Source organism: Vipera berus, assembly GCF_964194415.1.
Source record: "Vipera berus genome assembly, chromosome: 5".
In the NCBI taxonomy this organism is placed as follows: domain Eukaryota; kingdom Metazoa; phylum Chordata; class Lepidosauria; order Squamata; family Viperidae; genus Vipera; species Vipera berus.
In genome coordinates, this window is record NC_138207.1 from 94,733,154 (window position 1) to 94,804,375 (window position 71,222).

A 71,222-nucleotide genomic window follows, 5' to 3' on the forward strand; every position below is an offset into this window, starting at 1 on the left:
AATCCCCCTTTCCTGTAAGTTCCCCACTTCTTCTGTCTTCCTCCTTCAAGAGAAAGAGAGGACTCAGAAGTGAGCGGGCACACAAGCGCTAACCAAAAAGCTTAAAATAAACCTAGTCTCTCTTGGGTTTTTGATGCGACGCTCTCTTCCACTGAATTAGTTTGATTGTATCCAGAATCTCTGAAATGAATGAAAAAATTGCTAGGAGAAAATAAACCATAAGGTCTACTATGTTTTCTATTCCATTTCTCTGACATTTTGTTCTTAAGATATGTAGTGCCTGGAATAGGACTCAGCTATGTTAACATGCATGGATAGGAGCAGGCAGTGGTAGGATTCAAATACACGAACATCCGGTTCTCTGCACAGATGCATTCCGAGGCCTAGAATGGACTTCCGGAAATGACACCAATGCCCTTCTGGTGGGCCATTCTAGGCCTCGGAGGCCTCCCAGGCCTAGAATGGACTTCCAGAAGTCACATGGGTTCAGCCAGTTCTCCGAACTCAACAAAATTTAGCTACCGGTATTACCGAACCGGTGCGAACTGGCTGAATCCCACCACTGGGAGCAGGGTTTTTGAAAATGAGTTGTCTCTCGAGGCTGATCAAATTGCATTTCCTCTTGAAGTTAGTGGACGTCATTTCTGAGCGTGCCATTACAGGATTCTGCTGCGGATGAGCTGAGGAGTCTAAAGACAATGCAGTGCAATCCTATACCTGTCTATTCAGAAGTTAGTCCTATTGAGTTCAAAGGAGCTTACAGTATATCCAGTTGGACAAGGAGACTGCAGTCTAATTGCTTTAAAATTTGGGGCAGGGAATTAAATATTAATAAGCACATTGAAAGAAGCAACAGTGCAAGTAAGTGGCTAATGGGAACAGTAAATTGAATTAGGGACCGTTCTTCCTAGGTTAAATAGCAGGTGAACATTTACAGAAAATTCTGTTCTAGCTTTAGCCATATTGGGTGCGTTTATAAGCTACCGTAAATGTCTGATCCTAAGGATATTTGTCCCAAAGTTTTTTGAGGGGAAAAAAACACATCACGCCATTGTAAAGATATAGTGATAGAAGAATATCAAACTTAGACCAAATCACCAACACAAGAATAAAAAATATTATTTTGCATAATATATACAAATAATAAGAAATTATGCATATTATACTTAAACAGGGTATGTGCTGGAAAAGGCCAAGAAAGCAAGAATATGAAGGAGACATTCTGAGAATGCCAGGAAAGGAAATCAGTGATCGGTAAAGAAAAGCCATGGGGAACTTTCTGGAATTCTTGAGATCTCAAAAAAATGAAGATGGCTGCAAAGAGAGAGTTTAATTTGGACCATGAAGAAAGAGAAGCAGGCACATGCTTAAGGAAAGGTTACTTGTGGGATGCAAAGAGGCATTAAAATGGGTCCTATACATCAGCACTGATGATACTAGAACACATCTGGCTTCAATCTCTTCCAGCTGGTATTTATTCCCAAATATTTCAGCTTTAGAGAAAATACGTGTCTTCAGTTCAACGGCATTGCCACAGGATTTGCCTGGCTCCACCATCTGCCAATGTTTTCATAGCTGATAGAGAAGGATGCTGTCTTGGATCCATTTCTCAGTGGATAAGAAGAATCTCAAAAGCCTTTGCCCCACAATCTGAAATGAAGTACTTTTTCTGGACACAACCACAGCCCAGATCTATGCAATCCCATTTGCTGGTCAGGAATCAGATCGGTCGGTTCTTCCAGACTGCCTAGAGCAGGGGTCAGCAACCTGAAACAGTGAAAGAGCCACTCAGAACCGGTTCCCTCACAAAAAGAAAAACTGGGAGCCGCAAAAGTGTGCGCATGCGCATACATGCGCGCATGTGCAGAACAGGGTTTGACTGAAGAGTGGAGCCAAGGCGAGATATGCACCTACCCTGCATATTTGGATTGATTGGTTGAACTTTTTTAGTCCCACTTTTTTTTTTTTGATTGCACATGGCAGAAGACTGGGAGCCACAGGAGATGCGGCTCCGGAGCCGCGGGTTGCAGACCTGTGGCCTAGAGCAATCTGCAGAATTTAAGTCCTGTCCAGAACCCACCAGACCAATCAGAAACTTGCTAGCTCTATATGTTCAATATTTCCAAGGCAGAGAACCTTTTTCTCTTGCATAACTTGCTGGAAATGAAACCAGTTCAAACGATGCCTGCTTCCATGCTGGCTAGGTGTGGTTAAAATAACCCCCGGGTGGTGATTTTGCTTCTTCTCCCCTTTCCCCAGCCATGCCAGCTGCATTCCCCTTTTGCAGGTAAGACTTTGGGAGACAGATGAGAAGACAGCAAGAAGTTTACAATCTTCCCTATAACTTGGGAATGAAGGGGAACCTCCTCAGAACTCTTGATCAATTTTACCGTGTTAAAAGGGAGGGGGAAAAGCAGGCAGCCAGTATTTGGTGGCTCTGCTACTGAACCTGGGGAAAAGGGAAGGGAAGAAGGGAAGGGAAGGGTGGGGAGGAAGAAAAAGAAAGAAAGAAAGAAAGAAAGAAAGAAAGAAAGAAAGAAAGAAAGAAAGAAAGAAAGAAAGAAAGAAAGAAAGAAAGAAGGAAAGGAAGGAAGGAAGGAAGGAAGGAAGAAAGAAAGAAAGAAAGAAAGAAAGAAAGAAAGAAAGAAAGAAAGAAAGAAAGAGGAAAGGAGGGAGGGAGAGGGAAGGAAGGGAGGAAGGAAGAGGGAGAGGAAGGAAGGAAGGAAGGAAGGAAGGAAGGAAGGAAGAAAAAGAAAGAAAGAAAGAAAGAAAGAAAGAGGAAGGGAGGGAGGGAAGGAAGGAAGGAAGGAAGGAAGGAAGGGGAAGGGAGGGAGGGAGGGAGAGAAGGAAGGAAGGAAGGAAGGAAGGAAGGAAGGAAGGAAGGAAGACAAGCCCCCACCTTTCGTGGGACTGCGCCTTTTCACAGGTGTCCCAGGCGGAGAGCAGGTGGGGTGTCCCTGTCCTTGGAGCAGCAGCCACTGGGAATGGAGGCCCCTCTGCAGAGTGAATGTCTGGTGCAGAGAGAGAAACCCCTGGGGCAGATTTGCCTTCCCCTCAGGCTGGGAGCAGCCCTGAGAACAACGTTTGCCCCTCCTGCCCTCAAGAAAGAGCGGGAAGCGGGAAGCCTGCCTTGAGGTGGAAAGTCCCAGCCTGACTAATAAAAGGGACAACATCAAATGGCTGGGACCAACATCCGTTCCCTCGTTAGCTTATCATCAAGGAGTTTAGTTTATGTTCCCTCCAAGCAGCTGCTCTTTTCTCATTTCCTGGGCCTTGTACTTCCTCTCCCCCCCCTTCTACCCCCCCCCCCCCCAATCTGTTCCTCTCTTCCTTTAAAAAAAACACAAAGGAAGAAAATCTGCTTTTAAAACATCTCTCCTTATGTGGTCAAATGAGACCTCCTGCCCTTTCTGGTGCTACAGCTGCCATTCCGTGCCCCTCCCCCAACATCCTCCTCTGCCCAGGGAGCCACACACATGTCTGGGAGTTCCTGACTGGCAGGGGGGCTTCCCAGTGACCGGAGGGGCTCTAAAGGAAGGCAGGAGAGCAGATCGTTTAGTTAATGACTAAAGGACTGGGAAGAACCAGTCAGGCAGGAGCAGCGATCGGGCTGGGCTTCTGCTTCCTGCAAGCCAGGCTGTTTTCGAGCATGTGACCCCATCCCTTGGAGACACAGAAAGAGGCTAAGAGGGTGACCACTCCGTGGTGGATTAAAATAAGGAATAGGCAGAGTTTAGGGGGCACGTCCATCAACTCCGTAGATTATCTGAGTAAATCCTTTTAACTGAATGTGTGTACATAGAAATACACATGTCCGAATCCACTTCAATCCACCTCTTAAGAAAGAAGGACTCTTGGAGACAAGATTATCCAAGCAGGAACTTTTACTAAGATAGAGATGATAGAGGGCATAATAGACAGGATCTGAGAAATCCCTTCACAGATCGATATTTTTAAATGTCCCCAAGCAAGCCCCACCCCACAGTTCATTCGGTCAGTTCCGGATCAGCCAAGTTGTAGGTGATAAGCCCCATGAAAAGGAGAACCATCAGTCCGTTCGTAGCAGAATTATTCCCACCCCCTCACATTCCATCCGGAGAAACAAACCAGATTCCGGAGGGGTTTTTTTCCCCACCCCCTTTCTTAGTTGCCCGTAAGATGAGAGGGAAAATGCCTCTCATTGATCTTATTGTGATGGATAGCAGGCAGGTGGAATAAACAAAAAGATACATCTAAGGAAAGGAAAGGGACGCGGTGGCTGAGTGGGTTAGGATGCTGAGCTTGTCGATCAGAAGGTCGGCAGTTTGGCGGGTCGAATCCCGAGTGCCACGTAACAGAGTGAGCGCCTGATACTTGTCCCAGCTTCTGCCAGCCTAGCAGTTCGAAAGCACGTAAAAATGCAAGTAGAAAAATAGGGACCACTATGGTGGGAAGGTAACAGCGTTCCGTGCGCCTTTGGCGTCTAGTCATGCCGGCCACATGACCACGGAGACGTCCTCGGACAAGCGCTGGCTCTTCAGCTTTGAAACGGAGATGAGAACCGGCCCCTAGAGTCGGAAATGACTAGCACACATGTGCGGGGGAACCTTTACCTTTAAGGAAAGGAAAGCAATAAACCCCATGTTTATTCCCTCTCCTCCTTGGAAATGGCAGAATCCAAGGGTGGGGGTGAGATTTGGGTTTGCACAGAAAAGAGAGTTAGAAATGAAATATAAATGGATTCTGACAACATGTTTACAGCGCCGTCTGTGGACCTTTTGAAACGAAGATGAAGCTTTTTTTCCCCTCAGCAGGTGTCTTGCAGACTGAGATTCCCATATGGAGTCCATATGGATCTGATCTGCAAGGAGAAAATCTTGAAAGAGCATTTTCTCTCACGTGGCTTTGGTATCTGAGGAGTTTCAGAAGAAGAACAATGATCCACTTTGCAATATTATGAAAACTGGTCAACCACTTTTTAAACAAATTGCATGGCTGCGTAAATGTTATCTTGATTTCAGCTTTGTTTCTCTTTTATTTATTTGCATTGTTCACTGGTTTTATTTCCTGTCTGTGTGTCCAACCCTGGACATTCCAATACACTTTGAGATAAAAATGGAACTGGGAGGAATTACAAATTGGAGGTATGAATGGGTGCATGAATGGACAGATAAATGGATCATGGTGGAAACCAGGGTGCTGTAATCAATGGAAAGCACCTCTCTATCTTCCTACCTAACTGTTGGTGTGGAGGGGATGAGGTGGAAGTAAAATGCTTTGCCTCTTCCTTGGTCATCAGAAAATGGGATGGACATCTTCTGGGGCCCAGAAGAGCAAAGCAAATATCTGGAGAGATAAAACCAGGGCACCAAGAGTACATGTCAACACAAAAGGTTTTTTTTTCTAAGTTCAAAAATGTGTAGGGGGAAAACTCCACTTCATCAGAATGTTTCCAAGGTCGGTTGAGTGAAAACAGGTTTCATACTGATATATATTTTGCAAGCCAAAATGCACTTCTGAACACTGCAGACCTAAGGAAAGCTACTGCAATTTCATTAGTACCTCTGTTTGTTTCTTTTTGACTGTGAAGACAGTTTGAGTGATAACTAAGTGCTCCGGACATTAAAATACTGTATCCCAAACTATGGGAAATCATCAAAGGGATACAGTTGCATACAATTTAAAGGATCTTTGGGTGGGCCTCTGAAAGAAACAGCTGATTGTCTTTTACTGCTCTGTATCTTTGTAATGTCTGTTTGCAGAGTAAACTGTTTTTAACAAGGCTATCCTGCAAAGATTACAAGCCGGCCTAGCCTGATGGGGATTGGTGGGGTTTTTATTTTTTGTATTTTTAATTTTATTTTTGGGGTTTTATTATTGTATTAATTGTTTTAACTTGGGCAATTATTTAATCCTTTTTTAATGTTTGTACTTTGTATTTGACTTTTGCCCTGTGAACCGCCCTGAGTCCTTAGGGAGAAGGGCGGTATATAAATATTATTAAATTAAAAATTAAAAATTAACAGGGGTTAGATTAAGATGTCCTTGATTTTACCATTTAAGCCAGCCCATTTTAGCCCTTTGAAGTTGACAAAAATAACAGGCACCTCTTTCCTCTTCTCCACTGTAGACCTCATTAACCATCTGTTGTCAACTGGGATCTTGGACTGAGCTTTGGGGGCTAGGAAGCCAACGCCCTGCCCCAAAGTCATTGAATAATTTTAGATGCTGTCTGAGTCCATAAGGAGAGCAATCCACTCTCCAGATATTCTGTGCTAGAGAAAGCTTAATTCAATAATGTACAGTATATAAATGTTGGATAAATTGTAGAATGCATGATTGCTAATAGATTTTCAGACCTTTAATTGTTACAGTTTCTGTCATCTGTTTCCTCTGTAATCATGTACCCAAAATGTGCAGAACCAGGAAGTCCCATTGACTGCTAGGATTTACAAGGGCTCTTGTTTTTCTAACATCCGTGGTTCATTTAAACCAATGAAAATTGGCACTTTCACATAGGTAGCATGAATTATCGTGCTTAGACCCACCCAGTTTTCTGCAAAAAAACACCTGAGGCTGCTGCACATTAAAGCTTAGTCTGTGACTTAAGCAAAGCAGTGAAGAAGGAAGATCTCCAGAACGTTGCTGGTTCTCCTTCCTAATCTACATACGTCTGTGCTGCTCTTTGAAATATCTTGATTCCCCCCCACTCACACACACCCCCACACACTCCTAGCTATGATAATCTACATATGCCTGTGCTGCTGTTTAAAATATCTTGATCCCCCCCAACTCACACACCCCCTCACACACACACACCCCACACTCCTAGCTATGATAATATGAGATGTGGTCTAATTATCTGGAGGACACCAGCCTGTTGTACTACAACTATCACAAGAAGATAGTTGAAGAAGATTCCCTCTAGCTACATCCTGACTTTTGTGGCAGATTTTTCCAGGTGGGACGCCTGTGGAACAGATGCCATTTTCCAAGCCACACACACCCTCCACTCCAAGTAAATTCACAAAAGGTGAAAGTCGTTGCTGGTGTTTGGAGAGATCCTAGCTGGTTGCAGGATTAGAACCTACTTCAGGGTCGACCTAACATGCAAAACACATCAGTTTCATCTGACAAGATGCAGTTTTGTGGTTCACTATTGTTTGAAGCAGATTGTCACAAGGATATTGTATCCCAGCTCCAAAAGCTTTTTACTAAATGAGCTTGTGATCAATATTACCGTGTGCACAACAGTTACGTCATTCTGAGATACATCTCCTAGGAGTATACGTGGGCCATCCCTTAAGTTTTCAGCTTCCATTTCAAAGAGAAACAATCTTAAATATCCCTCTGTGCGGAGGATGGGCAAGTTCTGACAGAACAAAACCAGAGCTAGATAGTTCTCAGAAATATAAAATATGCCTTATTTTCAAGATGCTGAGTAACTGCATGTAAATTGCATGCTTATCTTTTGGGAGGCATGTGTGATTACATTAAAATAGTAGGATTGGTGAGCGAAAACAGCCACTGTCTAGACAGGCATTGTTTTAAATGTGGCCCCAAGACTTTTGTGAATGTGCAGCAACAGCTCCTACATTCTCCCTCAAGCACAAACACCTGTGTAAAGGAAACACGTTTCTAGAATAATTATAGTTGCAGATAAAAGTGCAAATCATTTTGGAAAAGGTGAATGGTTCATCTCAGATTAGAAAGAAAACTGAAATATTTTAAGAAAGGAAACAGTGTTAGCTACAACGGCATCAAAGGAGTTCATAAAATTAATTTAATTTAATTTAATTTAATAATATTTCTATACCGCCCTTCTCCCTGAGGACTCAGGGCGGTTCACAGGGCAAAAGTAAAATACAAAATACAAACATTAAAAAGAGATTAAATGATTGCCCAAGTTAAAACAATTAATATACAATTATTATATAATTGTATATTAATTGTTTCAGAGAATGTCGATTGGGGGCCACCAATCGACATTCTCTGATCGGTGGCACCCTGAGGAGGCCCTCTCTGTGGGAACGCACAGGGCGCAGGGAGCTTGATGCCGGCAGCAGATGTTCCCTAAGGTACTCCGGCCCCATGCCATGGAGGGCTTTGAACACCATTACCAGTACCTTGAATCTCACCCGGAAGGCAACTGGCAACCAATGCAGCTCACGGAGCAAAGGTGTAACGTGGGAGTATCGGGAGACTCCCAACACAACTCTCGCGGCTGCATTCTGTACCAGTTGGAGCTTCCGGGTGGTCCTCAAGGGCAGCCCCATGTAGAGAGCGTTGCAGTAGTCCAGACGAGAGGCCACGAGCACATGAGTGACTGTGCATAAATCATCCCGGCTAAGATAGGGCCGCAACTGGCGCACCAGGCGAACCTGGGCGAAAGCCCCCCTAGTCACAGCTCCTATATGATCTTCCAAGGTGAGCCATGAATCTAGGAGGACTCCCAAGTTGCGAGCCCTATCTACGGGGGGTAATAGTTCACCCCCCATAGCCAGAGGTGGAATGTCCGAATAAACCCGGGATGAAGATATGCAAAGCCACTCGGTCTTGTCGGGGTTGAGTTGAAGTCTGTTCCTCCCCATCCAGACCCGAACCGCCTCCAGGCAACGGGACATCACGTTGAGGGCATCACTGGGGTGGTTTGGGGTCGAAAGGAAAAGTTGGGTATCATCAGCATACTGATGATACCCAACTCCAAAACCACGAATGATCTCACCCAGCGGTTTCATGTAGATGTTGAACAGGAGAGGCGAGAGGACCGACCCCTGAGGAACTCCACAAACAAGAGACCTCGCGGTTGACCTCTGCCCTCCTGCCAACACCGACTGCGAACGTCCCTGGAGACAGGAGGAGAACCACTGTAAAACTGTGCCTCCCACTCCCAGTCCCCTGAGACGCCGCAGCAAGATACCATGGTCGATGGTATCGAAAGCCGCCGAGAGGTCTAATAGGACTAGAACAGAGGAATATCCCCTGTCCCGAGCCCTCCAGAGATCATTCACCAGCGCGACCAATGCCGTCTCCGTGCTGTGCCCGGGCCTGAAACCCGATTGGTACGGGTCTAGATAATCCGCTTCATCCAGGACCAGAGGGAGCTGATGCGCCACCACACTCTCAACAACCTTCGCAAGAAAGCGAAGGTTGGAGACAGGACGAAAGTTGTTCAATACAGCTGGGTCCAAGGCAGGCTTCTTGAGGAGAGGCCTCACCACCGCCTCTTTCAAGACGGCGGGGAAGCTACCCTCACTCAGAGAAGCCGATATAACTGCCTGGAACCAGCTGCGTGTCCTCTCCCGGGCTGCATATACCAGCCAGGAAGGGCACGGGTCTAATAAACATGTGGTGGTGCTCAGCCTCCCCATGATCCTGTCCACTTCCTCCGGAGTCACAGAATCAAACTCATCCCAGATGGTATCAACAAGACCGCCCGTGTCCTGATCGCCAGACTCTGCCCAGTCAGAGTCCAGACCGGTCCGAATCCGAGCAATTTTGTCTGACAGATGCTGGTTAAACTCCTCGGCACAACCCTGCAAGGGATCCTCCCTCACCTCCTGATTTAGGAGGGAGCGAGTCACCCTGAACAGGGCGGCCGGGCGATTATTTGCGGACGCGATAAGGGTGGCGAAGTGGTTAGACCTCGCCTCCCTTATCGCAGCGAGATAAGACCTAATGTGGGCTCTTAGTCGCAATCGGTCGGATTCGGATCGGCTGGACCTCCAACCGCTCTCTAGGCCCCGTCTCCGATGCTTCATCTCCCGGAGCTCCGCAGAAAACCATGGAGCTCGACGGGATCTGCACCGGGTCAGGGGCCGCAGGGGTACAACTCGGTCAAGAGCCTCAGTGGCCGTCCTTTCCCAGGCTTCCACTAAGGCATCTGCCGAGCTGTGAGCAAGGGAGGCAGGTGGGGACCCCAGCGCCGCCTGGAACCTCTGGGGATCCATTAAGCGTCTGGGGCGGTACCATTTAATAAGGAAGGCACCAAAGTTATTTCTTTAGTTAGTGCTTCTTGGCAGGTTTAAAAGTTGTGAACCCTCAATCTGGTGTTTTGGTGTGGAAGTCACTTCTTGGAAAACATTATCCTTCTCCAGGCAGTGTTGAGGACAGCTGTCCTAAAGGGATGTGGAGGAAGAGAAGAGAAAGGAAGGCACCTATAACACTCACTCCCTGGTTTTTGGTGTACAGTATGATAATTTAGGGACGCGGTGGCTCAGTGGGTTAGGACGCTGAGCTTGTTGATCAGAAGGTCGGCAGTTTGGCGGGTCGAATCCCGAGTGCTGTGTAACAGAGTGAGCGCCTGTTACTCGTCCCAGCTTCTGCCAACCTAGCAGTTCGAAAGCACGTAAAAATGCAAGTAGAAAAATAGGGACCACTACGGTGGGAAGGTAACAGCGTTCCGTGCGCCTTTGGCGTCTAGTCATGCCGGCCACATGACCACAGAGACGTCCTCGGACAAGCGCTGGCTCTTTGGCTTTGAAACGGAGATGAGAACCGGCCCCTAGAGTCGGAAACGACTAGCACGCATGTGCGGGGGAACCTTTACCTTTACCTATGATAATTTACAGACATATGATATTTTCGCTTCTTCAAATATTTACCTGAGCTGCTTTGAGAGTCATGTTAGCAGAAAAATACAACAAAGTTCTAAAAAACAACCCCTCTCATGCTAACAGCCTTTTAGAGGTCAAGGATCAATGCCCTTTTTTCCCCTCAGCATCTTGTAATAGCGGGATGCAGACCTTTTCCAGCAAAGAGTTGCAGAAAAATCTGTCTGTCATCATGTTTAAAAACTGCCCATCTCCCTCACAGAAGGACGCTGGGTGGTATACAATAAAATAGGAATAGGAATGGGATTCAGTTTCACTCGCTGGATTTCTGCCCCATGGGTATGTGCTAAGTCAGTGGGACATGTCTAGATGAAACTAGGTGACCACCTGTGATGTATTGCTAGAGCTGGGATAACGTCTGCCATAACACGCCGGCTGGTCCTCTTAGGTTAAGGACCGTTCATTCATTCATTCGTTCGTTCATTCATTCATTCATTCATTCGTTCATTCGTTCATTCGTTTGTTCATTCATTCATTCGTCCATTCATTCATTCATTCCGGGGGGGGGGGAAGCAGCAACATCGCGCTCCCCGTGAATTTCTCGTAATCGGTCTCAGCGATGATGTCACACGGAGGGGTCACGCAGGAGCTCGGAGAAGTCCCTCCTGGCTCGGCATTGCCCAACACACGCCCGCCTTCCAGACGTGCGCCCGGCCCTTCAGCCAGAGCCTCCCGGGAGGAGCGGCCTCCAGTCCGCCGAAGATGTGCGGAGCGAGCGCCACGCCCGGGCTTCGCTGGCTGGCCGGACGGCCGGCCGGCCTCTTTTGCCTCAATGAACCGCCAGGCCGGGGTATAAATAGCGCGGGGAGGCGGCGGCGGCGACGTCACCTCCAGAGGAGCTGCTCGGGAGCTGAGCTGCCCGCGGGAAGGAGGAGGAGGAGGAGGAGGAGCTGGCCGGCCGGCCGGTTGGTGAACGAGCGAGCGAGCGAGCCAGCGCCTCGGCGGCGGCTGCAGCTGCAAAAGGAGCGGCCGGACCCCGGCGCCATGCAGCCTGGACGGCGGCAGAGCTGACGGCTGCCTCCGCGCCCCGCCGCTCTGCGAGACGCACGGCCGCCGCGCCGGTTGCGAGGGTCGCTCGGTGCCGGTAAGTGCTCGGGAGCGGCCCGCCACGTGCTTGCCGCCTGCAGCCCACCCACCCACCCCCGATCCGCGGGGCAGAAAGTTGGGGCGCGGGGCGGGCGGTCTCCCCCCTCTCTCCCCTCCCCCCGATGGCAAGGGCGCTGCGAGGGGCGGCGGGCGGGCGGCGGCAAGCGCGGCGAGAAGGGAGAAGATCTCGGCGGGACTGCCTTGGGTGCTGAAAGCCTCGCCGCCCGGCCCGACCGGCGCAGCTGCTTCTGGGCGCTGCTTTGCAAGGGGGGGAGCTGTCCGGGCCGTCGGGTGCTCAGTTGCTTCCCGAGAGATGCTCTGGGTTCCCACTCGGGAGTTGCGCGCTTTCCCCGCCGGGGTGCCTTATCCCGAAGCAAGAAAAACTTTCGGGCGCAAAACCGGTCCGGCGAAGCGGGCGGAGCCCTTGGCAGCCAGGGCGCATCTGGTCCCAGCTCCGCTGCCTCTTGCCCGGCGGCGGCGGCGGGGCCAGGACGGCGTCCGTGACTGACAGGCGCTCCCGCGGTCTGTTTTCTGTTCCTGGATGTTCTGTTGAACGGCAGCCAGACATGTAGCGCTGGAGGCTTTGGGGCCTCGACCGAGGTGGGCGGGCCGGGGCCGCTCGGAAAAGACGAAAGCAGGAGACGCTGCGGATCTGGCTCATTTGCTCGGCCCGGTAGGTTTGGATCCCAGCCCGCCGCCGTTATGGGGCTTTGCGTAATTAATCATTGCTCTGCCCGCGGTTTGCAGGGCACCCTTGTGACCTGCCTGGCTTGGCTATTTTGAATCCCAAGGAATGGTGGTTTGCTTTAGCCTAACATTCCTTTCTTTAACTTGTCTTCCTTTGCTGGTCTAAGAGCAGAACTCGGTTCTACGTGCGTGCCCCTTTGGTGAGCCCCGAGCAAGAAGATGAACTTATTTTAAATCTTATTTCCTATGCTGTTTAAATCTGTAATAATAGTTTTGCAGTTACTAGTAGCTGCGAGGGACGCCTGAAAACTCTGATGTCTTAGCAGTTATTGGGGGTTCTTGAATTAAAAGACCTCGTTTCTGCTCAGCCCTTAACTATGCCAGGCCTTTTTACCAGAGGCTGTGGTAGCAAATAGTCACATTAACTGGGTTAAAAGCATCAACTGCGGAGCACAACTCTGTGCTCTAGGTAAAGTAAAGGTAAAGGTTCCCCCGCACATGTGTGCTAGTCGTTTCCGACTCTAGGGGCTGGTGCTCATCTCTGTTTCAAAGCCGAAGAGCCAGCGCTTGTCCGAGGACGTCTCCGTGGTCATGTGGCTGGCATGACTAGACGCCAAAGGCGCACGGAACGCTGTTACCTTCCCACCGTAGTGGTCCCTATTTTTCTACTTGCATTTTTACATGCTTTCGAACTGCTAAGTTGGCAGAAGCTGGGACGAGTAACAGGCGCTCACTCTGCTACGTGGCACTCTGGATTTCACCCGACAAACTGCTGATCTTCTGATCGACAAGCTCAGCGTCCTAACCCACTGAGCCACCACGTCCCTGTGCTCTAGGAAAAGCCAATTCTGTCATGATGCCCAGGAAAGGCTTCAGGGCATTACTAGCCCTTGTCCACAGGATGGATAGGCCCCACCCACCTCTGCCTAACTAGCCAATCAGTGCCTGGAACACATTCCAATCAATAACGTAGAGGTCTTCTTCAGTCATGGGCACATATATTGAAAGGGTGAGTGGGCCGATTGCAGGTCTCCTTGAAACACAACCGAGAGTGTAGAATTAATTTAGTGTGTTTTGTGAAGAAATCTGGCCTGGGTTAAAATGAATCCTGAGTGGTTAAAATGGGCTCTTTTTTGGTATTCTGAAAGACATTTGTTCTTCTCCTAAAAGTAAAGGTAAAGGTTCCACCGCACGTGCATGCTAGTCATTTCCGACTCTAGAGGCCGGTGCTCATCTCCGTTTCAAAGCCGAAGAGCCAGCATTTGTCCGAGGACGTCTCCGTGGTCATGTGGCCGGCATGACTAGACGCCAAAGGCGCACGGAACGCTGTTACCTTCCCACCGTAGTGGTCCCTATTTTTCTACTTGCATTTTTACGTGCTTTCGAACTGCTAGGTTGGCCGAAGCTGGGACGAGTAACAGGCGCTCACTCTGCTACGCGGCACTCGGGATTTGACCCGCTAAACTGCCAATCTTCTGATCGACAAGCTCAGCGTCCTAACCCACTGAGCCACTGCGTTCTTCTCCTAGCCTCAGCTAAACATCTTAAAGGGTTGAAAGGCATGGTTATTGCACCTTTTCTGGTTATTGTGGACAGTTAAAAGTAGACATGCAGGAGACTAACTTAGCCAAGACCAGAGTGATGCCTGGACGCTCAGCCTGTGGTGGTCCTTTGCCAACCTTGGCTGATCTGGGAAAGCTAAGCAGAGCTGGACCTGGTGGCTAAAGATCTCAGGGAATAGCTGAGGGCAGGAAGAAAGAAATTTATTTATTTATTTATTTATTTTATTACATTTATATACCGCCCTTTCCCGAAGGACTCAGGGCGGTTTACAGGGTAATTAAAAACCAAAAATACAAAAGTTAAGAACCAAGTTTAAAAAAGATTAAATTTATCCCTGTATAAATAAAACCCCAATTAAAATAAATTAATCCTCAGCCTTGGCCAGAGAGCTCGAAGAGCCAGGTCTTCAGGCCCCGGCGGAATGAACGGAGGTCGGGGGCAGTCCTCAGCTCCACTGGCAGCTGGTTCCAAAGGGCAGGTGCCCCCACTGAGAAGGCCCTATCCCTGGGTGTTACCCGCCGGCAATCTCGGGCGCACCTCTTCCAGTTTGGCACACCTCTTCCAGTTTGTTGCCAAGAGAACTACAAACCCTATCCCTGGCATCCCCAGGGGTTCATCTCAGCTCTACAATTTAAGGCAAGTCCTCTAAGGAAGCAGAGTTGTGTGTACTTTCATATCTGTAGCATATTCCTGGACGCTGGAGTGTTTGTCTAAGCCAGTGGCCATTGACCTCCATGGCCGAGTGAGCTGTTTTAAGAATGTTTACATTGGACTCTGGAGCCTGTTCATATGGGAGAGGAACTATTTACAGCAGGGATCAAATAGGCACTCAGATAAAGAGGAAGAGAGGCTATTTGTGGGGCGGACATAGAGATCCTAAAAGACAGTCTTTGTAGGACATTTCCTCCTTCGTGGCATCTTTGGGATTAATTTTTCAAACTGTGCTATTGTCCATGGGCAGGGCGCCACCAATGGGCAGAGTGGAGGGTTGCAGAAGGGGGGAGTAAACAGGGGTGCCTTTGAGGGGGTGAAGGTGACCCTCTCACCAACCATAAGCATCGCTGTCCCTGCCTCTGTGACTGCCCCAAATATCCCGGGGTGGGGCGCAAAACCAAAAATTTTTCCTCTGCTTTCTGATTTAGGGGGAGGGGGGTTGGAATTTTTGACCGCTTAGCCTTTCAAAATTGAGCCAGGTTTTTTTTTAAAAAAAATAAGCAGAACACACATTAAAAAGCAATGTGCTGTTATCTTAACCCATAAAGGGCTCAAATATTTTTGAAACTTTACAATGCCTTGGTGAGGCCACCCTTGGAATACTGCATCCAGTTTTGGTCACCACAATGTAAAAAAAGATGTTGAGACTCTAGAAAGAGTACAGAGAAGATGATTAGGGGACTGGAGGCTAAAACATATAAGGAATTGGGTACGTCTAGTTAAATGAAGAGAAGGGTGAGGGGTGACATGATAGCAGCGTTCCAATATCTCAGGGGCTGCCCCAAAGAAGAGGGAGTCAAGCTATTCTCCAAAGCACCTGAAGGCAGGACAAGAAGCAATGGATGGAAACTAATCAAGGAGAGAAGCAACCTAGAACTAAGGAGAAATTTCCTGATTGTTAGAACAATTAACCAGTGGAACACCTTCCTCCAGAAGTTGTGAGTGCTCCAACACAGTTTTAAAGAAGAGATTAGACAACCATTTGTCTGAAATAGTATAAGGTTTTGTGCCTGAGCAGGGGGTTGGACTAGAAGACCTCCAAGGTCCCTCCCAACTCTGTTATTCTGCAGACTTTGGCTTTCATGCCTTGGAGCCCGATAACGTAGAACTGACCCTTGCAGTGATAACGTAGATGCAGATGGTCTCTTCTAATGGGGCTCCAACGAGAACTGCCCTTGAAATGAGCCTGGTGGAATTTTGTAAATTTTACAAATGGAGCGAGATTTCCAGGCCAGGAGTATCTCTCTCTGTTTGCAACCTTTGCTGCGCTGAGCAGTTTTTCTCAAAGCTAAGTAGGGAAAAAGCTGCCACTGTGCAGGATTAACAGATACTAAAAGGAAAATATGTGAGAACTGCAAGAATATCTGTTGTTCTCCAGAAGAGAGTGAGCACAAAATTCTCACTATGAACTCACTGATATTGTCCAATGTTTAGTTTTTGACATTCATTACTTAGTATTTTCACTGAAGTTGAAGTCATCATTTATAAAATCAGATGCTTTCTCCCAAAACTTGGTAAGTGTAAGACTCTGTAAAAAAAAAAAGTATTTTTAAGAAACGTTATTCTTAATCTTAACCAATTTTGACAAAGCTTTTCTATATAAACGTTAACAGAGTTCAGTGAATTCTAAATATTATTTTTTTGTGTCTAAGTGGTGATTTGAGATCCATTTATGCACTTGCTATAGAGGTGATGGGGTTATATAAATATAATTGTGTGACAAAGGCTAGTATTTTCAGAGGAAAATAATACATACCAAGTACTTGAAATCTGGCAACTAAGCAACATAAAAGTGTAATACTGCAGCACTGCCAGCACTGCAAAGATAAATGAATGCTCTCTTTCACCCAATGGATTGAGGACCTGATTAAACTTGCCACTTACAAGTGGATTATTTATAGACATAATATAGGCAGGTATAATGAAACATGGGATTTATTTACACAGAATACAGCAGGTTAAGGAATACATTTATATACTAAATATATATAACCAAAAACATCACTAGAAGCCAAAATCACAAGGCTACATCTGATTTACTCTGGCCATGTCATGCGTGCAAGTTCATCAGAGAAGTCAGCGATGCTAGGAAAGGCTAGTGGAACAACAAGAAGGGAAAGCAAAGAACGCACTGGCTTGATACCATCAAAGCCGAATCAAAGATGAACATCCAGCAACTGAAAGAAGCTGTGCTTGACAGGGTGGCAATCATGGAATTGGTTCCTTAAAATCTGTGCAGTTCAAATAAAGCACATTGCACCCTCTAAGTTGTGCTTTACTCTTGGCTTGGACTTTGCCCTGTGACCATAGGTAAAGGTAGAGGTTCCCCCGCACATGCGTGCTAGTCGTTTCTGACTCTAGGGGCCGGTGCTCATCTCCGTTTCAAAACCGAAGAGCCAGCGCTTGTCCGAGGACGTCTCCGTGGTCATGTGGCCGGCATGACTAGATGCCAAAGGCGCACGGAACGCTGTTACCTTCCCACCGGAGCGGTCCCTATTTTCCTACTTGCATTTTTACGTGCTTTCGAACTGCTAGGTTGGCAGAAGCTGGGACGGGTAACAGGCGCTCACTCTGTTACGCGGCACTCGGGATTCGACCCGCCAAACACCAACCTTCTGATTGACAAGCTCAGCGTCCTAACCCACTGAGCCACCTTCCCTCACAGATGGGAGCCTGTGCAGGGCTCTTCCCACTGGTGATGACAACGGAGTAGAGACTCCTTCAGATGTTTGGACTTTGAATTAGGCCATGGTGGCTGGCAGGCAATCAGAGCAGGTCTCTTTGAGGTTCTTCTTACCTGATGGTTTTGCTTCGCTGCACTCTTAGCAAATCCTCTTTAGAGGAGTTGGCAGGCCAGACTCTCATGTGTGAAAGACTGGAAGGAGGCTCTCCCAGACTGGGAAAATGGCAAAGGATGGACCAGTTGAAACCGGCCATACAGGGGACCTTCCTCTCTGTGCATCCATCAGGTGAAGCTTGAACGTGGGAAGGAATGCCAACCTCCGTTAAAAAAGAAGTGAAGGTCTGGTTTTTTTTCCAATTTTTTAAAATTAATTTTCTGTTATTATATTTGATTAGTGCTTAATAAACATCGTGTTGTCTGGGTTAATTTGTTTGCTTAATAGTACAAGCTACCTTCTTAGTCTGTACCCCTTTTTTCCAACTGTCGATAAAATAAATTCCATGTTTGAAAATATTCTTTATCTTCTTTCTCTTTGATCCTCAAAGGTCTGGATATGATGCTCTCTGGGTCACAGGGAAGACTGTGCCTTTACTAGCAATGTCTTCTTCCCCTACTCATATCAGTCTTGGGTGAGGCAGCATCAAGATCTTGTTGTATCTATTACTTTGAGATCACTGTGGGGGTTTTCTTTATTTATTTATGCATTGCTTGTTCAGAAATACAGAGAAGCATCTGTAAGGGACCCAAGGAGGCACCCATATGATTTCCCATCATTCTTCTTCAATCTGCTTATTTTGCTTATTCTACAATGCAACCTGCTACTTTTTCTGAAGTTTTATTTTTCATTGCTTGAAAAGAGTAACCTTATCAGTTCTGGCAAAGACACACAATCTTTTGGCCTGGTGAATTTTTTTTAAAAGCTCAGCCTTTGAATGTAGTTATTCTTCCCAATGTCATTTATTTATTTACTTTCTGGAATGCTTTCTGCAGGAGGGGAATCCTGAAATATTTTATGCATCCAGACTGCCTGTTTTCACAACTGATGCTGTGATTGCACAACACAAATGCATAATGATTAACCCCATTTGCCTCACTTTGCCAGTTGTTTTTCTGTACAGGTAGACTCGACGTATGACCACAATTTCTTTTGCTAAATAAGGCAGTTGTTAAATGAATCACACCCAATTTTACAACCTTTTTTTCCATGTTGTTAAGGGACATACTACAGTTTTTCAGTGAATCATGTGGTCATCAGGGCTGAGCTTTTAAACAATTCACCAGGCCAAAAGATTGTGCGTCTTTGTGAAACGGATAAGGTTGCTCTTTTCAAGCAATGAAAAATTGACTTTGATTGTCAGAAGCTGGATGAGAAGGTCACAAATGGTGATCATGTGAATCTGGGATGCTGCAACCATTGTAAATATATGCTGGTTGCCAAACGCCCAAATTTTGATGATTTGGCTGTAGGATATTGCAACCATTGTACGTGAAAGTTGTCAATCACTTTTTCAGTGACACTGTCATTTCAAGCAGTCCTTAAACAAATGGTTGTAAATCAAGGACCCTCTGTAGTTGGAGGCCTCTAAGTGCTGCCTGGTATCCAGCTGTCTCATAAGAATGGGAGTAGAAGTCTCAAAGGAAGAAGATCTTCCTCTTAAACATTTCCTCTCTGCTCCTCCTGGGTGGCCCTGCTTTCCATTCCCTGGTCAGATTATGTGGTTTTGTGACAATGAACTATTAGGCTGTTGATTGAATTAACTCATCCATTAAAGGTAAAGGTAAAGGTTCCCCCGCACATGCGTGCTAGTCGTTTCCGACTCTAGGGGCCGGTGCTCATCTCCGTTTCAAAGCCGAAGAAAACAGCGCTTGTCCTAGGACATCTCCGTGGTCATGTGGCCGGCATGACTAGACACCAAAGGCGCACGGAATGCTGTTACCTTCCCGCCGTAGTGGTCCCTATTTTTCTACTTGCATTTTTACGTGCTTTCGAACTGCTAGGTTGGCAGAAGCTGGGACGAGTAACAGGCGCTCACTCTGTTACGTGGCACTCGGGATTCGACCCACCAAACTGCCGACCATCTGGTCGACAAGCTCAGTGTCCTAACCCACTGAGCTACCGTGTCCCTTAACTCATCCATTAGTTCAGTCTTATTCCTCCTCTTTGTGGGGACTTTCTTTCAGAAGACCAGGCTGCTTTATCATCGGTTTTTCTGACTCTGATGAACCCCTGCATAAACTGTGCAAATATAAAGAATTCAGTAAAAGGATGTCATGTCCAGGGAAAGAAAAAAAGAGAGAGGGAAAGGGATATTAACCATGCACATCAGAGTGTTTGTTGCCTGGTTCTGCATTTGTCTGGCTCCTTTTTAGAGTTTTAATCAGAAAGTCAGCTCCTTTGAGGATTAAAAATAGAAAATCCAGAGATAAATATACATTCTGAGGGTGTGAATGCAGATTCTGCTTGGGCGTATGGCTTTTAATCATGAGCTCTTTTTCTTCTTCATCACTTAGAGCTATATCAGTTTTCTAAAGAAAGGTGAGGACTTAAATGCGTTATACTTTCATAATACACACCAGTTAATAATAAGAGCCATTCAAGCAGAGTTTTTTGGTAAGTCAAAGCTTCACTGAGTTATTGCATTTGATCGTGGCTGCACACTTCTTATTTTCAAGTCATATTTTGTGTTTTCCATTGGCTGACATCAGCCAGAACATTCATGTAATTTTAAAGGAAATTTACTGCGTATTTGAAATTAAGGGGACCAAACATTACAGGAGAAAGAAACGTAACTGCAAAAGTTTTATTATTTCCCAACTAAAAAAGTAAAGGTAAAGGTTCCCCCGCACATGTGTGCTAGTCGTTTCCAACTCTAGGGGCCGGTGCTCATCTCCGTTTCAAAGCCGAAGAGCCAGCGCTTGTCCGAGGACGTCTCCGTGGTCATGTGGCTGGCATGACTAGATGCCAAAGGCAGAACACGGAACGCTGTTACCTTCCCACTGGAGTGGTCCCTATTTTTCTACTTGCATTTTTATGTGCTTTCGAAATGCTAGGTTGGCAGAAGCTGGGACGAGTAACAGGCGCTCACCCTGTTACGCGGCACTCGGGATTCGACCCGCCAAACTGCCAACCTGCTCAGCATCCTAACCCTCTGAGCCACTGGGAGCTTAAAAGCTAGTCACCTCCTGTCAAAGGAAATGGATTTTTTTTTTCTTTGTGAGAATCCTCACGATTCACCTTTTGGGACAGGAGCAATTGTAACTCCCTTCACAGCCTCTCCTGGTCTCTCTGACTCTCAGCAGTGCTGCCATGAATGTATGCCAATTTCAATTTCTTGAAAAAAAAAACACCAAACGTGTGTCCGCCCCCTCTTTTTCCTGAGCTGTGAAAATAAGAGAAAATGAAAGCCAATAAGGTGTGATAATACCAGTCCCCTTCAACAATGGGTGTACAATATAAAATAAGCTTACTTTTGTGGTGTACCGTGTTACTGACTCTCAGCAATGCTGCCATGAATGTATGCAAGTTTCATTCTCTTGGGGGGGAAAAACCCCAAACGTGTGTCCCCCCGCCCTTTTTCCTGAGCTGTGAAAATAAGAGAAAATGAAAGCCAAGAAGGTGTGATAATACCAGTCCCTTTCAATGATGGGTGTAAAATAAGCTTAGTTTTGTAGTGTACCATGTTACCATTGTGACATGTATAGTCCCTTGTTTATGAGAGTCGACAGCCATGTCTGGATCATGCAATGTCCTTATGTCAGTTTCCAGGGGAAGCCAAACCATCGAAGGAAGGTGTGCTTGTGTACAAATCTCTAATAACAAATAGTTACGGGTGGCTCCCTAGCCAGACATGTAGCCGTGTGTAGGGAGTTTCCCCTCTTCTCAGGCCAGAAGCTCTGTGGGTTAAACCTTCTGAGGCTGTTTGGGCAAAGTCCTCCAAAGTGGGTGTTTCCCATTGTGATTTCTAGGGCAGAGCTTGCCAGGAGCTTTTCACGTCAACTCCCAGAAAAATGCATGTAGAACACCCGTGCGCACCTTTACGGTCAAGACCAAGCAAGGCTACTGTAAGTTGGAGAAATTCACAGCTTCTCCTCCAGCGGGTAAGATTGTGCACATATTAGTGTGGAACCAGATTGAAACTTAGGGTCTGGAAGTGATGTGGAATTACTCTTCCACTGAAGCAAGTAGAAGCTAAGTTCGTCAGATTTTTATGGTCAAAGTTTTAATATGAAGTAATTGTCTGCTAGGAGAATTGTCCATGAGCCTCAGAAATCACCCAAATGGTAACTGAGGGATGACCTGCCAGAGAAAAGAAATATTTATTGTTAAGGTATTTAAATTAATAGCTGGGACAGTGAAGTGTGTAATAAGTCAGAACACATAGCTGATTGATTGGTGAGAGCTGGCTCCTGCATGAGGCAATCTAAGCTGTGATTGGTTGCTGTGGGTACAAAGGGGGAGTTTCCTTGTTTCCCACCTTTTACCTCTGTTTGCTCTGTGATTTACCTCATGATGTTCCTGCTGTGTTGATTTACCTGATGGTGCTCCTGTTTGCCTATCTTATTTACTGTAAATATATTTATTTACATAAAACAACAAGTCCGTGCCAGGGTTTCTGACTTTATTTGGTCACCGGTTACACAATTCCCTGACATTTATCCTGTGTTGCTTGGCCATGACAAGGACTTGAATAAATTCTTTGTGCTTGCTTAAAACTCTTGGTGGCTAAGCTTGTAAGCCGCTCTGAGTCTTCAGAGAAGGGCGGGATATAAATGGAATTAAATAAAAATAAATAAAATAAATAAGTCAGGAAATACCATTATTTTCCCCCAGCAAAGTCCTGGGTGTTTGCTTTTCTGTATAGCTGCACAATGTGATTATGGCTGGATCTCAAAAACAAAACAAAAAACCCTACCGCATGACAAGGTGTTTAAGCTTTATGTAAACTCCAACCGTTGTGTCAATAAAATCACCATACTCCCATTGAAATGTCTCTTGAAAATATTTCTCCTTGGCAGCTGCCAGCGAGTCTGTAGGCATTATCAAGGTAAGAGAGGTTCAACACACTGTATCTTTTTCTGACATGCCTGACCTTGGATCTCATCCAGGCTCTCTTGGCAGATGGTCAACTCAGTCAACAGCTGTTCTCATGCTCCTCATAGGCTGGGTTATTTTGAATTTGGTGTGGTTGAATCACCACTCCCATCTGGTTCTCTTTGTTCTCAATTGTGAATTTACTTTGCAACTGTCTTGTTCAAACTCATTCTTCTTCATGATAACAACATTGGCCTATGAAGAGTCATAAAACACCTTTTCACCTGCCTTAATTATTTTTCAAGTGTGGTGGAGTGTTCTGCCCAACAACTCTATCTGCAGACTGAAATGGCATGTCCTAAATATAAGCTTACTAGATAACATTAGTCCTAGTCCTGTCCATGTGACTTTTAGGATTATTTTATTCTGCTGTCGAGTGTACTTTGGCTCTTAAACATTCCCTGAACACATATTTGTGTGTTCTGCAATAAGTTAGCCTTCCATGACTTGATGTTCCCCAAATGTCTTGGATACTACTTTAGGAAGTAAGAATTTTAGACCTATATAGTCTAGCACCCCATCAGGTTGGAGAACATTGTAGAAGGTTAAGTCTTCCACAGAAGACTCACTGGAAATCATATTCAGCAGCGTTTCTGTTAAATAGCGGGTTCTTTGGCGCAGGAATGAAGACGCGGAACGGAGTACAGGGTAACTCATTGTTTATTTCATGCTGGAACTGTACTGGGGGAATGGTTGTAACTAGCCACAATATATAGTCTAGCCCCTAGGCAGCAGCCAATAGGTTTGAATCAACCATTGCCACCTGGAGATAGCCAATTGCAGCACAGGAGACTTGTAGTCTGGGTTGCTGGAGAGCTGTTAGCTGCTCCAGCAACCCATGTGGTATTCCCTCAAAGAACCCAGTACATAACAGTTTCCTCATCAACTTTTCTGTGGAGTCAAGCTAGGACAAAGATATTGCTCCAACAAAGACTAAAATTAATTATAGATCAAAACCCTTAATTTCACTTCATTCTTCTTGACCAGCTATGTTTAACTGTTCAGTATCTCTAAAGTCATGGCAAACAAAAGTAAGATGTAATTAAAATTACAGTCCATCCATTATTAGAACATTCATATGTACCTTAGAAAATATATTTGATGAGACACAGTAAATACTAAGAGCAAAATAGTGAGGAATGCTTTTTCCATATCTCTGATAAGTGAAAAAATGCCACCAATAAAACAGAAATTTCTCAACTCTGCAATTATACATGTTTCTTAATTTTGAAATTGATTGTCTGTGTAGGAAAATAAATTGTAACAGTAAAAGGTTCGGACACCCATCAAATATTACCCAAAGTATTTCTGTTTAAGACAATTTTAACATTAGTGTATTGTACGACACAATGAATTGGATTTTCTCCTAATCTTAAATAGAGGTGAATTTCGTTTGTTTCTTTCTGCTCTTTCAAAAGGCTAGAGGTGAATCCTCCAAAATGTTATATTTGTGTATTAATTTCATTGACCCAAGTTCAGAGCATTGCAGCCTTGTAGCTGAAGTGCATGACTTGGGCCAGGAAAATCTCTCGGGGGGAGGGGGGCTCTTGTGGGGGGAGGGGGTTCTATAACATTCAGAAGTACGTTGGGTTATTTTTTTTAATCACCAGTTTGGGGCTTGCTCAGAATCTTGTGCTAATGAAGATTCTTGATTTGTTTTCTCTGGTAATATGCAGCTGTTTTGTTTTGTAACTTCCTAACTTTGCCTTTTGATTTTGCCTTGGAGGCATACTCCTGAGGACGGGTATAAACATGACCGAAACTTCAAGCGTCGAGCAGCTTGCAGGCTGAGACTTCTGCTGTCCGGCCAGTAACCTGCACTCGGTCCTGTTTTCTCTTCTCTAAGCAAACCTGTGTTTATAGGAAACTGAATGAAGGCCAGGGACGGGCCTGCCTGGTTTATGAGCTGGGTGAGGTTTATAAGTCAGCCTTGACAAGAGGCAGCTCCCATTTTGGCCAGTCAAAGAGGCTGCTAGCCAATTGAGAAGCTTCTCTGAGGTGGTAACCAGAGTTCTGGTCTTCTTGCAGCCCCTGGTAGATGGATATTGACATGGACTACGAAAGACCAAATGTTGAAACCATCAAATGCGTGGTTGTCGGGGATAATGCGGTGGGCAAAACTCGTCTGATCTGTGCAAGAGCCTGCAACACTACCTTGAACCAGTACCAACTGCTGGCAACCCACGTCCCAACGGTCTGGGCAATTGATCAGTATCGAGTCTGCCAAGAGGTAGGTATGGCTTTAATTTTGAGGCCCCGTCTAGAAGGGATATGGATGGAAAGAATGGGCTGGATGGAAGGAATTCCAGAGAGAGGAGTACATTAGATCAGGGCTTTTCAACCAGGGGTATGGGTACCACCTGTGGTACATTGGCACCTGGCAGGTGGTACGCAAGCATCCCAGAAAAGTGGTAGTGGGGGAGGGGAATGAGCTGAACCGGTGGCAGCACAGCACAAGCCTGACTGAGAGATGGTTGGAGCTGCAGGGCTGTCAGGGCTCAGCGGAAGCGCCAAGATCAGTGCTTCTTCGGGGCTGTCAGGGCTCAGGGAAGCGCTGGGATCAGTGCCAGGCTCCAGCTGGAGCTCGGCACTGATCCTGGCGCTTCTGCTGAGCCCAGAAGAAGCGCCAATCAGCTGGAATGTTGCAGCATCTCCAGGGCCTTGTGATTTACATTCAGATGCTTGGCAACTAATTCATATTTATGACGGTCACAGTGTCCCAGGGTCATGTGAAGTGACCAAAACCTGCTGCAACCACCCAGCAGAGGGGTGGAATAAAAACCAAACACCCCACCCACCCCACCCCCGCTGCCAATCCTCAACAGAAATGCTCACAACAATGAAAACTTCGGACAGGAGGAAGAGCGCCGCCGGGCGGGCAGGCAGGTGTCTTGCTCGGCTGTGGCTTGGGGGGCACTTTTTTCAGTGCCATTGTAACTTCAAACAGTCACTAAGCGAACTGTTGTAAGTCGAGGACTACCTGTACTTTGTCACTTTTTTCCTTTTTTTTTTTGGTCATCAAGTTTTTGACACCTTGCTTGCCTACTGGTGGTACTCGGGTGTTGCCATATCCTAAAAGTGGTGCAATGGGTGAAAAGGTTGAAAAGCCCTGTATTGGATTAAAGCAGGCCAGAGTACTTAGTACTTACTTCTACTGTACTTAGAAAATGTATGTGGAAATACTTCAAGTACTTACCTGCTGCCTTTGCATGCTTATATCATTGTTACCTGGTGGAAGGTGCATCCTATTCTTGCAAACCTGTGCTATTGAAGATTCAGATCTTCTGGCCAACCTAATCTCCCTTTTTCTTCTTTTTAGCTGCAGTTAACTGTCCAAAGAAATTCCCCCCAAATTGTTGTATGCAAAAATAGTTGGTAAAGAAGGCATTCCAACCTGTGTGATCTAAAAATTTATAGGGTTGCATTTTTTGTGCAACTGTTATAGTCCAGCAATTCTACCCCGGCTGATTTTTCTAGCTATTGGTCTTCTTCATAAACTCTATGCTGGGTCTTAAATCTGCCATCCATCCATCCTACTCTTTGCAACCGCATATTACCTTCATGCCAGACTTTAATGATGTAGTTTTCTTTTGTGTTCCCCACAGATATATTAAAATGTTGCATAATTATTGCTCATTTCACTAATCATTTGTTGCACTGATTTCATCGGAGGCTGGTGTTAGACTCTAGGCTTAAATCTTTTGTTAAGAAATTGTGTTATGTATAAATACATGAAATCTCTCAGCTTAGCCCCAGATTAAACCATGACTGCTGCTGACCACAGTTTAGATTGTATCTGAAAGTCAACATTTTATTCTGCATGTCTGCTTCATTTAAGCTTTATAAATTCTTCTGCATAGCACAGTAAACTCTGGAGAAAGACTGATGGCCAAGTGTTATAAACGTAAAGGTAAAGGTTCCCCCGCACGTGCATGCTAGTCGTTTCCAACTCTAGGGGCCGGTGCTCGGTGCTCATCTCCGTTTCAAAGCCAAAGAGCCAGCGCTTGTCCGAGGACGTCTCCGTGGTCATGTGGCCGGCATGACTGGACACCAAAGGCACACGGAACGCTGTTACCTTCCCACCAGAGTGGTCCCTATTTTTCTACTTGAATTTTTATGTGCTTTCGAACTGCTAGGTTGGCAGAAGCTGGGACGAGTAACAGGTGCTCACTCTGCTATGCGGCACTGGGGATTCAAACAATAGAACAATATTTATTTCAAATAGTACTTGCTGGGTTTTGGCAGCTGATCACAAATAATGATTTCTTTTTTGTAATATATTTTATTGATTTTTTAAAACATAAATCATTTAATAATTGGTGAACAGTGTGCTGTCGGGGTTACATTTGTAAAACAAGCATTAACAATTGATTTCTATAATCCATAATCCACATAATGATTTTAGTTGATTTCCTCTTTTCTCAAAATATCTTCTTTTGCAAACATTGAGTTAATACAATTCTTATTGTTTTGTTAGATAACAATTAAATATATAATTTCCCCCCAATATTCCTAAAAATAATCACATCAATATAATATTTCTTTTCTATCCAATCATTCTGGTTGCCTTATCATAGATCCTGTTACAGTCCTTATTTTAATTTGTTTCTCCCACCAAATTCTAGGTATTCTTACTGGTTAAGATTTTCTCAAAAATTAATTACATTTAAAAATTTAACTCTATTTTTCCATATGAACCATCTCACACTTTTACATTTCTTAAGGAATAGATAAAACAATGAAAAAAGGAGAGCAAGAGTAAAGAAACATAAAAAATAACATACTACTTAAAATATATATGCCTCCTAAGCTAATATATATTTATTTCCTAAATTTCCTATTTTTTTAACCACAATTAAAAATATGTTTAATGTTTAAACGTTCCATTTAATACATCTAGTCATCTAGTCCTTTAACTCTTATTCAAAACATTTTTTATCCATTATAATTTTCTTAAGTTCAATCACATTTAAGTATCTAAAACGTTTCCTTTATCTAAGTTATTTCAACTTTTTTATATTACTCATATCAAGAAAGAAAACAAAAAAGGGGGAAAAGCATACTAAACTATTTAGGGAATTCATCCCTCTTAAAAGGTAACGTTTCCCCCGCACCTGCGTGCTAGTCGTTTCCGACTCTAGGGGACGGTGCTCATCTCCATTTCAAAGCTGAAGAGCCAGCGCTTGTCCGAGGACGTCTCCGTGGTCATGTGGCCGGCATGACTAGACGCCAAAGGCGCACGGAACGCTGTTACCTTCCCATCGTAGTGGTCCCTATTCTTCTACTTGCATTTTTACGTGCTTTCGAACTGCTAGGTTGGCAGAAGCTGGGACGAGTAACAGGCGCTCACTCTGTTACGCGGCACTCGGGATTTGACCCGCCAAACTGCCGACCTTCTGATCGACAAGCTCAGCGTCCTAACCCACTGAGCCACTGCGTCCCTTTCATCCCTCTTAGAATGACATATATATTCCAAAACCTTTCTATTTCTTTAACCATATTCAAACAAATGTTTTCTTTTTAAGTATTCTCTCTGGTAAGTCCCATCATCTATTTTCTTGGTTGATATAATGATTTCTTGCTTTGAGCTCCTTCCGATCAAAATTTGGCGGGTTATCTGAACTGAAAATCTGGTCTCCAACCAGAAGTTGGCATCTTCTTACTGCCAACTTACTACTGTTAGGATCATCTTCCATCCCTGACTATAACTTGGCTGGCATGAAATTTTTTTCTGCTTCTACCGCAAACCTTTATCTTACAGACGTGTCTCCATTCCAGGTTCTTGAACGATCCCGTGATGTAGTTGACGAAGTGAGTGTTTCTCTCAGGCTCTGGGACACATTTGGAGACCACCACAAAGACCGACGTTTCGCTTACGGAAGGTCAGTCTAAGTTAGGTGCCCCTTTTGTGGCAAGCAAGCTAATAGGAGAATAATGAATCTGAACAAAATACTATATTTTTCATGGGTAATCCACAAACAGTGTGAAGAAGAAACAGCACTATTAAATGAATAATTAAATTAACTATTGCATAATTAAATTAATGACTACATTTACTATTTTTATTTACTTGGCTGATCATAAAGAACAGTTACTGTTGAACTGGGAGAGTTTTGAAAAACTGTGAAGGGAGAAACCTTGCTTATCATTTTCAGAAAAGTGGGATCAGACTAATGAGGAAGGTCTAGCTTGGTTATTAACTAAATTCCATGTTAGTATAAATCAGACATGTCAAACTCGCGACGTTACGTGACATCGCGCAATGTATTGGGACAGTTTTGCCATTGCCGGCAATGGGGTGAGAGTGGCTTCCAGATGACACGTCCGGCCCGTGGGCCGGCAGTTTGACATCCCTGGTATAAATGAAGAATATTTGGTCATTCTAAATGCATTAGATGATATATAGTCTTTAAAAGTAAAGGTAAAGGTTCCCCCGCACATGCGTGCTAATCGTTTCCAACTCTAGGGGCCGGTGCTCATCTCCGTTTCAAAGCCGAAGAGCCAGCGTTTATCCGAGGATGTCTCCATGGTCATGTGGCCAGCATGACTAGATGCCAAAGGCGCACGGAACGCTGTTACCTTCCCACCATAGTGGTCCCTATTTTACTACTTGCATTTTTTTACGTGCTTTCGAACTGCTAGGTTGGCAGAAGCTGGGACGAGTAACAGGTGCTCACTCTGCTACGCGGCACTTGGGATTCGACCCGCCAAACTGCCGACCTTCTGATCGACAAGCTCAGCATCCTAACCCACTGAGCCACCGTGTCTTTATAGTCTTTATAGGACCAGAAATCAACGCTAGTTTAAAATTCCTGCAAACAATGAATTTGAGATTCATTGAAACTCCTTCAGACTTTCTCCCTGTTTTGGTTCCTTTTTAATTTAAAAGTTACCAAAAAGAACAGACTTTGTGGATGAGTCTGAAACTCCTTTATGTCCTAATTGCACGCATGTCAAATACATTAACATCAATCTTGGCAACAGAAAATTGAGATCCAGAAATTCTTTTTGAACAGGTCTCAAAAGTGATTTGTTATGTGCCACAGAAGAGGATGAAGCACAAAGGCTGATCAGATTGGCCTCATAGGCTTTTGTGCCCAAGCAGATGTTCGGCTGCTGAAGCTTCATTGACATTAATACTTTTGGTTTAATATTGATTTCATTGTTCTAGAAGATGGTGCTCTAATCTGCAGAAGGTTAAACAGGCTTCCCTAACTCAGTGCCCACTCAGTCCATTGGGCTTCAGCTCCCATAATTCCCAAGCAATAGGGCTAATTGCTGTGCCAATCAGGAGTTGAAGTCTGACGCATCTATACAGCATTAGGTTGAGAATCAAGTAGGAGGGGAGATTGGGAATATTTGTGGATTTCCTTCCAAAAGCAACCCTAATCCATTGAGCTCCGAGTGTGCATCACCTCCCTCATCAGTACCACATTTCTGGCTTAATATTTCCAAGAGTTGCTTTGGGAGAAGCTCCAAAATGAGATGCAGCTGCAGGAATTCTTCGCAGCAATGCCACAGTCTTGGGAACCCTACAACCAGGGCAGAACACCAAAGTGGTGGTGGTGGGGCTGGTGCAGGGAGATGGGGCCTTCAGCTGCTTCCAGTTCACCAAAGTGGTGTATCATGGGGAGCAGGAAGAGTAGCCAAGGTCATAAAAGGCACAAAGGATTTTGGTGGAACAGACGTCTCAGGAATATTGACCATTTGCCTTCTCTGGCTCAGCTCATAGTACCTTCTGGGGAATAAGTAATTTAACAACCAGGTTTAACAGCCTTCCCAGCCTTGGTTAACAAATACAGTTAAATATTTAAACAAAATTTAAATGCCTTTTCTAAAGGTTGCAAAATAGATGGCAGAGACATTGCCCCTTTGCCAAATACCTGTATGCTTAAAATTCAGTCTTATTGATTCGGCAGGGTTATGTGGATCCTTGATTCTCCTCCTGGAGGCGCCTTCTGATACACAATGAAACACATTGTCACTAAGCAGTTGGGTTGAGACGGGAGGACAGAGCCAGGTGGCTGGATGGAGTCACTGAAGCAGTAGGCATGAGCTTAAATAGACTCCAGAAGATGGTAGAGGATAGGAAGGCCTGGACGAACATTGTCCATAGGGTCGCAATGGGTCTGACATGACTCCGCAACTAACAACAACAAATGGTTCAAGCCAGAGATAGTTGGTGACTAGTAAAAATGTCCTCCTAGGGAGCAGCTGATGACCCATTCAAAGTCAGATATGATCCTCCTGGGCTCAGATTTCAGGGGACGCTACTTGTGTGGTGGATTCTGAGGGCCACCAGCAAGCATTTCAAAACAAAGCCAAACAATTGGTTGTCACAGCAGTTTGTGTATTGAGAAGAGGTCCAAATCGCATTCTTTTCCCAACTCCCTTTTCTCGATTCAGGAAGGGAGGGAAGGAGGGGCTCTAAAATATATTCCTAATGCAGAAAGAAGGAAAACGCTGCTTTGTAAATACTCGTCTCCATAAAAACACCTGAACAGAGAAACACGGTGCCTGAGTCACACTTTGGGTTGGAAGGGTGCGGGGAGAGTAAGATTTATTAATTTTTCCCCCTGTGAACCCTGAACCTTAAAGGAATCCTTGGCGTGCTGGATTTTCTTCCAGAAATTGTCTAGAATCATCCTTCAGCTCCCCCTTGGTTTATCTCAGGATCTGTTTGATGTTTGCAAATATTAATGGGTTGGCCCAACTTCTCCTTGCAAATTAGTCTTTGACGAAGGGGGAGCTGACCTGCTTGCTGCAGAGTTGAGCCCTTATTCTGCCCCCCTTTACCCCTACATGCCACTTGGGAGTTGGGTAAGAGGGGTCCTTGGCTGTTGTGGAGAAACAGAATTGTGAGAAAGTTTATGGACTTCAGCATCACGATCCTGGTGTACAGAAATCTAAATAAACCAAGTCTTGAATTTTCCCTCTCTCCACCCATTTTTGAACAAAGCAATTGAGATATAAAGTTTATTTAAAACAAATAATATTTTGTCTTGCAGATCTGACGTTGTGGTGTTGTGCTTCTCCATTGCTAATCCTAACTCCCTGAATCATGTGAAGACAATGTGGTGTCAAGAGATCAAGCACTTCTGTCCTCGGACCCCTGTGATTCTGGTGGGCTGCCAACTGGACCTTCGCTATGCTGATCTGGAAGCTGTCAATCGAGCCAGGAGGCCATTGGCAAGGTAGAGTTGAATGCAGATAAAACTTTTTTCCCCAGTGGCAAGGCAAAGCTGGACCTTTGCAGAAAAGGCCACATCTTGGCTCCTAAAGGAAGCATTTGAAATGGCCTTGCATGTCTAATTTCTTTACTTTATAATACAACACATCAAGATAAGAACAAAATTAATAGCAAATGAATTAACCATTCCATACCTTGGGAAGGGGCCTTTCAAATGGGCAGGAGGTCTTCTCAGATGTTGAAGACTTTGGGCATCAACACCTGTGGTCTTCATGGTGCATCCAGAAAGGGAAAGCATGAAGGCCAAAGGATCACAAGACTGCATCCTTTGATGGGTGGGGTCCACTAGTTCTATTCAGTGAGCCTGACCAAGGTGTCCTCTTGTTTTTCACTCCATTTTGTTTGCAGGCCTATCAAGAGGGGAGACATCCTGCCACCAGAAAGAGGGAGGGAAGTTGCTAAAGAGCTTGGAATACCCTATTATGAAACCAGCGTCTTTGATCAGTTTGGCATCAAGGATGTGTTTGATAATGCAATCCGAGCGGCCCTGATTTCCAGGAGACATCTGCAGTTCTGGAAATCCCATTTGAAGAAAGTCCAGAAACCTCTGCTCCAAGCTCCATTTCTACCTCCAAAGGCTCCTCCCCCTGTTATAAAGATCCCAGAGTGTCCCATCCTCAAGATCAATGATGTGGGATACTTACTGGACAATCCCCTGTGTGCAGATGTGCTGTTTATTCTTCAGGAACAGACTCAGATTTTTGCTCACAAAATCTACTTAGCTACCTCTTCATCCAAGTTTTATGACCTTTTCTTAATGGAATGTGAAGAAACACCAGGCTTGACTGAAAGCTTTTGTAGCAAAGGTAGCAATCTCCCAACCAGAACCTGTAGCCTTGAAGCAGTTGATCAGGGCGCTGAAGGGGTAGCTGCATCACCTTCTGCTTCGGCTGAGGGCCTCCAGGTGGAGCCTGAAGCAGGAGAAGCCACCTGCCCAAAACAGGGTCCCACGCTCTGGGGCAAAGGTTTCATTAGCCTACATCAAGAGATGCAGATTAACCCTGTTTCAAAGAGGGTCTGTGCAGTGACGGTTGTCAAGATGGAGGCTTCCATCCAACCAGGACCTTTTAAAACCGTCCTGCATTTTTTATACACCGGGCAGCTGGATGAAAATGAAAGGGACCTCACCCGGGTAGCTCAAATTGCTGAGATCCTGGAAGTGTTTGACTTGCGGATGATGGTAGAAAATATTACCAACAAGGAAGCCTTCATGAACCAGGAAATTACAAAGGCTTTCCATGTCCGGAAGGCGAACAGAATAAAAGAATGCCTCTGTAAGGAGACATTTTCTGGTGAGTCTACACAGAAATATCCTTCTACCTTGCATTTGTTACAATGCTAATAAGGACACCTGGGATGGTTTTGTGCAAACCAAGATGCAATTTGAACATTCTGAAGGGTTCGGGAAGGGAAGTTTGGTGCCCACGGCCTAAAATTGTGCCCTACGACAGGTAATGATGTATTCCTTGATGCTAACACATAGGGATGCGGTGGCTCAGAGGGTTAGGACGCTGAGCTTGTCGATCAGACGGTCGGCAGTTTGGCAGGTCGAATCCCGAGTGCCGCGTAACAGAGCGAGCGCCTGTTACTCGTCCCAGCTTCTGCCAACCTAGCAGTTCGAAAGCACGTAAAAATGCAAGTAGAAAAATAGGGACCACTACAGTGGGAAGGTAACAGCGTTCCATGCGCCTTTGGCATCTAGTCATGCCGGCCACATGACCACGGAGACGTCCTTGGACAAGCGCTGGCTCTTCGGCTTTGAAACGGAGATGAGCACCGGCCCCTAGAGTCGGAAACGACTAGCACACATGTGCGGGGGAAACTTTACCTTTACCTTAACACAATACATCTTTACATAAAAAGGCAAATCTGCCCCTACACCCAATCATTTTCGAAACCTGGAGAGCGTTGTCCTCCAGTTGTAGAATGGGAGGAAGGTGCAGATGCTGTTGAAAGAGAGATGCAAGTGTGGGTCTCTTCCTCTGCTTGGAAGGCAGTCTGATTCTGTTCAAGCTTTGGGGAAAAGTCAGAATTCACAGGGAGACGGGCAGAAATAGGAGACCTCTTCCTGCTTTCCTTCTTTGCTGGCCCTGTTGCAGGAGGTGTGGGTGCCTTTGGCTGTCAGCTCCTCAAGGCATCTTGCGGGTGACCGTGCTTGGGCTCCTGATGAATTTTAGCTCCTTTGGTGATAACTGGATAGGGTTTCCTTTCTTTTCTTTCTTCTCTGTCCACTTCCTTCTTCTTTTGCTTCATCTTAATCCAGTTTTGTTTCCCCTTTCTCTTTTATTCTTCCACTGCCAGAATTAAAATTTTAGCTTTTGGGAGGTGAGGGGGTGAGGGATGGAAGCCTCCGCCTCCAACGGTTTACAAGGGCTGTTTTGTTTGCAAGGATAGCGGTGTAACTCTCTAGCCCTTAGCTTTCAGTTTATGGGAAATGATGTTTTATCAAGTACAGTTATGGTCCATCTGATTCAAGAGTAGTCCTTCAGACAGGAGATCTTCCCAGCTCTTCTGGGCTACATCTGAGTCTCTCTGCCATGACACAGCTGCTCGACTGATGAGCTGTCTTTCTCTTCAGCTAATTCTGGGACTTGCAGCTGTTTGAGTGGAATACAGTTGTGCTGGTCAGAGTAAACAGCTACTTTAGGAATTAAGAACTGTCCCCTTAAGGGATAGCCTTTTGGGTAATGTAGTTTTAAGTTACTTGGTCACATCTGTGTTTTGGGATTGGCCATTGGGAGGGACTTCTGATTGGCTACCTGGGATTACTAGCTACGTGCAGGCCAGCAGGGTTGTTATGAATTCCAGCCATGGGAGCTGTTTGCTCCTTCAATATGGGAAATACTACTTCTTTTCACCTATGTGTGAAAAGATTATGAAATGTGCTTCAGAAGAATCTCATCAGTAACTGTGAGTTAGTGTTTAGAGAATGCCTGATGAATTCAAGTAATCTGCATGAAACCCTTTCTGTGGAGTTTATCTGCCTGTATCAAGCAACAGTAGCCCCCTTTAGGAGCTTAGCAGCCAAAGAATATGGAAAATACAAGTTACATGTGCCATCTAGTGGCCATATGGAGTTTTGCAACTAAGGTTAAGAAGCTTTAATGTTAGAACCCGTAGTTGGGGGACTTGAACTGTGACTAGGGAGACCAGGATCAAGTCCATGATGGTCCCCTGGTTGATTTGGGGCCACCCACCCTCCACTCAACCTACTTCACAGGGTTGTGATTTCAGACAGGAACAAAGGGAGATCCCCATCTATGCCACCTCAAGACAGAATATAAATATTATTAGCAATACTACTACTGTGTTGTGGCATTTACATTGCCCATGAAACTGTGATACATTTGACACATTTTAATTTTTGCCAGTGAAACTCTTGATAACCTCAATAAACAAGAACTCCTGGCATGGTTCCTGTGATGGAAGCTCAGAGTTTAATTGCCTTGTTGCTCATTTAAACATTAATATTTGCCCTTCCAGATGTCCTCAATGAAGGCCCTTCTTTGCAGGAATTCTGTAAAATAGCAGATCGTGTGCTTTCTTCCATGTTCTTTCTGACTCACACATTTGACTGCAAGCACCAGCAGTCACAGGTTGTGATTGTGTTCCTTTGATCCCTTAACAGATGTGACATTTGTGTTGGAAGATGGAAAGATAAATGCTCATAAACCACTTCTAATCTGTAGCTGTGAATGGATGTCTGCAATGTTTGGAGGATCCTTTGTGGAAAGCTCGAACAGTGAGGTACCGTATTTGTCCTCTTTGGCCTGTAACCTCCAAGCTTTGGTCTGGAGAAGGAACTTGCTTTAGGTTGCAAGGACTCAAAGGGCATGGGAGTCCCTTGGTGATGTCTCTTTGGGGACCCCTCTTCTCCAGTCTGGAGTTGGTGGGATGGGGAGGTTGGAAGTGGAAAAGCTGGTCTCCATCTCCCATCAGATCTCAGTCCCAGGAGTGAAAAAAGCCGAACACCATGGTGAACCGGTTGAACCTCCTCTTCATTCAATTCTGCCTAATTTGTAAAACTGGCGCTGCCTTAAACGTGAAATGTTAGAAAGATCAGTGGGTCACCAGGCTATCCAAGAGAACAATTTTCATTTCCTACCTTGGCATGAAGCATTGGAGTGAAGCATTGAAAGACGAGGAGCAGAAGGAAAGAAGCCACTGTGCTTATTAATGACCTCAAAGAACGGCAATAGCAGCTTTGGTGAATTTTTAGCACCATCTAAAATTATCTTCTCATTATTCCTTATATTTCAAGGGAGGGAGAGAGGGAGAGAGGGAGGGAAAGAGAGAGAGAGAAAGAGAGAGAGAGAGAGGGAGGGAGGGAGGGAGGGAGGGAGGGAGATATTATATACTTAATATTCTGGAAGCTGTGTTCCACTAAAAAAAAAATTCTCATTACTTTTGAAACAGCAGTAAGCATAATTCCCTCCCTGGAGGCACCCCCAGCAGGTGGTTCATTAAAAATACATACCTTGATTCAGTAAGCTGTGCTCTAAAACACACACACACACACATACACACACACAATCTGGTTCCTAATTATAACCACTAATAACGTGCATTCTTCTTGGTAATCTTAAATATTAATTGCAAAGCCGTATTTTTTCATAGCACATGAAGGTCTCTGTGCCCATCGTCTTTCGCTGCCTTGTTTGGGGTGAGTGATGGGAAAGGAAGGAGCAGAGGCTGGTTCAAGAAGTGGGCAGTATGTGAAGACTGAGGTAGTTCCACATAAATATAATGAGCCCCTTCTAATTTATTTATTGTTCTGAAATTCTGCAGGAAGAACAGGTTATTTGCAGCATTAAGTTAGGCATTTGTGCTCAGTCTCTGTAACAGCCAGTAAAAAAAAAAGTGGGGGAGGAGGAAATCTCCTCTCCTGAATCATTGCTGAGATGGTGGGTCTTGATCCTCCTCTAGTGGCAACTCTACATGTTCTCCCTGGCTTTGTATGTTTTATAAAGTGGTTGTCATGAATGCTTGTGTCTAGTGGAATGTCCTCTGAGAAATTAGGGAACGGTTGCTGGAATTGGGTATGTGTAGTTTAATGAAGAGAAGGGTGAGGGGTGACATGATAGCAGTGTTCCAATATCTCAGGGGCTACCACAAAGAAGAGGGAGTCAAGCTATTCTCCAAAGCACCTGAAAGCAGGACAAGAAGCAACGGATGGAAACACCTCCAAGGTCCCTTCCAACTTTATTATTATTATTATTAAATTGCATGGGTAATGCAAGAACTTTGTGTGGGGGTCATCTCCACCAGAGCAGAAACCCTGGAGAAGAGTTTGGGCTCAAAGCACATGTAACTTTGTGACTGCCTCTCATCCAAGATCTGAGCCTGCTCTGTTTTTCCACAATCAGCCATGGGCTGTGATGAGGACATATGGTTCTTCTGTAGGAGAGGAGCCATTTGTCTCAACAGAACAATGCAACGAGTAACGGGACATCGAAGAACAAGTCCAGTCTTGATTATCTGGATTGACCTTTGCCAATACTTTCTCCTTCTTGGACTTCAACCTGGCTTTCTGGGTTTAATTCAGAAGGAGGGAAGATGGGCAGTATGTAACAAAAATCTTGAAAACCTGATGCATCAATGTGTTTTGAGGGAGCTTCTGCTCTTGCTTCACTCTGTTCCTTCCATTCCCCAGCATAAGCATTGATTCTTTGGAGAACATGACTTTGAAAGTGGGAAGAAAAAAACCAAACCATTGGGGAATTATTGAAAGCAGTTGTCCTAGGAAAGGTAATACTGCAAAGGGCTGAAAAATAAACAGCTTCCCAGAAAGCATCTCTGAATTATTTTTAGCTTCATGGTCTTTATATTAAGGGTAGAAAATTGCTAACACAGGGCCCCAGAATAGAGTCCTTGACCTTGTTTTGCACACTGTGCCTATGCATTCATCATTTTCCAGCTTTGTCCCCTTCCTTGCAGGGACATTTGGCATAGATCCCTAATGTGTGGATATATGTCTGCCTGTGCGCACATAACAAACGAGGAAAGGCTCTTTGCATTGTTCATTTGGGGAACTGGGCTATTGCCTCTTATCAAAGATCTGACCCTGCTCGGATTTTCCACAATCAGCCAGGCTTATGCTTCTGGTCCACAATTAGATTGATGCTTCTGGTTGTGCCACTTGGACACCTCTATGGGCACTTTTCATGAGCTCCAATATTTTATTTCAGTTGCTATAGGGCAGTGGATGAGAACTTAGGGAGCTGAGGGTCCAGGGTACCACTTTTCGAAGATACAAATGATACCTTGGCAGGAGGCTTCCGTGCGGAAGGGAAGTGATGGATGATTTGTCCATCTTTACAATGATTTTGTTGTCTGGCCTGATGCTGCAGCTTTCTAATAAAATGTATTGTGAGTGATGGAAGTCAGAGCTTTGCTGCTCATCGTTTAGCCATCAAGTTGGGAGGATTAGGAAAATAACTTAGAACTGAGTCATAAATTGGGCTCTTGAGACAGTCAAGTCTCCCAAAAATGAGAAGAAGGCATAGGAATGCAAACCAGCAAGAATAGCAGTTCAGGATTTAGCAAAACTGAATTACTGTATCAAGAGAATTTTGTTGCCCAGCTGCCTCCTGTGGTGGGTTTTCTTCTCCCATGAAACTTCAAGCTCCATCACTTGCTTTCAAGCCATTGTTTCCTTTGCTGTTGAGGAGCTGCAGGAGGTCCACCTCTTTCTAAAAGTGAGTCCGTCACAGGTTGCCTTCAGCTGCATTTTGATGAGAAGACTTATTTGTGCTTGAGGAAGAGCTGGGAGCATCTGGCATAGAACGACCAGGTCTTTGAAGCAGATGCCCAGAGTTCCTTCTCTCTTCCTCCTCTGAGAACTGTTTCATTACTTGTTTCACCCAAGGTTTGCCTCCAGCACAGCCATTTTGTTTTGGCATCATAATAGTTCCTCAGATTTTGAAATATATCTATCAGCTCCCCCCAAATTGGATACTTTAGTGTAGAGCTTTCCATAGACAACCTTCATCTATTCTATCAGCCTCCTTGAAGTTGAGGTCAACTCTGCCCACTGTATGGACATAACCATGTCATTTTCTTAGCAATCATATAGAACATAGAATAACAGAGTTGGAAGGGGCCTTGGAGATCTTCTAGTCCAACCCCCTGCTCAAGCAGGGGATCCTATACCATTTCAGATAAATGATTGTCCAGTCTCTTTTGGAAAGCCTCCAGAAGCCAAAACCTCTGAAGTCAACCTGTTCCATTGCTTGATTGCTGTCATCATTAGGAATTTTTTCCTTAGATCTAGGTTGCTTCTCTCCTTGGTTAGTTTCCATCCATTGTTTCTCATCTTGTCATTTGATGCTTTGGAAAATAGTTTGTAGGAGCCCCTCAAATATGTGAACATTGCTATCCTGTCACCCCTGCTCCTTCTTTTCATTAGACTAGACATACCCAGTTCCTGTAAGTGTTTTTCATATGTTTTAGCCTCCAACCCCTAATCATCTTTGTTGCTCTTCTCTGCACTCTTTCCAGAGTCTCATCATCTTTTTTATATTATGGCGACCAGAACTGGATGCAGTATTCCAAGTATGGCCTTACTAAGGCTTTGTATAACAGTACTAGAACTTCATTTAATCTTGATTCTATCCTTATGTTAATGCAGGCTAGGACTGCATTGACCTTTTTTGGCTGTTGCCGCAAAGCCAAAAATCAATCATATTTAAATGATTGTCCACTAAAACTCCAAGATCCCTCTCACAATTACTGGCATTAAGCCAGGTTTTGCCTAGCTTGTATCTATACAGGTGGTTTTGGAAATGGCTTGCCATTTGCCATTTGCAAGTTTACCATTTACAAATTAAAATTTACAATTTTTATTTATTTATTTATTTATTATTTATTTTATTGATGGGATTTATATCCCGCCCTATCTCCCGAAGGACTCAGGGCGGCTAACAACAAAACATATAATAAGTACATATAATAAATTTACCATTTACAAATGGTACACCTTCTGGGATGTCCAGTGTAGAGCTGTGGGTTTTCTCTTGGTCTCTAGAAAATGATTTTGCCACAAAGAACACAAAGAGGGTAAGAGGTATGCTAACATATTTGATTTCATCTTGTAAGATGAGATCCTGATTAGTGCATTGCCTTGATGAAGCAAAACTTTCGAAGAAGGCCAAGATGACTCAATGAAGCAATAAATGGCTGAATTGCTGCCAAGATACTTTGCAAGGCCAAAGAACCAATTTTACTCTAACCGCATGAAAGCAGAATTATATGCAGAAGAAAGATTGTAAAAAGGTAGTATTAATTTAACACAAGGCTCCTCCTGATGGGATGGTAGATTTTTCATTCTAATAATTGTAGGCTTGGTAGTAGAACAAGCTGCCTTTGGTGATGATGCATTCCACTGAAAGTGTGGTTCATTAATGAGAATCAGGTCTGTGTTTTATGTTCAGGACTTTGAGCAACGGCTTAGTAAATCAACTAAATAGCAAGCCTGCTGTAGCGCAAATTTACAGTGGGAACTGTTTCTACAGCTCCAGCCTTAAGCTTCAGAACATGTTTGTACGTGAGAGTGTGTGTATGTACAAATTCCATAAGAACAGCTATTACTCCTGAAGGAGCATCATAGCGTTGGGTTAGGGGTGTTTGTATTTTGGTGGTCTCCAATCTTAATTTAGATTTTAATCCTGCATAGTTTCCCATAGACCCAAGTAAATGTTCTGCATGTCTGAGATGAGATTTTTTTAAAGAATAATGATTGGTAGCTTGTGGCTACCTACGTTTTGAGATTGAGTCCTCTTTTAACTCCGCCCCCAGGTTCTGCCCCTCCTTCCCCTACCCCTACCCTCTTTTTCTAAACATCTTACAACCTAGGTCAGTGATGGTGAACCTTTTAGACACTCAGTGTCCAAAAACCACTCTGCCCTGTTCTTCCCCCGCCCCACTCCGGCTGCCATGTCCTTGGCTGCGCTGCTCTGTGCGGGCCGCACCCAGGGGTGACTCTCCTCCGGGGGGGGGGCTGCTGGTGAGGAGGGGGCTGCAGGGGGAAGCGGGGCTGGGGTGACGGTGCATGTGCCCACAGAGAGGGCTCTGCGTGCCGCCTCTGGCACGCATGTCATAGGTTCACCACCACTTTACCTAGGTGGAAAATTTAACACAGCCCTCTTTCTCCTAGACTGGATTATTTCTCGCTCTGAACATTTAAAAATACCTTCCCCAACGTTTCAGGTTGTTCTCCCCAACATCACTAAGACTTCCATGCAAGCCGTCCTGGATTACCTGTACACCAAGCAACTGTCCTGCAGCCAGGATCTGGACCCCCTTGAATTAATTGCCCTGGCCAACCGATTCTGCCTGCCCCACTTGGCCGCGCTGGCAGGTGAGCCTCTCCAGCCTTTCGCCCTCCCCCCTCCCTGCTAGGCACCCTGGAAGGACCAGCTCTTGGCCGCTTTGTGTTCTGAATCTCAATCTACATTTCCAGTGAGGGAAAAGTCGGGTTGCCTCCACCCGATCTCTCTGTGCTGAATTAATTGAGTCCTCCCCCCCTCCCCGAAATGCGTGTGCCTGCTTAAGAGACCGAAAGCAAATAACAGGCTGCAGTTCACAATGCCCTTTAGGCAGCCTGATTATTCTTAATTGAAAGAGTGTGAATATTAAAGCTTCCATTGTAAATCTCTACTTTGAGAGCCTAATAACATCTTAAGCAATTGAGTTTCAGCAAATCCTGCAGACAGAAGCAGCCCAAGACCCGTTTATTACTCTAGCCTGACTTTGTTAATTATTGTGTTAGTGTTCTTGAAATTAACTATCATAATAGTTATCCCTCCTCTCCCCTGGCCTCAAGGAGAAGGGGCTGGCTGAGAGAGAGAGCGGTTGCAGCAGCAGACACGGCAAAGGCTGGGCCGGGAAGGGAAGGAGGGCCAGGTGGGAAACACAGGGGAGTGATTTCACAAGTGCAGCTCACGCCGGCTTCTCTCCCTCAACAGAGCAACACACCGTACAGGCACTCACCAGGACAGCTGCAAGCGGTGTTTGCGTAGATGGAGAAGTGTTGTGTGTTTTGGAAATAGCCCAGGTTGGTGTCACTCTACTGTAAATACTTTCCATGCTGGTGACAGTGTAAAAATTATGCACAGGTAGTCCCCGACTTAAAACCATTCGCCTACAGTACAACAGGACTCAAAAAAGGTGACTTATATAAGAGTGGTAAATCGAGGACTGCCTGTATTTCCTTTTGGTGAAGAATTTATGGATGGAGAGCTACTGTGTTCTTCCCCGTGGGTGAAAAGAAGATTCCTTTTTCTTCAACATTACTTTTGGGATAACAATTGCAAATGGGCTGGGGACGTATAAGATACGTGGTTTTTGTGCTCCTCAACCTGTTCCTTTTGAAAGGCTGAGGACACAACTTCTCACCACCTTAAAACCCCCGTTTTCAATCTGTCCTTAATGAGAAGGGGAATGTCTTTGAGGGAGGGAGATCGGCAGGCAGAATAAGAGCAGATTCCAGCTTCTCCAGAGTGGGAGATGGGGAAAAAAAGAGGAACGCCCCGATGCTCTGGACTACAAGAATCAACTTGTGGTCAGCCTGGTTGGGATGACTGTGAGCAGTGGAGGTTTCAGGACCAAATACGAGGCGGCCGAGGGACGTTTTCCTAAGTGAAATCCCTCCCTTTTTTGGCCCATCAGTTTCCTACTGCCAATATCTCCTCGTTTCCTCTGAGAGTAACATCTGTCCTCTCAGAAAATGCCCCTTGGAAACACTCACTGGGTTATCAGGATGGTTTGAGAAGCAGTCACTGCTCCAGTGAAATGTCCAGCCTGAATGCCTGCTTCCCAAGAGGTCCCCCAAAGCTTCAGCAGAGGAGAAGGCTACACCCCTGGAATGTTCTTTTGCCTTGACTCACTCCCCTCTGCTTCTTTTCCAGTTCCACAATGCTAAGCAGCTGGCAGCTTGGTGCTTGCATTACATCTGCACTAACTATAACAGTGTTTGTTCGAAGTTCCGAAAGGAAATTAAAATGAAGTCTCCTGGTAAGAAATTCTGGCAAACTTTCTCCCCAACCTTTTCTCAATATTTTATGTCTGCATTTGAAGTCCACCTGCAGATGTTTATATGGTTTACTGCTTATGATAACATAACTTTAAAGACCTTTTTTTATATATATATAGCTGCAGAATCAGTGTAATCTAAGAACACATAATATTCAGCTGCAGAAATGATCCCACCCCTGAAGCTTCCTATTCTGTCTTTGGGACGCTTCAATTTCACACATTTTGATGATCTCTTCTGTAAACTAGGAAGGTCCATTTTGAGTTACGGCAGTCTTGCGTTTTGTGTCTTTCATAAAATGAACTACTGTGTTTCCTGGAAAATAAGACTGGGTTTTATATTAATTTTTGCTCCAAAAGACACATTAGGGCTTATATTTTCCAGTTAGGGCTTATATTCGGGGAAAATAAGGTACTAAATGTGTCCATCTGACTGACGATCTTCACTGGGGTTTATTTTGGGGGTGGGGCTTATATTACGAGCATCCTGAAAAATCATGGTAGAGCTTATTTTCCGATTGGGTCTTATTTTGGGGGAAACACAGTGTCTCTTCTGAGTTTTCTATTGGAGAATATCCGAAAGTAGACACAGACAGCTATGCCCTCCACCACAAATAAGAAATCTCAGAAGTTTTCATCCCTTATCCTATAACAACTTGAAACTTGGTGGACTTTTGAAGAGATTCCCCCCCACCCACACACACACAAGAAATCAGCACAAGATTTCAGATTCCGCATTCCGTGACTTTTCTGTGTGAATAGATAACGCATTGCCCTAGCTCTTTATAATTCCAGAAAATAGACAGGTTTTTAAGACTTTGCTGGTTCAAAATATTGACAAAACTTACTGAGTGTATCGTTTGTTCCCCAGACAATCAGGAATACTTTGAGAAGCACCGCTGGCCTCCCATTTGGTACCTCAAGGAGGAAGATCATTTCCAGCGGGTTAAGAAGGAGCGAGACAAGGAAGAACTGGCCCTCAATAAACATCACTCAAAAAGGAAGTGGTGCTTCTGGAGTTCCTCAACTGTCGTTGCCTGAATGGAGAGAAAGCCAACCCATCTTGGCTCAGCTGGGGAAAAAAATAGCTCTAGCATTGCTCCTGGGCACAGCTGGACCTGGTGGGACCCGCAAAGACTCTGCTCCCCTTCGTTTCAGTGGGTCTCTCCCCAGACCAAAGGCGTAGCAGATTGGGCAAGAGAGACCGGGAGGCACCACTTGTATTCCACCTGAATTCAGGGATCACCAAAGGTTAGGAAGCACAAGCTCACCTCAGTAGTGTACATCTCTTTCTTAGACCCTAACTCTGCCATTTCCATAAGCTGAAATTGGCACACACACACACACACCCCTTTTATATTCAAGAACAAGAAATTCAACATCAGTATTTTGATCTCTGACGTGAACCTATTTTTTTATACTTGTGAATGAGCATTTCTGTGCGGGGGGGGCTGTAGGGGAAGGTCTTTAAATAATATGTCTGTGACATTTTCTCTCTCTGAGATTGCAAAATTAGCCAAGCCTTTAAATCATCTTTAAATCATTTCTTTTCGCCACCCTTCGTTCACCGTAGTGCTGAAAGCAAAACAATGGCTTTAAAATTTCCCTGAAATTGATAGCCTAGCAACATGTCCAATTCTGCTAGGTGAATGATGTTTTTCCTTCCCCAAGGACTGCATTTGTAATAATTAAATCCTTGTTCCTTTTGTCTGAAAAAAATGAGATCCATTAACAACTGATGTCATTAGGATTGTAACTGTCAATCAGCCAAAGAACACAAAGTGTACAATTTTTTTTCAGTTAGGTGATCCAATATGTATGTTGAATATTTGCCCTTTTAGGGCAGGAGGCAACTGCCAAGTGTAACTCTCTCCTTTTTATCTAGTTCAGGAATGAAATTAAGGAAAGTATCTTTTTCTCTTTCAAATCCAAAGGCAGGAACACTCTTTGCTAATTTTCTTTGGAAAACGTCTGCATAATATTCTTTGGTTCATTATACATATTCACACGTGAAGGGCTCCTTAAATAAAATGACGTCTTCCATTTTTATTACTCTACAAAACAACAACCGTCCACCCGCATTTCAATAGTGTCACTCTGGCCCAAATAATCCCATTTTTTTAAAAATGACAGCTTCTTAACTAAGTTGTCTGGGTGTCTTGTTGCTTCTAAAAATGCTGGGAAATCTTTCCTCTAGACGTTTTGGTAAATATCTTTTGCTGAAGACATATACGCAGACATCAGATTCCCAGCATTTTGGGGTTTTTTATATTAGCATTGTTTTTCAAAAATACTTTAGGAGTAAATGGGCTACCTCCTGGGACAGGACAGAGGGGGCTGGATTGGGAGACCTGAGGTTGTGGGGTAGTCCTCGACTTACAACCACTCGCTTAGTGACCAAAGTTACAATGGACATACCCCCTGCAAAAGGCACTTAGACCAAAGTTCCAACGCCTTCCCCCTCCCCTGCAGTCAGATGTCATTCGGGATGGTTGGCAGCCAGTCCCACATAGGACTGCTTCCACGTGGCCACAATTTACGATGTTTGCCAGAAACCTGTGTTTACTTCCAGTTTCAGTCAGAAAGCACCCAGAGTCAACCATGACCAGTGGTGTTTGTTTAGCAATCGGGATGGTTACTTTACCACCATGGCACTCACTTAACAATCACTGCAAAAAAAGGCAATGGAAGCTGGCCCAGTCACATGGTTATCTGCTTTATGACTGTCACAATTTACCACTATAATTATAAGGCTCAATTATGGTTGTAAGTCGAAGACTACCCACCTCCCCTTCGGGCAGATGTGAACCAGGGTGGCTCATTCCCTACCAGACAAGGAGATTGTGGGGAGTCAGTGTGACGCTCCCATCTGTATTCTCAGTTCCTTAGAGGGGTATAAATACCTTTTTTCAAAGCCTGCTCCTTTAACTACATATTTACAGGTAAAGCAGGTGAATAAATAATCCCCCATCAGTGAGGCAGATTTCTCAAGGAATCTTTCTCAGCTGCTGCCGAATCAGGAAACCTTTTCCACCTTCCCAGGGCCCAGAAGCGGAGACCGCCGGCTCTGCTTCGGACACCAGGAGACTCGGAAATCTCTCCACTGTATACATTAAATAATCCATATCTTCAAAAACTCACGGTACTGTTTGTTACCAAGGGCTGGGAAGGCAAAGGGTATTTGCACGTTATCTATCATGTTTGGTCAAGGTTCACAAGAGGAAGGCAGAGCAGGCTGAGGAAAAATCTGTGGCTCAGATTTCATCCCTTTGGCTCTCAAGAGCAAGAGGGATGCGCGCAAAGGGAGGTTTGTTCCTGTGGAGGAGAGCCTAAGGCTGCTTATGGCATCCTTCTGGAGTCCAATTTAGCAACCACCTCTGGACAGGGAAGCTCTGCGCTCAGCTTCTTACCTGTCCCATGAATCAATGCTCCAATACACAGAAGAGGCAGCCTATGGCAAAATGTTTGCACCTAGCGTGTTGTAGAAACATTGCTGCTGCGCCTGACAAAATCAATGGAGAGGAGTCATTGAACCAGTTATTTGCAATACCCAACGGTTGAACTACTTAAGAGCTTCTAGAACCAAATGGCTGGTTCATTTGGTTTAATTCTGCCTGTGGCCTTTAAGCTTGGTGGGACTTACTTTTGTTTCTATTTTGGGAAAAGCATCTCAATAAAATGGTTTAGCTATACAATCTTGCCTCGACTCTCTCATTTTAAAGAATGTGTTAAAAGCCATTCACGCTTCTTTCCAGTCTTTCTAGAACTCTTGAGCCTGGACCCAACTTGGTCACACGGCCATGTATGATTGCAAGGCTTACGAAGACACAGAACCGGAGTATAGAGTTTTCATCCCAGGTATCTAAGGCCACCTTTGCTGCCTTGTGTTTGTTGCACAGGCACCTGTCCTAAGCCATACAGAGCACTTCAGCTGCAGGAGGTCCTGGTGCCCTTTTGGACAGTTCAGAGCCCTTCCTTTCTCCGCCCCCCTCCACTAATTGCAGGTTCCCCTTTGCAACTGAGGACGTGTTACAGTGCAGGCGCCAAGGAAGCCCTCCAAATCCACCTTCATTTCCTCCCGCTGGCCATGACTTCACCTTGCATCTTGTCTTCCTAAATTTGTTCATGAAAAAGATGTCCTAAAAGAAGGCAAAGTCTACGGAGGGGTTGAGGATTGGGCCCAGTGTAAAATATCTAAAAACACATTGCAGACTGCAATGGCTGCAGACCTGTTCTTAGACAGGGAATGCATCCTTTAAGCCTTTCTTAAGAATGGATCAACTTTGAAAATTTAATTTGAATTGAGACGTTAAAAAGTTCTGCTGTTTCCTACCTCTACATCTTGCTGAAGTTTGAAGTGGACATGTGCATGTCTTTTCTGATTGACTAAACCCGCCCCCCACAAGCAAAAAAAATGTTGTACGCATTCATACGTGTGTATTTCTCCACAGAATGACTCTGGTCACAAGATGGCCATATGTAAAGGAGAGACCCTATGTGTTTAGGATGGCTTGAGACGAGGACGGTCTGATAATCCATCCCAACTCTAGGCAGTTAAAGTGGCAAATGAAAGATTTAGGAGGCGGTCTCACCTTTTGGACGAGTTTTAACTGCCATAGCCAGAGTTCACCAGTTGGTTATTGCCAGGTGTTAAGATGTGGATAACAAATAAAACCAAAGATATATATACTGTAGAAAGAAAAATCTTCATCAGGGTCCAGTCCAAGCAGGGAATAAGCAAAATGGAGATTGCTTTAGAAAGAAGGTTGTAGTTTATTGAAGAGGAGAGCCAGACAGAAAGATGGCTCTGGAAAAAACTAACCACATGTAGTAGAGAATGGTGGGTATTTATACCTTCTTGAGCTTTTGTTTGGAGTTGTTCCTGTGGCATGAACTTTGACCTGAGTCTGAGTGTGCCTTCCTGGTATTCTGATGGTGGTGGGTTAATCCTATTATATCCCCAAGGTCATATCCTGGTTCCTTGTAGCTGTGGCTGATGACTGTTGGAATTTTTTGGTGAGGGATTGTTGATTCTAGGTATCTTTCTAATCCCAGTTTCCTAACTCCAATCTTTGTGACGTGATTATCACATCTGCATTTCTGCAGACCTGGTTTCTGTCTGGGGCAGAGAGGGGGGGTTGGTTTCTGCCTTTAAAATCCTTTGGGGAAATATATTCTGCCTTTTTAATATTTCTTTCTCTGGATTCTTCACACAAGACCTTTCTTCTAAGCAGACAGAAAAAGCCTGGAATTGAGGCATAATTTACTTATATTGGATTAAATTTCCTCCTTTTAATTTTGTTCAGAAATTTATGAACATTTTGTGGTAATGAATGGCCAGCTGGAAGCACAATATTTTCCGTATCACACTTCTAATTAAGGGGAAGAGCAGAGATGCACCAGCAGAATTTTCTCACCTGCATTAAATGCAAATGAATTGTATCCACATATGTTGAAAGTGTTTGGGTTTCACACTTGGCCAAAGATGGGAAGCCGTGAGTAGAAGCGGAAAAGCATTCCTATACTTATTTCTTGAGTTCAAGATGCTTTGGAGTTGAGAAAAGGGTTTGTTCCTTCACAGGTCAAGTGAACGCACAAATTTGCTTGTGGTTGAAGGAGAAAGCAGAAGATGCTGATGCCAAAACAAAACATGTAGTAGCACTTTTCAGTCTAACAGTGCAAAACATTAGATATTAGATTTATATTAAGTAAATATGATTTCAACAGATTTGGCAAATATGATGAACACTCCTTTCAGAAAAGCAATCATCTTCCTATCCACCAGCTACTCCCAGAAAGCAAAACCCAAGATGAGAGAATGGAGATAGGGTTTTAAACAGTTTGCCATCCTTTAAACAATCATTTTTAAGTGTAGTAATTCTGCCCCATAAACTCACATACAACTACACACGCCCCTCTAATCATCCTGCAAGCTATTCGTGTGATTCAGCTGTATTCTGCAGTGTCTCCCACCACGCCTTGATTTCTCTATGATTGTGCAGAGACTGTGCTGACATCTTGTGGTTCAAGCGGAAATGGCAGGCTGACAAGTCGGTTTGTTGAGTCATGGACGCAGCAGCCACCATTTCTCACTTGAATTGATTACATTTATGATGACCTCATTTCCTCCTCTGCTTCAGAACACGACAAAGTGAGCTCAGTAAACAGAGCTCCTTCGGTGGAATGTCTGCCTGTCAGCCGTGACAAAAAAAATCTGAGTTTCCATGGCTTGAGATCCTCAGGAAGCAGCTGGTATCTGAAATCTCAGGTTTCATACAAGAAAACAAATATTTAATGGAACTATGGTCTGCTGCAACTTCTATTGCTGCACCTCAAGATGAGGCAGATGCGATGAGACCACTCCCCAGTCTGCTGGTGGACTAGAGGGTGACCCTCACTGACCCGGAAGGAGTTGCAGATCACAGCAGGGGCTGCCCACGTGTTCTCCACTTTAGCCCCAAGGCTAAAATCCTTTAGCCCCTTTTGGTAGTCAGCCGAGCATCTGCAAGCATCTGGAAGAAACATTCCATCCTAGTTTTGAAGGATTTCTTTATATCTCGGTGGGAATAATTAACAGTGCACAATTTTATTGAGGGCTAAATTGATTAATATTTACATTTGAGGAGGATTTTACATTAGGGTACTCTAAACAGGGCTATAATTTTAGATCAAGACAAGACACATATAAAAAAAGATGAGCTACAATTTGCACATACTCTCCTAGAAAACTCAGCAGCTTCTTCAACAAACCAACAGTTAGCATTTCTTGAGCCGGTTGGCTGGGAGTTTCGATTTGTCCAGATCGTCAAAGTATGGGTGATTCAGGGCCATACGGCCAGAAATCCTTTTTGCAGGATCGTAGATCAACATTTTCTGCAAGTCAGAACAAAGGGACACATCACCCACCGACAATCCACAGGGAAGAAGGATGGAGTGATGGGCGTCCTCGGCCGAGCAGGAAACATTTGACCCATATTCTTCAGTCCCACTTGAGAAGATCGCCTATCTCTGCAGCCACTTTGTGGGTTTAGATTGCATAAAATGATCACAAAATGGCTGACCCGGAGGGCATGGCCAGGTAAAGCAAAGCATCAGAGACAAGAAGAAAATCTCCTTAGGTCAGGGATACGCAACCTTGGCTCTTTTATGACTCGTTGACTTCAACTCCCAGAATTCCTGACCAAGCCATGCTAGCTCAGGAATTCTGGGAGTTGAAGTCCACGAGTCATAAAAGAGCCAGGGTTGCCCACCCCTGCCTTAGGTTATTCTCTGCTGATGCTTCTTCCCTCCCTCTCCATGGGTGTGATCCTCCTAAGCAAGGCACTGCTTCTGGAGCCCAAAAAGGTTCTTGGAAGTACAATGTCAGTTGCCCTGCAACAGGCCAGCTTGTAATCTGTTAATTAAAAGGGCCTTAACTGTTAACCCAAATAAAGTACGGCAGGAAAGCCATTGGTTGCCATGGGAAAGGTGGTGGGTAGCTATTATATTCAGTGGGGTCTGGGCCCTATGGCTGAATCAGTCTCCCTACGTGGATGTTAAGAAGAGAAAGGGGAGAGATGCCCACGCTAGACCTACCGGTCATCTCCTTCACCATTTAATGCAAGACATACTATGTCTTCTGGACATTAGAACAAACAATAGATCACAGGGGTCCTACACAGGGGTCCCCATCCCCTGGGCTGCCGGCCGGTACCGGCCAGTTAGGAACTGGGCTGCACAGTTAGAGGTGAGCGGTGGGCGAGGGAAACTGTCCATATGTGGGATCTAGGTTGAACATTTCTCCCCCTGCCCCGGTCTGTGGAAAACTGTCTCCCATGAAACTGGTCCCTGGTGCCAAAAAGGTTGGGGACTGCTGTCCTACACAACTTCGTGAGAAGTACCTCAAAACAAGTTGGGACGTGGAAAGCCAGAATCACAAATATATACTAGACAACTAGCAACCTACTGAGTAATCCTGATGACCACTCTGCATCTAGAGCAGGGGTGTCAAGCTGCCAGCCCGCAGGCCAGACAACCCCAATACGTCACGCGACATCACGAGTTTGACATGTCTGATCTAGAGCCATGGTGACGAACTTATGGCACGCGTGCCACGCAGAGCCCTCTCTGTGGGCACGCGCGCCGTCGCCCCAGTCCTAGGCCTTCAGCTGAGTTTTATAAAACTTTTTCGCTTCCACCGCCGTGTGCAAAAAAGAAAAAGAAAAAAAGGTTCAATCAATTAATTTCAACTTCTCACGGGGAAAAAAAAAGTTCTCGCACAGTTGGTATTGATTGATTGAACTTTTTAGTCCTACCCAGTCTGCCGTTACCACGGCAGCCATGCCCACCCAATGGGCCACACCCACCCAATGGGCCACACCCACCTAGCACCCGATACATAAGTGGGTATTGGGTTGCAGTTTGGGCACTCGGTCTCTAAATGGTTCTCCATCACTGATCAGAATGACATCCTTTTGCGGGGGGGGGGGGGAGCAGACCCTGCAGTTTAAGTTTAAGTTTATTGAATTTATATACCGCCCTTTTCCCGTAGGACTCAGGGCGGTTTACAAGGTATTTAAAAATGTCAATACAATACAAAAGTTAAAAACAATTAAAAATAATTAAATTTGATCCCTGAAAAATATAAAACCCCGAATTAAAAACTCTCAGCCTGGGCCAGAAAGCTCAAAGAGCCAGGTCTTCAGGTCCCGGCGGAATGACCGAAGGTCGGGGGCAGTCCTAAGCTCTACAGGCAGCTGGTTCCATAGGGCAGGTGTACCCACTGAGAAGGCCCTCCCCCTGGGTGTTATCCGCCGGCAGTCTTTTACCGGCGGCACCCCGAGAAGGCCCTCCCTGTGGGAGCGCACAGGACGAAGGGAACTTGATGCCGGCAGCAGGTGTTCCCTCAAATATCCTGGACCCAAGCCATTTAGGGCTTTATAGGTCATCACCAGCACCTTGAATCTCACCCGGAGGGCAACCAGAAGCCAATGCAGCTCACGGAGTAGAGATGTTACATGGGAGTATCGGGAAACCCCCATCACAACTCGTGTGGCCGCATTCTCCACCAGCTGAAGCCTCCGAGTGGTCCTCAAGGGCAGCCCCGTGTAGAGAGCGTTGCAGTAGTCTAACTGGGAGGTCACGAGTGCATGGGTGACATCTCGGTCCAGATAGGGTCGCAACTGGCGCACCAGGCGAACCTGGGCAAAAGTCCCCCTGGTCACGGCTCCTATATGGTCTTCAAAATTGAGCCGGGAGTCAAGGAGGACGCCCAAGTTGCGAGCCCTATCAACGGGGGGTAACACCTCACCCCTCCCATCGTTAAAGGTGGAATGGTCTGGTTAACCCGAGATGCCAATATGCACAGCCACTCAGTCTTGGCAGGATTGAGACGAAGCCTGTTTCTCCCCATCCAGACCTGGACCGCCTCCAGGCAACGGGACATCACGGCGAGGGCATTGCTGGGTTGGTTCGGGGTGGAAAGAAAAAGTTGGGTATCATCAGCGTACTGATGATACCCCACCCCGAAACCACCAATGATCTCACCCAGCGGCTTCATATAGATGTTGAACAGGAGGGGAGAGAGAACCGACCCCTGAGGAACTCCACAAACGAGAGGCCTCGAGGCAGATCTCTGCCCTCCCGTCAACACCGACTGCAAGCGGTCCAGGAGATAGGAGAACCACCGTAAAACGGTGCCTCCCACTCCCAACCCACTGAGACGTCACAGTAGGATACCATGGTCGATGGTATCAAAAGCCGCTGAGAGATCTAATAGGACTAGGACAGAGGAACAACCCCTGTCCCGAGCCCGCCAGAGATCATTCACCAGCGTGACCAGTGCCATCTCCGTGCTGTGCCTGGGCCTGAAACCCGATTGGTACGGGTCCAGATAATCAGTTTCCTCCAGGAACAGAGGAAGCTGATGCGCCACCACACTCTCAACAACCTTCGCCAAAAAGTGAAGGTTGGAGACCGGACGATAGTTATTTAAAACAGCCGGGTCCAGGGCAGGCTTCTTGAGGAGGGGTCTCACCACCGCCTCCTTCAATGCGGCAGGGAAGATACCCTCCTTCAAAGAAGCAGTTATTACTGCCTGGAACCAGCCTCGTGTCTCCTCCTGGGCCTCATAAACCAGCCAGGAGGGGCACGGGTCCAACAAACAGGTGGTGGAGCTCAGCCTCCCCATAATCCTGTCCACATCATCAGGGAAAACAGGATCGAACTCAGTCCAGATAACATGCTCAAGACCATCCGATTGTGGGAAGATGCTAGATGCTAGAAAAATGTTGAAGCAAGGAAAACGCAGGACCGAATCTCATCTGGCAGAACCCTTCCTGGCACCTTCTCTCTGGCAGATTATATGAATGCAACTCATTTGCATGCACCTGGCTCAAGAAATCCCTATTTTACCCGTTAGAATAACTGTGTGGACAACCAGCAGTTGTCCCTTAATCCAGAAGGTACAAGCCAAACAAATTGTTATCCGAACAGCAGACTTGCACTAGGGACACATTTGGATTTGAAACAAATGGCTACATCAAGAACTGTTTGTAAAGATAAACTACCATAAAATCCTGGCTTCTCCCAGCAACAGTTCACCAAACCAAGTTGCAGACCTGCAGCTATTTCCTCAAGCCTGGCCACCCTGCTTTCTGTCCAATGCCTCCGCCATCCGGTCTAACAGCCAAGAGAGACATCTTATTTCCCCTTCAGAAGAATCCAAAGGGCCACCTTGTGGCCCTTGAAGGGTGTGCTGACGAAGACTCTCAGTCATCCAGCTCAAACTGTCTGGAAGTTGAGGTATAACTGGACTATCCTTTTTTAGTTTGAAACGTTTCACCGCTTATCCAAATTAGTCTTTTCAGTAAGTTGGTTAGGGGGGAAACCCCCCTATGGGTCAGACTCAAGAAGGTAGCTGGATAAGCAGGGAAAGGTTTCAAACTCAAACTCAAAAGAAGCCCACTTGGCACACGACCCAACTTCCAGATCCCGCAGAAGAGCGATGCATTCACTTACGGAGAGCAGATCCAGGCCTTCATCGTCCAAATTCTTCACATGCGATGCCAGACTGCTCGGTTTCCATTTGGGGAAGGTGTTCTTGTAATCCTGCAAGGATTCTACTTCCGGCCACACGTCATTGTTGGGGGTCCCCAACGCTCTGTCGGGAAGAGGAGAAAAGGGTGGGTTGAATCTGCCCTCCTAGGAGACCTCAGAAGGAGGGAGGCTTTCGGGAGTCCCACCCTCGGAGGGTGAAGACCAGCTGGCTAAGACTCCCCTGCCATCACCTGTTCACAAAATGACATAGAAACTTTGTGGCCTTGGCAACAGCAGGGGAAAAAAAAGAGGCTGTCCTTTGGCTGTGCCTGTGTGGGTCTGCCTTCCCATTTCATCTGGGCACCCCAGGACTGGGAAGAAATAGGGGAACCACCTTCAGGCTGGAAAATATCATTTTGCTTCCATTGGTCCAGCAGGAGGGATGTAATAGGACACAACAGGTGTGTGTGTGTGTGTGTGTGTGTTTGTGTGTGTGTGTGTGTGTGTGTGTGAGTCCACTTCCTTTACTGCTCTGAACTTTGCAGAGCTTTGGATCAGCCCATCGACACCAGAAGCAATCCCCTTTTAAGGTAAGTTGGCAAATGCATTTGAGTGGGTTCCACTCAATGCACAGCGGACTGAATTTTTTTTTTGGGGGGGGGGGGGGAAACTGTAAAGAAAATGCTGTTTCGCACTCCTAAACTCATCTGTAGTTCTAGCCATACATAACAGCAGGTCAGCAGAGACATACTCCAACCACCTGTATAATAGGGGCCAAAATTGTGGGAAATTGTAGAAATGCCACCTTTGGTTAGGTTTCCACCAATTTTTCTTCTAATTTCTTTACAACTGTAGTGTCAACGCTGCTAACATTGGATGTTTTTGCATTGACAACAGATGGAGATGCAGCCATTTTCTTCTTTTGGCTTTTAGAGTTAGATGATGCTGGGGTGGGGTGGGGAATGTGCACGAAGTCTAGCTAGACATAATAATATTGAATCTTAGTGTGAGAACCAAGGTTATTGAAATAAGAGATGATAAAGAATTGGTGGGCTGGAGAGGAAGCCCTCGTTTTAAACCAGGGGTGTCAAACTGCTGGCCCGTGGGCCGGATGCATCACATGGATGCCGCGCCCACCCCATTGCCAGCAATGACAAAACCGTCCTGATACATTGCACGACATCATGTGAGGTCGCAAGTTTGACATGTCTGTTTTAAACTAATTGGGGAATGTGATTTATGGCTGTTAACAGGGGGAGGGAATTGTGCTTTGATACTACGTGCTCAAGGGAGGTGAACTCAGTTTTTGGCTTCAATTATGTTAGTGCCAATGCTGTGCTACTCAAATAAAGATTCTTTAAAGCAAGCAACGCCTCGAAGTTCTTTGAAGAGTTTCATCTGTCGGAAACATGACATGTAGCCTTGTTCACTTAATAATACTATTTTACATCGCTTTCTGGGCAACCAGTCAACTCTTTGCACCATTACTTTGATTTTATTACGTTTTGCAAGCTCATTAAATGACAGGGAAAAAAAACCCAACCATGTTCATAGCGATCACATAACACACTGACAAATGTCCTCCTCTCAGCTTCAATACAGGACATCAATAACTGAATCCTACTGCGATCTGATTGGCTCATTGCCAAAACAAGATGACACCCCATTGGGTCTCTAAACACTCATGCTCATTGGCTACAATCGGACGAAGGAAAGCTACCTGAGATCAACCTAAGCAAGTTGTGCTTCCTTTTTTCTGGTTATTTGGCTACAACTTTTCATAGAATACATATACATATATAATTTTATGGTACTACTCCAAAAAAAAAAAGTAGTGGTGTCATTAGCCATCAAAACTCAAAAATACACTTTTCCCAAAAGGTTTCCACCATTTTGGCCACTACTGTAGAGTTGTCTGTCATGAGAACAGCCAGGAACCCTGAGCAGAGCAGTCCTAATTCATCAGGGAACCCCACAGATGTCTATCTCAAGTCTGGAGCATGCAGAGGTGACACCCAAGCGACAGATTTTAATTTCCCCAGTTGATTGTTTATCTCAGTCTTGATACCTGAAGATCCGAAAGAGCTGGTCGATTTCCGAATCCCCGTGGAACAGTGGCTTCTTGGTGGCCATTTCTGCAAAGATGGTCCCGATGCTCCAGACGTCTACGGGTGTCGAGTAGCGGGCAGAGCCAAGCAAGACCTCTGGGGATCTGTACCACAAGGTTACCACCTAGAAAGAAAATCAGCGATTGGATTTTAACTGCTATTTCAACAAGAAAAAAGCTTCAACACCTTTTGGAAGTTCTAGGTAGGGCGATCATCCACTCACAGAAGGAATATTGGTAGCAAGCACCCTTCTGCTTGAATCTCATAAATTTAAGTGGCAGGTTTGGGGCTGACCGGCTACTACCTAAACCAGTGATGGCCAACCTTTTAGAGACCGAGTGCCCAAACAGCAACCCAAAACCCACTTATTTATAGCAAAGTGCCAGGGCAGCATCAGCATTGTGGTGCCCTCAGAGAGTGGGAGGGTGGGGGTGTGGCCCATTGGCTGATGTGGTCATGGCAGAGTTGGTGGGCGTGGCCAGTCATGGCCACCTTGATGTTGCTCATGGGGGGGTTGCCTGTGGGGGCTGGGCAGGATTGGGGGAGATCCAGGGGGTCTCTGGTGGGTGGGGTGGTGGGCAGGAGGCTCGTCCTGTGGGGCAAGGCGAGGCAGGGGCGGCTGAGCCCATAGGGGCGTGCTCTACCACCTATACTTGAGCTTGCTAGCTGGCTTTGCTTCCTTTGTGCTGGGCAGAGCTGCTGTTCTGGGCACTGGCGGTAGCCTAATGGACCTGTGCTAGCTGCCAGTGGTGGTGGTAGGCATGCCCAGAGAGGGCTCTGAGTGCCGCCTCTGGCACGCGTGCCTTCAGGATGAAGAGGCACTCAAGACCCATTTGCTCCCTCAGTGAGCCCACGTTAGCACCGTTGCCACCAAAAGAAAAAGGAAGGTTGTTTTCAAGCGGTTTCTAGTTGAACACAAACTGCTGCCAAACCTCTGTTCACACAGGGCCATCTTGGGAAGCGCCTTCCACTCCCAACAGCCCCATCTGCAGGCCGCCCCTATATTCTCCCCACAGGACCCTTTCACCCCCCCACCCCAAAGGGGAAGTGCTTCAACCTCTTCAGAGACCTGGTCCTGCCTGAAGGAGGAGCCCTTACCTCGTGTGTGTAGACACGCACAGGGATGCCGAAAGCTCGCGCCAGCCCAAAGTCGGCTAGCTTAATCACACCATTGTCGTCGATTAACAAGTTCTGAGGTTTCAGATCTCTGTGAAGAACCCTTCTTGAGTGGCAGAACACAATACCTTGCAAGATTTGGTACAAGTAGCTCTGAAAGAATGAGAAGAGCAAAGACTTCCGCTTCAGAGAATAGTTAACATCTTCTCCCGAGAGAACTATCTGTAGTATCCATAGCCAATCAGCGTCATTCAACGATGCACAGCCATGCATCAGCCAACACAGAGGTTACATACTTGCATTTCTGATGCAAGTCGGTAAGTCCTAGGATTGCACGATGACTTTTGTCAGAAAAGGGTCATTATGGATGTCCCTGAGCGTAGACAAGATACTTGCAAAAGCAGTAGGAAAATCTAAGCTTATTTGGCACATGCTGAACGTCACAACAGCTGTCTTTAACAGATGGTGCACTTTGCAGTTCACAAGCAGGGATTCCTTGGCCAAAACCCCTCAAAAAAAACCCGCAACTTTTTATACACACTCGCATGCTTTTATGCTGCTTCCACCAATCTCAACCGTAGGAGGCTCAGGGCAGAAATGAGCTAGAATTTTTTTTCCACACCTTCCTTTTTTTGTTTTATTTTACTCTTTCTTACCTTAACGAGCATACGATCTAAATATTGTCCCGATGGGATAGAATCCAAGTATTTCTTGAGATCCATGGAAAGAAATTCAAAGATAAGGTAAAGCCTTGAGTCTTGCATAAGAACATCCTGAAGACTAAAGAGATTTGTTTGAACAAGTGAAGACAACTCAAAACTCCTTCACGCTAGCCAGCACAACAGCTCCCTCTAACCCAGGGGTAGGCAACCTTGGCTCTTTTATGACTCGTGGACTTCAACTCCCAGAATTCCTGAGCCAGCAGGAATTCTGGGAGTTGAAGTCCACGAGTCATAAAAGAGCCAAGGTTGCCTACCCCTACTCTAACCGCTCTTCAAGCTCCCATTCCCCACAAAATGCCAAATTAATAATTATCTAATTGTATCATTAATTAGTACTCTTCTCTAGTTTGTTCAGATGCTCCCACTGATTTAAAAAAAATCTGGTATAGCATGACGTCTAAAAGCTGTTACAGCAATAGCGTAGACATTTTCATTTATTTTTTCATATCATGAAAACTTCTGTCCCGCTTAAAATTCCCTTCATTTTCCCTGGAAAGGCTAACATAAACATTCAAAAGAAATTTTACTAGCCCATTAGATGTATCCCCGTTAACGTCCCTCTTAACTAAATAAGCATTTTGTAGCAATAAGCAATGAGACCACAGACTAGCTAGACTTCACCAGGTGCAAATAGACATGGTGGGATCAACTAGCAAGCATCTGTATCCATAAAAATCAACCCAATGCAGCAACCCCCCCCCCAAGCCCCTCCACCTGGAAAGAAGCCTCGCTTAAGCGCACTGGAGCCGAGTTCCAAGGAAGAGCATCACAATCTCAGAAACTCAAGTCCTGAGCTAAGCCATATTGTTTTTGCAGTTGGAGATCTGAAGGCTTGAGAAATGGGTGGATCAGCATGTTTGTAGTGTGCCAGGGTCCTATGATCACCATTTGCAACCTTCCCAGCCAGCATCTGACAAGTGAAGTCAATGGGGGAAGCTGGGTTCGCTTCTGCCCTGCGTAAGTCACTACAATCGTTTGCTCAACAAACATGGCCAAAAGGCTAGTGAAATTGGGCACCATTCACTTAACCAACTGCCCTTCTTAGCAACAGAAGTTCTGGTCCCAATTGTGGCCATAAGTCGAGGACCATCAGTACCTAGGCATTTACTGATATTGCCTGTATTTCATGAAAGGCCTATTTTGGGCATGTTTGTATGTGTGTGTGCAAACGATGTGGAACAATAAGAGTGACGTAGCTTCCTTCCCGTCTCTCCACATACGCAAAGCATCCTTTTTGTCACAGGGAACCACAGGGTTGTACTCACCACACTATATTGGGATGGTGTAGCTCTTTCAGCAGGGAAACCTCCCTGATGGCCGTGCTGGGAACACCCTCTTCATCGCTTTCCAGACGGATTTTCTTCATGGCCACCACTTGGCCAGTGGCCTTGTGCTTGCCTTTGTACACCACGCCGTATGTTCCTAGCGCAAGGGGAAAAGGCAACCGGGGAGGGGAGGCTGTTGAATTTTTAAATTGTGAATGAAGCGAGGGAGGGGGTTGCCAAGGCTTGGAAGAGGGAAGCCAAGAAAGAACACCAAACAAAGCAACTTGGCACACTAGAGGGATGAACTTGGATGCTCAGAGAACACACAACGGCCCCCAATTCTTTCCAGAAGCTCACAAGAAGAGAAAAGGCATCTTATTTACCAGATTAAGAGGTATTGCTGAGGGACAGTTTTGCAAAATAAGTGTCGATTCTTCTTCAGGTTTTGTGCACAAGACAAACCCACCAAGACCAAAACATTGTCTCCAAGGAACTAAAGATGTCGGTCACAAAGATGATCGTTCTGTTCCCCAAAGCAACTACCTCGCATTTTCTCTTGCAAGATTTTTGGTGGGTAGTCAGTCCACAATCGTGTGATGTGTGTCAATGTCCCACAGTTTGGGTTGTTTGGTTTTTAAACGATGAGCTCCTGGGAGAACCCTGGGTGCTAGGAGTGTGAAGGCCGATGTGGATCTCTGCTTTCTTAAAAGCTGCAAAGCTCCACAACATCTCCAAGGGGAAGAGAGGCAACGTTTGGCTGGTACAGCCTCCCGTTTTGTCTGCTTTACATATTTCAAAGAACCTTCATCCCATAATTTTCTCTCTAGCATAATTCAATGGGAGACATGAAGGAGGCCTCACACGAGGGCACTGGGAGCTCCTCCCCTCCCCCCCTCATCAGAGGTCAGGGGGCACCTACCTTCGCCAATCTTTTCTATCTTGGTGTAGTCGTCCATCGCTCCAAAGGATTCTCGAGCTGAAAGAAAGCGAGGAGAGTAACCATTTGTAGCAAACGTCCCCCTCCCTTTGGATACTTTCCCTTTTCCCCACCCAGGAAGGCCACAGGCCCTCCTCCATGCGCCTGAACCCAACTCAGCCTACTCCAAGTCGGCTGATTTTCCTCCCTTTGACCCCTTCGCCTTCAGCTAAGAGCTGCACAGAAAAGCGGTCCCCCCCGCCCCCACGGAAGCCTTTTGGACCCCTCCCACCCCGGGGCCGGAGCTTCACCGCTGGCTTGGATGGGGGTGGGTGGGGGCGGTTGCGCTTGTCCCCGCCCAGCCAGTCCCCCGGGCCTTGCAGCAGGGCTCCCGCGGGCGCCTCTCGCCTTACCGCTCCTCCGCCGGTGCCTCCGCGGCGCAAGAGCCTCCTTCCGGACCCAAAAGCCCCGCCGGCAGATTCAAATTAACCGCGCCTCGCCGCAGTCGCCCGCCCGCCAATGACGCCGCGCCGCCGCTTTCAAACGGGCCAATCGGCGCGCGGCGCCAAAGCGGGGGCCCGGAGCGGGCTCGGCAAAGCGAGCGAGCGAGCGGGCGGGCTCGGCAAGGCGAGCGGGCGCTGGTCCTCGTCTCCGCCCCCGGAGGATTCCGGCCCGGGCGGGCGCAGGCGGCGGCACTGCAGCTCCCGGTCCGGGAAAGCCCGCCACGGGCAGGCGAGAGAGGGCCGGGGGCGCTTGTGCCCCTCCTCCCACCGGGGCAACGGGCCGGCTGGGACCCCGCCTGGCCGTAGCTCCCCTCTGCCGCCTGGAAGGAGACCCCCGGAGGCTGGTCTCAAGTTGCCCCGATGCCTCCTGGCGCGCCCCGACTCTGGGCAGCCCCTGGAGTCCCCCGTCCGCCGGGAGGACAGCTGTACCTCCCCCTCCCCAATGGTTTGGCTGGATGGAGGGGCTGCCTCGCCCAGCTGGCCCGCGCGACCCTCCCCGCCCCAGCCTCCCTCCCTGCATTCAGACGCCAGGCGGGGCGAACTAACCCGTGCACGGCTCTTGGCTCCCTCCTGGGCGCTTCCCGAAGAACCGAGCGAGGAGTCGGGCAGCCGCCGCCGCTGCTGCTGCTGCGCTCCTTCCCGCCTCTTCCGGCCGTCGCTGCCACGTGCCTCTGCCCCTAAGCTGAGCTCCCGACGGCAGGGTTGGGGATGATGGGCGCGGAGCTCCAGCCGGGGAGGTTGGCTTAAAAGCGAGCCTCTTGAGGGGCCGCCGAAACTTTCCGAGGAGCTTCTGCATGGGCCGGCCTTGCAAGCAGAAGTTTGCAAAGTTGGACAACTTTTCTAGAAAGTTGAGAGTTGTGTAAAGGTGGCGTAATTGTTGTTGCCGGGTGTTGTGTAGTGGGTTCTGAAGAGTACGAATGGTGCCAGGCAGATGAGTACAGTTAAACAGCCCTTTATTTGGTTGACCAAACTGTACTGAGAGGTTAGGGCAGGGGTAGGCAACCTCGGCTCTTTTATGACTCATGGACTTCAACTCCCAGAATTCCTGAGCCAGCCAAGCTGGCTCAGGAATTCTGGGAGTTGGAAGTCCATGAGTCATAAAAGAGCCGAGGTTGCCTACCCCTGGTGTTTGGTTCTGATAGACGAGGACTCAGAGTGGTTTTTGCAATGAACGAGTTTATTGAATACACAACTGTCAACTGTCAAGTGTTGCAACCTTTTATAGTGGAACTGTCTGAACTGTAACCAATCAGCGGCGTTTATTTTCCCGCTTCTTGCTATTTGCAGCCAATGAATGCACCTGAATCTCCCGCTCAAACCTAGCTACGGTGCAGTCTGCAATTTCCCTTGTTTGCAACTATTTACATACACAACACCCCTTACCCCCCAGTTGTTGTTATTTATGAACAAAATCCTTCAAGTATTTTGGTGGCCTATGGATTCTAGAAGGGTATCTATTACCCTGGCTGCTAGGGACACCCTTACCAGATTGTCCGCTTGGCTGATTTTCTCTGTTGGACCTGGGCTCTTGATTAACAGGCTCTGATGCTTCCCTATTGCTGTTTTGTGGGTTTGTTTGTGTTTGAAGATCATCTGATCCTGGCCTACTCCGCAGGGGTATTTCCCAATCATACTGACTAGATTGCAGTTGTTGGTTCCCAGGGGCTGAGTTGTTATGCAATTCTGCTACCCCACTATCTGGCAAGATGTTATCCCTGAACCCGGATGTACTGTTCCCCACATGTATGCTCTGATCCCCTTCTACTGGTACGCACCCAGAAGTTCTCTTCCTCAACTGGTCTATGTGTCTCTTGCTGATCCTATTCCCTTCCCCCTCAATAGTGTAGGACAGGGGACCTAAAATTTCAGTAACCACCCCTGGAATCCATTTGTCCCCTTGTGCATAGTTTCTGGCCCAGATTAAATCCCCCACTTTAAATGTTCTATTATAGGAATGTCCAGTTCAGCACTAGGTAGCAGTCTGTCAGGGTGTAATCTGTCCAATTTGGTGGTTAGTCTCCTTCCCCACCTCATTTCAGCTGGACTTTTGCCAGTAGCAGTACAAGGGGTCGTGTGTTGGGTCAGCAAGAATTCGGCCAGTCTTTGATGCCAGTCACCTCGGATGATTCTTTTTAGAGCGTCTTTCGTGGTCCTCACATTTCGTTCAGCCAAGCCGTTGGTGGAAGGGTGGAAGGGTGCTGATGTCTTGTGTTTAATCGAGTTGGCCTTGAGGAAATCCTGGAATTCAACAGAGGTGAATTGTGGCCCGTTATCTGACACTATTACATCTGGTAACCCGTGAGTGGCAAAGAGGCCCCTTAATACCTGTATTGTTCTACCAGAAGTCGCTGAACTGACTGGTACTACCTCTAGCCATCTAGAGAAGCTGTCTACAACCACCAGAAATGTTAACCCCTGGAATGGTCCAGCGAAATCAATATGAATCCTGGACCAAGGATTTCTAGCTAACTCCCACTTATGTGTACGAATGTGTTGTTGTTCTGGCCTAGAGCGTTGGCACAGATGGCAATTGGCAACGCATTCCTCAATGTTGTTGTCCAGTCCTGGCCACCACAAGTGGCTCCTAGCCAACGCCTTCATGCGAACTATTCCTGGGTGTCCTTCATGTAATTCTAATAAAATGGCTGGCCTGTGAATTTCAGGAATAACCACACAGTTTCCCCACAGTAAACATCCCAGATGAACTGACAGTTCATCTTTCCTTCTGAAATATGGAATGTACTTGGCATCCGGATTGGCATTTGGCCACCCACTCAGAACCCAGGCCATTATTCTCTTTAGAGTTGGGTCAGCGTTTGTCGCCACAGCTATATCTTTAGCGGTTAAAGGCCAGTCAGGGATGTCCTGTAGGGACATTATTTGTCCCACAGGGGCAGGGTCATCCTCAGTGATGTTCAATGGCAGCCTGCTAAGGGCGTCAGCATGTCCCATGTCCTTGCCCGGTCTGTATTGAAGAGAAAATGAATATGCTGAGAGGAAAATGGACCACCTCAGCATCCGGGGTGACATGATTTGGGGAGTCTGTTTATCCGTGGTAAACAGTCCCAACAGGGGTTTGTGGTCAGTCAGTATTGTAAAGTTCCTACCATAAAGGTAGTCATGGAACTTTTTTACTCCTGCCACAATTGCCAATGCTTCCCTGTCAATCTGGGCATAATTCCTCTTGGCTTTGGTTAGTGTCCGGGAATAATATGCGATTGGTCTTTGTATCCCTTGATTGTCTAAATGGCTGATCACAGCCCCCACACCATAAGGTGAAGCATCGCACGCTAGGTAAATGGGTTTATTTTCTATAAAATGGGTTACAGTTGATTGGCTGGAAAGAATGTCTTTTAACGTTTGGAAGCTAACTCTATGTTTATGCAGCCACTGCCAAGGAGCCTTTTTATCTAAGAGCCTATGGAGGGGTTCTGCAATGGCAGCCTTGTGAGGTACAAACGTATGGTAAAAATTTACTAAGCCAAGGAAGGCTTGAAGTTCAGCCTTGTTCCTTGGCTCAGGAGCCCATTTAATTGCTTTAATTTTGTCAGGGGTAGGATGGATTCCATTTTTGTCTATTCTGAACCCCAAGAAATCAGTGGACTTAACCCCAATGGAACATTTTTCCTTTTTTAATTTCAATCCAGCCCTCCTAAATCTGGCCAATACCTGTTCCAGCCGCTCTACTAACATTTCTTCATTTTTTTCCAGCTATCAGGACATCATCAAAGTAAGGGCATACACCAGGTATGCCCTTTAAGGTCCTCTCCATCACTTCTTGGAAGATGCCTGGAGCAGCTGCAATACCGAATTGCAGTCTGTGGACCCGGAACGCCCCCTTGTGGGTAACGATCGTCTGTGCTTCTGCAGCCTCTTCAGAAACAGTCAGTTGTAAGTACGCATGCGCCAAGTCTAACTTGGCAAACATGGCGCCGTCCTGGATCGTGGCGAGGACCTGCTTCACCGTCGGGACCGGGTAAGCATGCTTTTTCATTCCAATGTTCAGGGTGGCCTTATAGTCAGCGCAGATTCTCACATCCCCATTGGGTTTGAGGGGTGTGACAATCGGCGTTTCCCACAGACCACCCTCAACAGGTTCTAATACTCCTTGGCCTACAAGCCTGTCGAGCTCGGCCTCGATTTTTTCCTTCAGGGCGAAAGGCACCCTTCGGGCCTTAAGCCTGATAGGTTTTACTGAGGGGTCTAGATTAAATTTAATCGGGGGCCCTTTGTATTTACCAAGAGACCCATCGAATACGTCTGCAAATTCATTGCAGACCGATTCGAGGGTCTTATTTTTAATTACTGAATTTATTCCCCCGACCCAAATGCCCAGGGCCGGGAACCAGTTAAGGCCAATTAGACTAGTCCTATGCCCATCGGTAACTATTAAATCTAAGACCCCCTTAAATCCCTTAAATTTTACTGTAAGGCTAATCTTCCCTTTTATTTTTATTGGGCTTTTTTGGAAGTCTGTTAATTGAATTTTTGTTGAACTAAGTGGAATTTTCCTTCCACTTATTTGTTCAATCCTCTTAAGGGTTTCACTGGAAATTATTGACACTGAAGCCCCTGAGTCTATTTCCATTCTGCAAGGAACCCCTTGCAGATGGACTATGATTTTTAATTTTCCTTCTGGAAAATTGTTGTTTTTCCCTTTCCTCCTGCAATTGACACGCGCCACCTCCCCTAGATTAGGAATTTTAACCCGGGGTCTAGGGGTCTCTTTGCCACTAAAGTAAGGGGTTACCTTACCTTCGGGCCACACATCGACTTCGTGAAGGCGGTTGTCGCGTGCGCGGCTCCTACAGATGGCCTGGATGTGGCCAGTCTTCCCGCACGCCCTGCACTTTGCATTCCGGAATCGGCAAGATGCTCGAGGATGGTTGCCTCCGCAGCTGCCACACCGGTTTTGGCTGTCAATGTCTCGCGGTCTGGTTGCGGTGTCCCTCCATGGTCGTTGTGCCCCGGTCGCTTGTCTTTGCGGAGTTGCGGGTTGTTGTCGGCGGTTAGGATCAGGCCCCTCGCTACTGGGTGGTCTTGGCGCTAATTTCCCGAATCGCCTTGAGACTTCGGCGATGTCATCCTCCCACTGCTGGTCCACCTCCCCACAGTCCACATAGCCCTCTTGGTTAATCTCGGTCGACGCTGCCATGCTACTGCGGGGGGGGGTCGCGATACCCGGTAGACTCGTACGTTAAGAGTTCATCTATCACCTCCTGCAGATCGCCGGTGGGTTTGGCGATTATTCTGTTTTGTAGCTGCTCATCACGCAAGCCCAGTACGACTCGGTCCCAAATTCTTATTTCTAAGTTATCGTATTTACATCGTACTGCGGCTTCCCTGACGGCAGCGACAAATTTTTGAATGGATTCTCCCGGTCTCTGGTTCCTTTTCTCGAAGATGCGCCGCCAAAAGAGCTCAGATCTCCTAGGTGTAAAGTGGACCTTAAGTTTAGCTAAGAGGTCGGCATAAGGCACGCTAGAAACCGGTTGTGGTTGACACAGTCCGACAGCGATTCTATAGACCGGTGTGCCGCAAATCGTCAATAAAGCTGCCGCCTTTTTCCGGTCATCTGTGATTCCGTTCACTAACAGGAACCCTTCCACTTGACCGATGTATTCTTCCCAATCCTCGGGGAAGTTTGGGTCGAATTCCTTCAAAGACCCTATTTGCGCCATTCGGGGAATTTTCTAATTCACCGCGGCCGCCGGTTGACTGTGACTCGTTTTCGAATTTGCCGCCTTTGCGCAACAATTCGCCGCTTCTCTGGTCTTCTGTCCATCCCATCCTCGTCGCCAATTGTTTGGTTCTGATAGACGAGGACTCAGAGTGGTTTTTGCAATGAACGAGTTTATTGAATACACAACTGTCAACTGTCAACTGTCAAGTGTTGCAACCTTTTATAGTGGAACTGTCTGAACTGTAACCAATCAGCGGCGTTTATTTTCCCGCTTCTTGCTATTTGCAGCCAATGAATGCACCTGAATCTCCCGCTCAAACCTAGCTACGGTGCAGTCTGCAATTTCCCTTGTTTGCAACTATTTACATACACAACACCTGGGTTAGGGGGTACTTGCGCTCTTTATATACTTTTCTGAGTACACAGCCAACCAATCAGATTGAACCTAAATCTCCTGCCATAATGGACTCCCACCAAAAGGGTTACAGTTCAAATGCATACTGGTAGTGACTGTTATACAGTGCTTTAAACCAATACACAACACCCCTTCCCCTTTTAAGGATTAAACAATATAATTTATGCAAAACATATTTACATTCCCACTTCCACATTCCGGACTAAATGTGAAGGATTGACACCCCCCCTCAAGGTAGTAACTTCTAAACAAGGTGCAGACCCTTGCAACCTAATGTTGATGTCAGTTGCGATGTTCCATTAATTGTACACACTGACCCTCAGATATAGATTAGGCGGACCCAATTTTACAGAAATTAACAATAACAAGAACAGAACAGTTGATCTGGTTGTCCAGTAGAGGGCAGGGTGTATGTATGTATGAGCGCCAAAGAATTGAGGCCTTTGAACTATGGTGCTGGAGAAGACTCCTGCGAGTCCCTTGGACTGCAAGGCGATCAAACTGGTCAGTCCTAGAGGAGATCAACCCTGACTGCTCTTTAGAAGGCCAGATCCTGAAGTTGAAACTCAAATACTTTGGCCACCTAATGAGAAGGAAGGACTCACTGGAGAAGAGCCTAATGCTGGGAAAGATTGAGGGCAAAAGAAGAAGGGGACGACAGAGAAGGAGGTGGCTGGATGGAGTCACTGAAGCAGTAGGCGTGAGCCTAGATGGGCTCCAGAAGATGGTAGAGGACAGGAAGGCCTGGAGAGGAACGTTGTCCATGGGGTTACAATGGGTCAGACACGACTTCGCAGCTAACAACAACATGTATGTATGTATGTTCTTGTCTGAAGCATAGACTTAAATCTGTAGTATAGATGTGGGCTTTTAGGCTGAATCTTTCCAGGTCTTTCTGCTTGTGGTGGTATGTTCTTGGTGGTGGTTCCATGTGGTGGCTCTTCTTGAAGGCCTAAACACTGTGGACCTTGTTCCCCTATCAGCCACCAGCCCAACGTAGGAAAGTCCTTCTACTGATGACCAAGAATCCTCCAGGATCACCATCACAAGGGACTTTTGTTCTGACCACCAGCAGCTGCAGGATTCAATGTAGTTTTGTCTCTAATGTGCATATTATATTCCCTTGCAGTAATGATGCTTCTGTAAAAGAAACAGAAAGTATATTCTGCTTCTTACACAATGTTGAGGCCTAAGCAAAGCTTGCCTATTGAAGAATCTGAACCGGGCGGGTTAAAAAAAAAAGAGAGTTTACAGGTCCATTGCACTTGCTGTGGCAGAAGACACAGAGACAAACTATGTAGAGATATCAACCCAGGGAGAATTACTGGTTTGTTTTGTTTTCAAGACCATTGTCACAAAAATGGGTGAGGAGCAGGGAAGCCTCTTTACCACAAAGACACTAGTGAGGACTTTGGTTTCAAAAATAAAAATAAAAATTCCTGAATGGGATCATTTTTGGCTATCTCCGAAAACACCACTCTTCTATGACTGTCTAGAGCAGGGCTTTTCAACCTTTTCACCCATTGTACCACTTTTAGGATATGGCAACATCCGAGTACCACCAGTCGCCTAGCAAGGTGTCAAAAACTTGATGACCAAAAAAGGGGAAAAAGTGATGAAGTACAGGTAGTCTTCGACTTACAACAGTTCACTTAGTGACTGTTCGAAGTTACAATGGCACTGAAAAAAGTGCCCCCCAAGCCACAGCCGAGCAAGACACCTGCCTGCCTGCCCGGCGGCGCTCTTCCTCCTGTCCGAGGTTTTCATTGTTGTGAGCATTTCTGTTGAGGATTGGCAGCGGGGGTGGGGTGAGGGGGTTGGTTTTTATTCCCTCCCCATCTGCTGGGTGGTTGCAGCAGGTTTTGGTCACTTGACATGACCCCGGGACACTGTGACCGTCATAAATATGAATCAGTTGCCAAGCATCTGAATGTAAACCACAGGAGCTTGGAGATGCTGCAACATTCCAGCTGATCGGCGCTTCTTCTGGGCTCAGCAAAAGTGCCAGGATCAGCGCCGAGCTCCAGCTGGATCCTGGCGCTTCCGCTGAGCCCTGACAGCCCCGAAGTAGCGCTGATCCTGGCGCTTCCCCTGAGCCCTGACAGCCCTGCAGCTCCAGCCGTCTCTCGCTCAGGCTTGTGCGGTGCTGCCACCGGTTCAGCTCATTCCCCTAACCCGCTACCACTTTCTAGGATGGTCACTTATCACCTGCCAGGTGCCAATGTACCACAGGTACCTGTACCACTGTACCACTGGTTGAAAAGCCCTGGTCTAGAGTAGGTAGTGATATATCAGTTCCAGGTTTCCTGGATATTATGGACCTTCTCCCCTTTATTTCCATCTGTCTTCACCTTGGTGGACAATCTGGGGTGGAAACTGGGCGGGCCTTTGGAAGCCAAATTTGGGACGTTGCCACTGACCAGGGCCCTTCCTTGTTATTTCACTGGAGTGGAACGCTGTTTTTCAGCTTCCTCCAGGATCCCAACTGGGATCCAGTTCCCCCCCTCCCCCCGGTTCTCTGGCTGAGTTAATTGGCTTGATGAGCTACATACTGTACTGTATCAAAGAGTTGTACTGCTTATTCCTTTTTTAGTTATGTGTTTTGATTTTTACAACTTCAATGGCAAAACTGAAGTAAAACTTGTTATTATTCGCTGGTTCATTTTGGCAGCAAGGCGGGGCATGTAATTAAGCAGGATTTCACAACTTCTGCAAAATTACTAGAAAACTGAGATAGCGTGAGCACCATGCACTACATCATCACACAATATATTCCTCACTGAGGCATTCAGAAACTTCCTGCTTTGCAGTTGTGAGGCTCAATCCCTATAGCTGAGTTATTGTAAAACAGTTCTGGGTGTTGCGTAACTCTTACCTTTTAAAGTATCATGCTACATTTGGATAGATTGGCCAACAAATCTTGGAAAATTTCCTGTACATGGTAGTGAACAAAGATAAAAGGCGGGGGGGGGGGGGAGCTGGCCAAATGAAGCCATTTTAAAAAATCCATTTGTGTTGCTCATAGATTGACCTAACTGCATTGGAGTATTTGCAACATAATCCCTGAAAGGGTAAAGTCTTGGGTGGCAAATGGTGTGGAGGAGATGACCAATAATCAAAATCAGAATAGGTTGCATTCAGTAAGAGAAGCGGTATCATGGATTATGATTAATGGCACAGGGGTTAGAATGCAGTATTGCAGGCTAACTAAGCTGAGTGCCAGGAGTTTGATACTCAAGGTTGACTTCCATCCTTCCAAAGTCGGTAAAATGAGGACCCAGATTGTTGGGGGCAAATATGCTGGCTCCGTTAACCGCTTAGAGGGGGGGCTGTAATAGAGCACTGTGAAGCGGTATATAAATCTAGGTGCTGCTGCTATGTCTATAGGTTATGCAAATGCAACCCCTCCTGTCCAACTATTTCCACATTTCTTTCAATGTTGTAGCTAGATAAGCAATTGGAGGATTCATTTTGTATGGAAAATTCTGATCTCAAGGGATTTAGCCTCTAACTCTAACGTAATGAAACACCCAAACTGGAATGGAACTGTAGTAAAGGGAAGATTGTTTTCATTGATTTATTATTTAGAAAATCTATATGACTGCCCAACTCATCGTTGGTGACTTGGTGGCTTCCAAGAATAAAACCTCAGTGCATAAACCAGGACAAAAGCAAGGGCATCGTTTCCCCCTCTTCTTTCTATGCTGGCTTAGCAGAAGTCAGAAGCTCCCAGCAGCTCTCAGAGCTCCTTCCAGGACGATGAGAAGGGAAATGATCGACTCCCAGAGGAGTTTCCAGCTAAGCTTTCCTTCTCCTGGCTGAGGCTGACGGGAGCCGAAGAAGTTGGAAGTGAAGGGGTTGGATGGAGGGGAAATGTTAGTGAAGGGGGAGGGAGGGGCAGAAAAGGCTGCCTGCTACCAAAAGCCACGTTCAGGGAATTTGTTCCGTGTCGCCTGGGCGCAAGGCTGCCACCCCAAACCCTACTCCTGCAGTTCTTGGCGATAGGCTTTGCTAAAAGAGCTGCTGGTATCTTCTCTCCCACCCACATAGGTGAAGGAACCTGCTTTTTTTTTCCTCTTAGAAATGAAGCCCCTATGCTGGGTGGGGAAACTGGAAGGGCTGTGAAATCCAGCATGTTCAGCTGAGGAGGGTGCAGGTCCTCGCCTGGAGTGGAAGTCCATGAGTCATAAAAGAGCCAAGGTTGCCTACCCGCCTTAGAGAGACAAGGCAGAAGAAATTACCCGCCTGCTTTTTCCACCTCTCTGAAGAGACTTCCATCTCCACCTGTTCCTGCGTTTTTGCATGCCCAGGACAGGGAGAGGCACCTGCCAGCTGAAGCAGCAGGTAAGGCTTGGAAGGGAGAGGCTGAGCCAGGCAGCCCAAAGGGGCGGCTTCTCCCTTGCGCAAGCCGAGAGCAGTTGGGAAAGAGCTGCCTGTGTGGTTGGCGCTGCTCTGCTCTCTGGCAGGTTTTGCTTCTGCTGTGGTTTGGCCCAGGAGACGACCAGGACCCTGGGATTGATGACCAGGCCTGGGGTGGAGGGTGGGGAGGGGCTCTGCCATCTGTGGTAAAGCAAATGGCAGGTTAGCCTAATTTCGGAAATGCTGAGTTACCTATTGTAAAAGTGGGCGATGCAACAAAAAAACGATACAGGCAGTCCTTGACCTACCACCGGTTACTTAATGACCCTTTACGACAGCCCGTAAAGCACCTCTGGCGGTCATCAAATGTCATCAGGCCACCTTCCCCGCCCCGTAATGTTCACCTGACCGCATTTCAGGC

The 71,222-nt window shown here is 46.2% G+C and overlaps 2 protein-coding genes across 3 annotated transcripts; one reads left to right on the forward strand and one right to left on the reverse strand.

Moving 5' to 3' along the window:
• Nucleotides 1-24,455: 24,455 nt before the first annotated feature.
• RHOBTB1 (Rho related BTB domain containing 1) lies at nt 24,456-43,739 on the forward strand (the record flags this gene model as incomplete). The annotated part of the gene is made up of 9 exons (XM_081329704.1): nt 24,456-24,647; nt 28,196-28,299; nt 31,426-31,611; nt 32,016-32,959; nt 35,296-35,414; nt 40,875-41,025; nt 41,633-41,721; nt 42,575-42,680; nt 43,570-43,739. The coding sequence occupies 9 exons, from the start codon at nt 24,456-24,458 to the stop codon at nt 43,737-43,739; spliced, it is 2,061 nt and encodes a 686-aa protein (XP_081185830.1).
• A 5,560-nt stretch (nt 43,740-49,299) lies between these two features.
• Nucleotides 49,300-59,896, reverse strand: CDK1 (cyclin dependent kinase 1). Of its 2 annotated transcripts, XM_081329705.1 has the most exons (7): nt 59,845-59,896; nt 58,926-59,082; nt 57,595-57,718; nt 56,921-57,091; nt 55,783-55,946; nt 53,697-53,838; nt 49,300-49,571 (listed from the first exon to the last, which is right to left on the reverse strand). In XM_081329705.1, exons 1-7 carry the CDS (start codon nt 59,879-59,881, stop codon nt 49,455-49,457), a joined length of 912 nt encoding a protein of 303 aa, XP_081185831.1. In that variant the 5' UTR covers nt 59,882-59,896; the 3' UTR covers nt 49,300-49,454. The 2 variants fall into 2 exon arrangements, with proteins under 2 accessions (XP_081185831.1, XP_081185832.1); XM_081329706.1 differs by lacking the exon at nt 56,921-57,091.
• Nucleotides 59,897-71,222: the final 11,326 nt, after the last annotated feature.

What these genes read in the sequence shown, in the direction of transcription:
- CDK1 (XM_081329705.1), bottom strand. Translation starts at nt 59,881, where the DNA reads ATGGACGACTACACCAAGATAGAAAAGATTGGCGAAG. An exon ending in CACCATCCCAATATAGTGTG is followed by an intron (nt 57,719 to 58,925) that starts GTGAGTACAACC and finishes AAATCTCTTTAG; the next exon opens with TCTTCAGGATGTTCTTATGC. An exon ending in AAGGCCTGGATCTGCTCTCC is followed by an intron (nt 49,572 to 53,696) that starts GTAAGTGAATGC and finishes TCTGACTTGCAG; the next exon opens with AAAATGTTGATCTACGATCC.